The sequence below is a fragment of the Cyrtonyx montezumae genome, unplaced genomic scaffold (genome assembly GCF_038088225.1).
Source record: "Cyrtonyx montezumae isolate F1298 unplaced genomic scaffold, pur_monq_1.0 scaffold_0, whole genome shotgun sequence".
NCBI lineage: Eukaryota > Metazoa > Chordata > Aves > Galliformes > Odontophoridae > Cyrtonyx > Cyrtonyx montezumae.
In genome coordinates this window covers 9,917,294-9,989,382 of record NW_027071824.1, presented here as the reverse complement: position 1 = coordinate 9,989,382, position 72,089 = coordinate 9,917,294, and the positions used below count along the sequence as shown (strand labels likewise).

The 72,089-nt window shown below is 43.4% G+C and overlaps 1 protein-coding gene across 1 annotated transcript; it reads right to left on the bottom strand.

Annotated features, from left to right (window-relative positions):
• Positions 1-20,860: 20,860 nt before the first annotated feature.
• Positions 20,861-51,709, bottom strand: PKDCC (protein kinase domain containing, cytoplasmic). Its single transcript, XM_065751300.1, has 7 exons — positions 50,971-51,709; positions 40,646-40,768; positions 37,529-37,800; positions 34,157-34,236; positions 33,419-33,526; positions 24,529-24,702; positions 20,861-22,105 (listed from the first exon to the last, which is right to left on the bottom strand). Exons 1-7 carry the CDS (start codon positions 51,637-51,639, stop codon positions 22,020-22,022), a joined length of 1,512 nt encoding a protein of 503 aa, XP_065607372.1. The 5' UTR covers positions 51,640-51,709; the 3' UTR covers positions 20,861-22,019.
• Between the last annotated feature and the right edge of the window lie 20,380 nt (positions 51,710-72,089).

Sequence of the window (72,089 nt, the reverse complement as noted above, 5' to 3'; positions counted from 1 at the left end):
GCCGTGGATAACATGAGTTCCTCACAATACTCACTGTATAGTTCATATGAATTGCATTATATGAAAAATTTCCAAAGCAGCAGTTTAAAATGTATAGGTTGGATTCCTAGGATTAAAAGTGATTTCTCTGTCCAGTAAAATAGTGTATATGGTATGGGTAAAGAATGCCTGTTCATTAATCTTACTTTTGATCATCCTGAGCCAATTTCACCCTAGGGTTTCATTTGGTCTCTCCTAAAGCCTTACCATAAATCACATGATGTATAGCACACAAAGAATAATTATTTTGCTAAGGTTAAGGCTAAGTATTTCACTGCTGTTTTGCCATTTTTAAGATTTCTTTTTTTGCTTTTATAACATTATAAATTGCAATGCTTGAACATACTTCATACCTGTTGCAGGACACTGTGTTAAAAAAAAAGTATTCTAGGTGCCAAAATAACTGGGAGTGCCAGCAGCTGTTTTGGGACCTGTACATTAGCATGCCTGCGTGTGAAGAACCCATTTTCTTTGTGGCTACATCTGGAGGAGGAAGTGCTGCACAGCCTTTTCATGGCTCTTTGGGGAAAGACAAGCTATTTCGTAGGGACTGACCTTCCTGTCAGCCCCTGAGACATCATAAACCGAACTGGTAGAAAACTGGACTTAAACTGTTTCTTCTCTGCCAAGATCACACCCTTTTGGAGGTTGCTTTGTCCCAGCACAGAAGTGTGAGCTGCTGCAGTAATTCTGCCATGAATGAGAGCCTTTCTTTTGAGTCATACACTTTTGTTTCCAGTCTACAGTGTCTTGGCTTTCTACTGTGCTGGGGATTATCCCTGCAGAAAGCCAGAGCCTGGAAAACTGGCCATTTTCAGCAGCTGTGAAACTAGGTTTTTGAAAAGCGTATATATATAAAAGCGGTCTCACTACAGTGAGACTAGGTTTAAAAAAAAAAACCAAACCTGTAATAATAATAATAAAAATAATATAATAACACATTTTAATATTATAATGTATAATGTAATGGGAAAATGTAGTACCAATAATATTATCATTAATATTAACATTAGTAGTAGTAACATAATATACTTCTGGTTAAAGCTTCATTTTTCTGGATGCCAGTCAAACATAATGAATTAGGCTGTCTTTTTTTTTTTTTTTCCAAACAGAAAATGTCCCAGAATTACTGGAAACTTCATGCAGACAAATCCCAAATGTGTGCAGAGAGGGTCTCGGTCAACTTGGGGAAATGACCCAGCAACAGCTGTAGCAGGGTTGGGCTCCAAGTACAGACTTAGAAGAACTGAAAAGGCAGAGAAGGTGGTAATCGTTAGACATGTATGAGGAGACATTTATATCAACAGTCTGGATTCAGTTCTGTGCTCTCCTACCCCCAAAATCCTACCAAAAACATTTCAGGCAAGAGCAGAGTCATACAGGTACAATTTATGGCAGAATTTGGCCTTAAAAAGGGTGAGTTTCTCCATTCAGGCATGCTGGGGTCTCTCAAAAGTCTGATGGACAAATTCATGAATGCCTTGTGCAGTTGTATTGTTCTCGATTAATGTGAGATAATATTCTTCATTACATTCTATTACTTCATGAGATCTAATACAAAGTTAATGAAAAAAAATCCTTGGCACTGCAGAAGCTGTGAAACTATATACACTTAAAAGAAAATACTCAAACATAGAGCAGCTCTCGACTTTTTAATGTTTTTTAAAAATTCCTCCAGTCCTGGAGGGTCTCTGGAATTTCTTTCATACTGGAGCACTCCAAAACATCGTATGTCACGCACCAGATGGTAGGCTGAGACTGTGTCCTTTGCTCACCCTTTTAACACCTTCACTTTGAGTCTTCTGTGGTTGCCTTTTTCTTTTTTTTCCCAGATCCCCTAAAAGAGGATTGTCAATGGCACAAACCACTGTGCTTCTGACTGCACTAAATCTTATGTTTCAGCCTTTTTTTCATCAGAACCAGACATTTTGGGTTCTACATTAAAACTTACAATATTGTGCCCAGACTTACAGATATAGCTTTCTGTCCTCTTCACTCTGGTAATATCTTGATTGGGATTCAGATTCTGTTTATACTCTTTTAACTCACTGCTGACTACAAAAATCCCTAAAAAGTCATTTCTTTCAAGACTGTGACCCTTAAGTAGATGTACAAGGCTGAGTGTGCAACAGGGCTGAAGTGTGTCATCAAAGCAAGCAAGCAAAGTTCACGTCTGTAAGGAGTTTGCTGTATTTGCTTTCTCAGCTTTCTTTCAAGAACATCTATACCTGATTGGGGGGGGGGGTCAGAAGAGAAATGTCAGCAGGATGAGAAATTTATAAAAGTGAAAGAAAATACGGATGGAAATAGGAAGGGGAAGATAACAGTGTAGAGAGTTTGCCCAAAAGCTGTAAGCAAAACCTGAGGTTGGAAAGACTTGGGAAGCAGTAAGGAGAATGGTCATGATGTAGTAGTTGCTGGACACACTGAACTTCTGCAGTTATCTTTGCCCCAAACTGTTTCCCCTGAAATGAAAGCCAGTTTAACCAAGCTAGTGTGAGAAACCACAGCAGTTCAGCAGCTGTTCAAAACTGATCTTCCTTGCTTCAGAAAAGCTATTTGTGATGCAGAAGTGAAGTTTGGTATATCTTCAGCCATCCAAATTTAATTTGATGTTGTAAACCTGTCTAAAGCCTATTCTGAAGGCTTTACCAATGGTAGATAGAAAAGATTCTACCTTTTCCACGTTGAAAATTAACTTACCAGAATTAGCTGTTGCGTGTGAAAGGAAACTCTGCTTGCCAGACAGATTATTTAAAGCCTTTGAATGACCTGAGAGACTTCCTAAACTTTCTTCCCTCTGCCTCCTACTCCCTACACTATAGGAGTCTCTTTTATTTTTAGATATATAATGACAATAAATTTAGAACTTCTGGATCTCTCAGTTCACTCTTCCTAGTTGGCGCCTCAGTTGAGTAATGGGTCATGCTGTTGACATTCTTCCAGTGATGTATTGCTTGCTAGAGTGGCACTGACCAGGAAAGGCAGGTCAAATAGTTCTTTAATTTAATCTTTTACGGCTAGAAAAGAGATTGCTATAAAAAATTGCAAAGGAAGATGTCCATGTGATACTCTCACTGGGGAGAGAGAGAGAGACAACATCAGGAGCCACAGAGAGCTATATCTCAGGAAACATGGCTTATTTTGGGGATGAGCCAAAGACAGAATAACGAGTAAGAGGGAAATGACAGGGGGATTCTGGGGAATTTTTCACTACCTGATTACCTTCTGTCTAAACGTTTGGCTCCAACTTCTTTTTAAGTGACTTCGTCCAAAATACCCTTCACGGCAGAGAAAATCTGTTACTTCTGGGAAGTCAAAGATGAGTGCATTAAACTTGTTTTTCATTCTGTAGTTTTGATTAATAATGTTTCTTAAAGTATATGTTGTTTCTATTGGGCCATTATTCCTGATGGCATGGCCCTGAAGTTTCTTAGCTTGTTACAATTTGTTGCACTGCTTTTTAGTTTAGTGTGAAGCTTTAACTTCGTGAAGAACTGGAGTCTACACACACCCACAAAAACAAGAATAAGCAACAAAAAAAAGAGTTTTACAAGCCACTACCACTCTGCCTAGCATTATGAGGCTGTATTAAAGATCTAAACAGACAAATTCAGGAAGTTTATATTATTTAATGCTGTAAAATTTTTCTGATGTACTTCTTTAGCAGAAATGCTAAGTCAGGGCCTGAACCAGTGATGGAGCACCTGATGGGAAGGCAGGGCCAACCCAGGGGAGCTCAGTTGCATACAGTGTACCTGAGAGGCTGCACCTGGTTGAGCCAGGTCCACCCCTTCCCAGACCTCATTTAATAGTTGGCAGTGGAGTCAAGTGGATCTCTCTGGAGATCCCTGCCTACCCAAGGTCTTCCAAAGGTAAGCGGTTTTCTTCTTTTGTTTCTGTGTCTGCAGCTGCTGCCTTTGGGCTTGTTCTAATTTGCTTCAACCTAGGATTGTGCCACCCTGCTACTATTGTTGTACTGTCAATCGCATTATAGCATTACAGTGTTACAAGTTCTGTTTGTCATATGGTTTGATTAAACGACCACAGAACAGAAAGTATTGCTTTTCAAAGTTTTAAATCTATTCTCCTGTTTTCACTTTGCTGTTTTGTTATTCCTTAGGCTACATATGAGGTGTGTACTTGTATTTTCAGCCCCTTCTGCCTTTACAGTCTTTTTGTCTGTGTTTCACTAAAACATGTTTCATAAAACTATTGTCAGGAAGCTCATCCATGAAAGCTTTATTTATTTTTTTTCAAATAAGCAGAGAGACTTGTACTTCCTAAAAAATAACTTGCTATAGTTTCAGCAGTCTGATTCCAGAAAGGAGGTTAATAGTTCTGACAGCTGTCATAGATGAAGGGCTGTGTTTCTGCTCAACCTCTGATAGTACTTTTTGTTGCTCTGAAAGAACTCTTGCATATTGTTTATGCTGATCCATCTCTTCGTGCAGAAGAACAAATGTCTATATTTCTTCTTGGCTGAAGTGTCCCCCATATACCATTTTAAAGTTTGAGGAAAAAATTCTGACCCCGTTATTCATTCATCACCGGCACTGCAAAATTATGAGATATCATGAGAATGACTGAAGAAAGAAAAATGTTTATATATGACTTCTCATTTCTTGGCCCCATGAGGTTATTTGCTTCATATTTTCAACTTTTATCCACATCCTGGAAGGTTAGCGAGTCACTCTATTTAATGGAAGCTTGGATTCTCATGAACTTTCCTTATTCCAGCAGCTAGGGCACAGAACAAAAAAACAAATATCACAAGACTTGGTGATAAAATTGAAAACCTTGGCAATGCTATTTCCTCCTGCTGATTAGCTCTTTACTTCATGAGTAATCTGATATAAATAAATGGAATAAATCACCAGTAGATATTATTCACTGCGTGGAAAGCTGGCAGAAATACGTCCTGTTTAAAACTGAATACACTGGAGTAAGTTTCCAACCTGATAGTCTTGGTTAGTCCTATGTAGTTATACAGTGTATAAAATGTATGCATGTACATACACACACATATCTGTACACACACATAAACCTAAGCTGCTATAAATACTGCACCAGGTTCTGAAGTAAATACAGTTCCAGTATGACTGTACCTTGTTCTATAAACCACCAAGTAATTACATCTCAGTTAATCTTAAATCAAGGGATTTGCATCTTTATGAAAGGAGGAGTATTTGTTTATGCCTCTTAAATGCTAAGTAGCCACAGAAAGAGCACTGCTGTGTGATCACAAGGTGATGCACAACATGAATTGACATGCATGCATTGTTTGGCTTGAAGTATTGCTTGCATCTGATATTATAATTACAGGACGTTGTTGTTTGGAGCATTTGGAATTCTTGGGTATATAGATTTCTGGATCTATGCGTGTGGCAGCTTATCCTTTAAATGAGACACTTCAAAGCCTCTGTCTTCTTGATCACTTATTTTGACACTACTTATAAGACTTCAATTTCCTTTGAAACTTCAGGTGCCTCTGCCAAATTTATTTGAAAATCAACTAGAGTTGTAAAAAAGATTATTGTAGGGACATATAGTATGACATGGGGGGGGGGGGGGGGAAGGAGGTGAAAAGCAAGAGGAAAAAAAAGACATTCTGCTAATAGCAGTAATTCTACCTTATTTCTGTATTCTATCACAAATTCCCATGAGAAGCACTAGCTGGCATTTGTAAATGGCAGCTGCTGCCTATGTGCTAGTGCAATCAATCTTCGTGCTACTGCAGCTGAGCACATAAACAATAATCAGTGTCTGTGAGTCAACAAGTTGAACCATGTACTATCTCTACTTGACTAGTATTGATACTATTCAAGTGGCATTTCCTTTAATTTAAAGAATTATACATTCTGAATGTATTACATGCGTTCCATCAGATGCCTTCTAATGTTTATGTAGTGGGGCAAAGAAGAAATGGGAGATTACTCTTCTAACTGATGCTCTTTTGTGTTTGAAATCACCTTCAAGTCCCACTTAAATCAGTCTTCTTCAGCTCATGGGTTGTGAATACCAGAGATTTATGGACTACATAGGTAGCAACAAAAAAAACCAATGTTAAATGGCTCACATGAAAATGAGTTCATATCTCTCGGGCTGAAAATGACTGACTTTGCATCTGGAAGTCATGTGCTTATTTTAAGCATATAAGAAGCCCAATAATTTGGATGCAGTTGTACCAAAATTCAAACTTAAGAAAACATGTTTTGCCTGATGCTTTGTTAATCTTGTCTTTAAGATGTCAAATGCCTGCAAGTTGAAGTCATTACTCATGTGAATTTTCACGTGATTTTGATTGGCTTTGTTATTCTTCTCCAGACACTTTCTATTCATATGTGTTAATTTATATTGAGGCATCCAAAATCAAACTACGGTGAAAGTGGAAATGTATCACTTGTAGTTTTCTGCCAGATCATTTTTACAGTGAGATATTACTTCTGTAAAGTATTTCTCTAATCCATCTCTTAGTTTATTTTGGAAAGGCATATTCATTAAGTTGTAGTACTCACAGTGATTCACGTTTCCTCGGGGAATGGTGTTAGATCAAAATCCATTACAATAATGAGAAGTGTTATTATATTTTCTGACACATATTACTCTTCATTAGAGCTGTCAGCATGCTGATAGATAGATGGAAGGATGAATACTTTTGACGAATACAAGTATTTGGAGGAGTGTCCAATGGCCTTGAGTTGATCGTGGTTCAGAATCATTTGTTGACAAATAGCATTACATCTCCTTTCCAAAATAGTTCAAATAATAAACAGAAGACCAATACATTTGTCATTGCCTTCTTCATGAATATTGGATATTTATTGTGGATTCCCAGCATCCTGCGGGTTTTGATTTGCAATGTTACATGCTATTTATTTTATTTCAAACTGTCTCACATGGGGTCCTGTCAGAAAGCTGTTTGAAATTCCGCCTAAGTTATGTTCAAAAGGTTTGTGTCATTCCTTACTTTATTCACTTTTTCCAGGCACTCTTGAAAGGTGGAGTGGCACAATTTGCCCTTATGGATGCTGTGTCAGTCAGTCCTTATGGTATTATGCTTATCTTAATGCATAGTCTAGCCATGAATTAGATTCTATTTAGGATCTTATCTTTCCCAGCTAGAGCAGATTAGAGTCTGTTCATCGAAGGACTCCGACTTGCTCTCAAATCCTTGGAATTTTGAGACTGAGCACTGCAAGTCCAGCAAAAGGTTTTATGCACTTGCTGAATTTGAGTGCAGTCTCCCCTCAGGAAGAAGCCCTCTCTCTTGTGCTTAAAATTACATGTGTGATTAAATACTTTCCAAGCTGTACTGAGCAAGTGAAAAACCTCAACCCCAGGAGAAGAAAAACAGCAGAAAGAACTATCTCAAGCAATTAGCACTTTTTTCCTCCTTTTAATATAGATTTCATAAATCATATGTAACACTCATATCATTCAGATTTCTCTTTAAATACCCCATTTCATTAGTTCTAACTTCCTCAAAGTTTCTGTCATACCTAAGGAACTGCCAAACATTTCCAAAAGAAGCACATGATGAGAACATTTCTTGGTGAGAAAAATGAAAAGAAAACATGTGCCCAACTTTTCCAAGTCTGTTAGTTCTGTTTAAATTTCTATGCTTTCCTCACATGCACAGCTTTGAAACCCCGTGCCTAACACCAAACTGACAGAATTAGCAATTTCTACATTTTTCCAGTGGCTAGCAGAAGATTTAGCCCCTCTACATCACCTTCTGCTGTATCTCTTACTATGTGGTAGTTTACTTTCACTGTGTTAGCATCCAACACAAGTCATTTTTGCTGCGTGTAACTGAGCCTTAAGCTGTTGTAAACCCTTAGAAGTTTCCTTTTTCTGCCAAGAGGTCACTGTGGTCCTTCGTTTGCCCCTTCAAAAGGACCTTTCTCTCGTTCCTGTGTTTGGTCAAGTTGTTGTGGGTTCTGCTGTGGCCTGGCACTGTGAGTCCTCCCTGTGCAAGCAATTGCTGCTCTCGTTGCTACTGCTGTTTGTATTCCTTGTTGCTTCTTTCATTTATCTTTGCTGACACACCAAAGGAAGAAGGGGCTGAAAGGGGAGAATTTGGCTGCAAGCTAAATTGATTGCATGTTGTATTTCATAGAAGTCTGGCAGGAAGAGTTGAGTGATCTCAAAGTTTCAGGAATATTTTTGTTCCTATTGTGCAAATCAATCACTGTGAGGCTCAGCCTGGGCTGACTGCCCCCCAGCAGCCCACAGCAGAGTTTGCTGTATTGCCAACAGGCTTGAATATAACAAAAGTCTCCCAAGTGGACACTGCATTCACTTGATGGGGTCACATATTACCCAGCATTTAATAAAACTCACTTGACTTTGGAAAGGATTCCCAGATAGATCAGTGGTTGAAAAAAGAGTAAATTTAACAGGTAGAATGGATGCCTGGAAAAGAGGTGATGCTGTCATATTGAGGTGGCAGTTACTCTTCTGTTCCAGTATTAAATACTGTGGGTGTCTTGGGAGTAATTGAATTAATTAGTGTCAGATAAACACAACTACCTCTTTCCTGTGGTGATTCTACTCACTCTGAATCTGTCATGAATGAATTTGCTTCACCTAGAAAACCAGTTTAAACGGCTGGTTTGTGTCCTCAGTTTTCCATTCTGTGTGGGGCACAGGCCTAAACTGAGCAGAGCCAATGGCTTCAGCAATGAGGGTTAAGCAACACCTAAGCAATGTGCTCCTAAGAGACGCTTCTAGCAGAACTTATTCTCCCACTTTGTGCCTGAGTACTGTCGTAACCTTTCTATAAAAACAGCACAACTACTATCCTGTCCTTTTCTCTTACTAACCAGAGGCACCCAGTCTCTCTTAAAAATTATAGCTTCTCTTCTCACTTCATCTTTTACCAGGCCCTGACAAAAAGTGATTGTAGCAATCGTGGCTGCTGCTCAAGTAATGAACTCTTCAGTTCTGGCACAATATGTCACATTTTAATTTTGTGCCTGAAAGCAGAGTGAGAAATAATGACTCTGCACTCTTCCTCAGCCAGCGGAAGTATGGCTGTAGGCTATCTAAAGAATATAAGGCCGTATGATATGTCACTGTTCAAAAATTCAAAAGGAATCCAAAGTAGTGCTGTGTACTTGTTCCTCCCATGTTATCTAGCTCACTGCTGAACTTGGCAATCACTGTCACAAGTGAGAGCTGAGGGAAGGCTGAGGCTGGAATCATCACTCATCCTACAAGTTAGTGTTCTTGCTAGATACACAGCAACTTGCTGACTGCCATCACCTTATTTTGGACACAAGTCAGGTCAGAAAGAGAGAACAGATGCAAGAGCTCATGAAACCCTGCCCTGCCAGGCACCCATTCTGTAAAACACTTGGAGTGAAGTTTGGGTTTGAAGGGCAAAGTCTGTAATCCTGTTTGCCAGCACCTCTTGTGTTTGGGGCTCATATTCATCACCCTCCCTGCAGTATACCATGAAGTATTATCTTTCATTTGAAGTGTTGTTTGTTTTTTTTAATTATTATTATTATTAATTCCTTTTCTCAGTACAAATATGTTCAATTAATGTATTCATCAGAGGAGGATTGCACAGATACTTCAAATCACTTTACAGTATTTTAAGTCAATACAAACGTAGAATATGGGCTGTACAGAACATATAGTACTTTGAATATAAGGATTGTTTTCATAATGTTTTCTTCTTTTTTCTTTTAAAGAGCAGTTATTTATTTTTAGAAAAATATGCAAGATTGAGTTTTCCAACTGGCTGCCCAAATTCCTTCCACTGATCCCAAGTCTCTGCAGCCAGACAAGTAATAGTGCACAAAATATGCATAGACTTGCCCTTTATGCATTGTTACGCACAGTTATTCTGTAGAGTAATTTCATCTGGCCTGTAGTGAAACCCAAATCTTGCCTGAATTGAAAGGCTGAGATTTTTTGGAAGAATTTAGGAATTGACTCCTGCTAAATGCAGTTAGGTGTCTGGCTGCAACAATCACTCCAAAAATCTCAGCCTGAAAAGCCCATGTGACAGCCATCAGTTGAAAGACCCAACAGAAAACAAGTTCTATTCTTGCCAGGACTTTACAGAGGCAGACAGAAAACCACAGTTAACAAACATAAAACCAAACGGAACTTTACACTCTTGGAAAGTGAGTGTTCTGAAGCCCAGCCAGTGTACTTCATAAACACAACAACAGAAAAAAAGATCTTTGAGCAGCATACATTTTTTCACAATATGAAGCCCCCACACCACCACAGAACAGCTGCCTGTTTGAAGCCACCCAATCCATCCCATATTAATGCTGTAAAAAGAAAATGTTATTACGTGGCCAACTCTGCATTCCAGCATGTATGCTCACTGCTGAATTCAGGGATGCTATCTTCATGCTCTCAGATCTACAGATTGAAGGAAAAACAAATGCATTTGATATGATTCTACTACCAACCCTGGAGTTCATCGTTTAGGTCTCTGCCTGTACCACCGTCTACCAAACTAACTTTGTTGACCAGAACTGAATGAGCTGTTACATTGTAGAGTTGAAAACAGAAGTATCCTTCTAAGAAGAAAAAAGTGTCTAAAGCTCATCTGCTGTGGAAAAAAGAAAATCTGGGAATAAAATAGACACTTCTTTCATTTAGTCTTAAAAGCGATTTGGAAGGAAAAATACAAATAGATTGCTTTCACCATCATTTGTTTGCAATACTGATATTGCAATCAATGCATTTTAAAATATTTAAACCTGCTTCTGATGATCTTACATGCTTTCCATTTGACATTTACTGCTTCTGATTATCTTATGTGCCTTCCACTTGGCATTTAACAAACCCCCCAGAGCCTGATCGAACATCAGCTCAAATTAAATCCTTCCTATTCACACTGGGTGCTGTTCTCATCTGCAGCATCACTCCTTGGTCAGTTTGGCCAGGGAGGCAGCAGATCACTTTAAACACCTCCATACTATGAGCTGGGGCAGGGGTAGGAGGAGAGGGAAGCAAAGGTGAAGGCAGTCATGGGTTGTGTTCTGCATCCTGGAGCATGAACCTCACAGGAAAAATGATGCTTCAGCATGGGCAGCAGCCTTAAGGCTTTGCGTGATTTTTCTGAATGCATGCAAGTTGATTGTAAACCAGTCTGGTTAATCAGATATGCTTTTAGTTTTTAGCTGGAGTCACTGGTAAGCTGCACTGGGCTGTGCTGCTTGGGGGAGGTTGGGCAAATGACCTCAGATGGGTTTGGCTCAGTTTCTGCACTGAATGTGTGAACAAACATATCCGGAAGGAATAATTTCATGTTTACTTTGAAATGCATTCCCTCAAGTTTTCCAGTAATCCACTTTCTGCAAATATTTGAGCCAGTGAAGTCTAATCGCACAAACGTTATGGAAAGCAAACACCAAACATGTGTGAGCCAAAAAAATTTATTTAAAACCAAGGAAGGGCATCTACAAAATTCAGCCAACCTTTAGCTGCTGGGAAAGAAAGATCTCAGTTCCTCTTACTGAATGTGTGCTGTTTTGTATAACTAAGAACTTAATGGATCAAGGGATTGATCCTGACTTTTCCCAAGTCTGGGGTGCAGCATAAGGGGTAGGCAGTGAGGAATATTTCTGCATGCTTAAGGTTGGGTTCAGCCTGTGGTGGAATATTTCTGCATGCTTAAGGTTGGGTTCAGCCTGTGGTGCAATGCTTATCTCACAGAGCTTTTTGCGAGGGTGCTCTGCTGAGTCCAGAGCAGTGTAAGTGTTATCATGACACAGGATAACTGAAATGATTATATGATTTAAAAGAGGTGTCCACATTTGTAACTGCCTATGTTTTTCTCTCTTTTTTTGTCAACTTAAAAAATGTTGATTTTTTTTTTTTTTAATATATACATTTTTTTTTTTTACAGTGTTGTAGGCAGTCAGCTGAAACATCCAGTAGAGAGAACACAGTGCTGTGGAGCTTGCAGCCAGGTCAAGCCCTGCCCCAGGAAAAGTGAGGGCACCTTGGCTTTGGGGTGCCAGGAGGCATTCAGCATCCAGCATGGCTGGCCAATGTAAATGAATGCTGGCAGGGCACTGATACGGCCAGATTAAAGGCATGGTTAGTCCACCTGACTGTTGATGATAATTGCAGTAACTGGCTATGCTGTATTAACCCAAACGGTTGTTACTGTATACTAAGGGCATATGTTATCTGCAGAAGTTTCATATTTCTTTTCAAAAACGGAGTTATCCATTAATAAAAGAGAAAGTGATTGCATTAATGTACTCCCTTTTTTTTTCCAGGGCTTCCCTGCGCACAATGCAGCTCCATGTCTTCTCAGCCCCAGAAGGGCTCCCAGAAAATGAGAGAAACACACCAGAAATTCACTGTGCGGGTGAGCAACAAAAGTACTTGAACTTTGTTGTCCAGTGAAAAGGAAACAAGACCATCTTGCAGTGGGAGAAGGAGCATGAAAAGATGTTAATCGCATGAGCAGTAATCTCTTTGGCTGCTCAGTGTGCCACACTTGGGCTTTGTTTGCCTTGACTTATCTGGCTTACTTGTCCCAATCTGTGTGATCATGGAGGGGGTGGAGGGCCTCTTGAAGCGTGCACGAGATCAGCTACTGGAGAAGTGCAATGAAACGTTAAGGAGGAAAGGTGGTATCATAAAAAAGCAACCTTCCAGGCCACCTATCTCGACGAAAGGGCTCAGATGGGCAATAAAAGCAGAAAATCATTGAGACAGAAATGAGTTATGAAGGCTATTAAAACCCACAACTGAATTTACAGAATAAGCTTCCCCTGATGTATTATAAAAATGCTTTTCCCCAGGAACTGGAGATACCAAAATTTGTACTGCTGATTAATTACAGCTTTTTTTAGCAGAACTTCGGGAGTGGGGGGTTCACCTCGGTCAAAATAGCATGGATACTAGTAGTGTTAAACTTTGAATTTCAACTACTGCCAGGAAATCATTAACATTACGTTTAACAATTTCAGATACTTCTGGTTTTGAACTCCAATTTTATTATTTATGGAATCTTGATTGCAGGAAAAACATACCCAGCCCTTGTATTTGGATTCTGTTTACAAAGGAGCTCTGTGTTCTCACTGGAACCTGCATAAGAACAGAAAAGTAGATTATGTGTGGTTTTTTAATAGTTCTTCACAAAGAGTCTTCTGTTTCTAACAAATGGTTTATGCAAATGTATTCTCTGAACTGCTTCAAGCGGTACTCATGGAAAAATGACCATCATGCAATAGGGAACAAATGACTATTCACTGCGTCATTTCTTAGGTGAGCTCATGGACAACATATATTTCATGGCCGTTGCCTTTCTCCAATTTTGTAATTTTGACAGGGGGCAGAGAGGTACTGACTGGCAGTGGGAAATGCAGAGCACTGGCTTTAAGCCTTTCCAACAGTGTTCCAAGAAAGGCAATTGGGGATTTTATATTGAAGACTAGAAGAAAACTTTAACGTTCAAGTAAATGGCTGTTGGACAAAGGGGCAGTATAGATTCTTAAAAAAACAAAATGAAGATGTCACTAGTATTCTTTCTAAGTCACAGCTACTGCTGGACTTTGGAAGGACAAGAGGATGGTTTCACAAAAACCTTTGAAGGATAGAAATCTCTGGTGTGAATGTGATGAACAATGAGATAATTTGGAACATACAGGCCATATCTTAACAAGACTTATTCATACAAGCCAGCTTGCTGAAGTCAATGGGGTTTTTTTTAATCGGGCTAGGGTTAGACAGCAAGCATAGACTCATTTTACAGTCCAATTTGGAAAGGATGGGTTGGTAGTAGGAATTCGATCTTTAACAACAAGATAGACTTAATCCACCAGTTCCATGTACAAAGGTGAATAATAAGAAATTCCAATGTACACGTACTAACACCATCCACTGCAAGAGGTTTACATTAATCTTCAAGGACTGTGAAAAGCCTTACCTTCTCTGTGGAGACTGAGGCTTTTCTTAATGTGTGTTTTTAATGTCTTTATGTAGACTGTATGTGCTAATATCAAGATTCCAAGCTGAGCATTGTTTCCAGCTTCCCTTGGATTGTATTTCTGGCTGAAGAACAAACAAATATTGAAAGTAATTGACAGAAGAAAAAAATTACTGAAAACACCAAAGACGTGTTCCATTTGTAGATTTAATTAAGATACCATGTCAATAGAAAAGCACTCTCTCACAGAATAACAATTCCCTGCTGCTGCATGTGCACGAAGCCAAAGCTGGGGAGCTTATCATCATGGTAGAGGAAACTGTCCCCATCACAGCTACTAAGACAAGTGATATGATACTCATATAGAGAAAGACTGGAGCTATTTGGATGACTTAGCCTTGTGGAAATCCTGAAATGCTGCCTGACAGAGAGTAGGCATGTGTTGGAAGGGTCAGGTCTGTGCTTACTCTGGGTCTTTCCCTCAGAGCTGGTTAGCTGGTGGCTGCCTGGTGGCCAGGCACTGCCACTGGCTTTGTGGTCAGCCCTATCAGGATCGTACTGGAGTATATGGCAGTTGCCTGAGTGACATACTTTAACTGTGACCACTGTTACACTGTTCTTGATTGCAAAAAAAAGAGGATGCTTAATTTCAGGAAACTCTTTGAAAGCCAGCAGGAAGTTTGGAAACCTAAGAGCTGCTCAGAGTGCGGGAAGGTATTGGAGTTGGTGTCAGAGCATAAACAGTTAAAGAAAGCCTTTTGAAATGTCCATCTAGGGTCATGGTCAACTGGGATGTTGAAACCAGTCCCCATCACTCTTTCTCTCAATGGTGCATTCAGCTCAGGCTCCACATAGCATAGGCTTTAGATCGGTGAATCTATTTTTAGCAGGTAAAAGACCAGCTAGGTTTTTCTGAGCAAGTAAAAATGAGATTTTGATTTGCAATTTGCAGGGACTATTCCCTTCTGACATTAGAAATAAATAGGTGTGTCTTAAAGACTAAACAAAAGTCGTCAATTTGTCCAAAGTATGGAATGTCAACTTGCAGCTATAGTCGCTGTTCTCATCTTTCCATCAGGCTTTTTGATTTGTTATAAACGAGACCCTGATGCCAGCAGAGAACAATGTGTCCCAGTAACTTTCCCTGGACAGGCACAACAGGGTACAGTGGTGTTTGCAAAACACGTTTCTGACAGTGAGATTTACATAAAGAAAAAATGGTCTAAAATTTGACCAGAATCAAGAGTGAGACTGCAATGGAGATGGGAGAGTAAGCTCAGGCTCCTACTGTTGTAACCTCAGAATTTCTCTCAAATTCCTTCTTGGAAGTCATGCTTGCCCTACTTAGAAAGATACTAAAATACTTCTTGCATAACGCTCAGGAAAGGCCATACATAGGGAATAAATTACCGAGCTGGCATTAATTTCATTTCACTCTAATGCTCTGCAATACTACATATTTTACATCAGCTCCACTGCATAAGGTCCTTCTATCAACTTAAAGAGAAAAGTTTGACATTACATTTATTTCTTGGATGATATACTGGATGCTTCTGAAGCATGAAGTGATAGTGTCTGTTGAAGCCATCAGTTCTTATTGACAAGTCTGGTTAAATTATCAGGTTGTATGTAATTTTATTTGAGTGTAGGAAAATGAAGGTTATAGCCAAGAGCTTGGTGGGGTTTTCTTTCCTGAGATGATGATTTATTCATTTTGGCTTCAATAGCTACGGTGTCAGGCGTATTTTATATTTTTCCAACTTTGACACTTCAAACATTTGATTTCCCTTTGCAACTTCCAACCTAGAGCATGTTTCCCATTATAGATATTCAAGTGACTGCCGTTCACACACTGACTCACAAGGCTGGTTTTTATTTTCACAAAATATATAACCCTATTTGAATAAAACACAGATGGTGTCCAATACATTATACACAGCAAATTTGCCATTCCTTCCTTCATCCCCTCTGTGTTCAGTTTCTCAGATTTGAGCCTCAACATCTCGGAGAGGGCACTGCAACAGAAATTTGATGCCATTCATATTTGGTTTGCTACAATAGGTAATGTGCAGTTTTAAAATCACTGTGGCTTTTCTGTAGGACTTTGCATTTGGAGTCTGCTTGAAAAGTGAGACGTGTGACCCTCAGAAGGTCCTGAACAGGCAGCGTCACGTGGTCCTTTGGTAAAGTTTGCATCAGAGGTACTCAAGATGGAAGATGCAGTACAGTAAATTAACCTGCTGAAACCAGTTGGAGAGAAAGTGTTCCTGGTTTACTATGGAAGTGTAAGAATTATAGTATGCACGAGCACATTGGTTACTTGGAAAGCACAAGGATTTTTGAAAATAAACTGTCAGCATCACTACATGGTATTGGAGAGTGGTTTATGTCTTCATAGGAGGAAAGCAGGAACCCTAGTAGTTAAGGAACTTTTATTCCAAGCAAGCTGAAGGCATGTTCAGTGTGACTTTGGAGAGTGAATGGCAACACAAAGCAAGAGCAAATGTTGGCTGATTGGTTACTGAAACGCTGGAATTTTGTTCTGTCGCACACACGGACTCCAACACTTGCAAGCAAGAACTGGAAGACCGAAGCTCAGACAGAAGTAACTTGCAGAGTACTGAAGAGACTGAGAACCGATAGTACGTGGGCTGGTGACCACAGAGAGGTGAGTTAACCTGTTCCTGAGATTCAGTGGGTAAGTTTGGTACTGCATACTCCTTTCTTCACCACAGTAAATTTTGATCACCCAACCAATATGCCCTACATAAAAAGCATCTCTGTTCTTCTTGTACCTTTTTATTACCTAGTTCCCATGTCCCTTTCCTATTACTTTTACAGTGATGTATATTTGCCATCCTGTGATTTTTTTTTTTGCCTAAGATCAGCATCCATTTAGGATTTACTGCTAATTTTAACCAGTAGACTCAGCTGTACAACTACAGTGGTTTCTGAATTGCATACTATTACACTTATATAGTTCTCTTCTATTCACACTCTAGTAGCTGCTAAAAAAAAAAAAAGAAAAAAGAAAAAAAAAGAAAGAAAAGTATGTTCCTGCGAAACCACACAATTCAAGGAGCTTGGTCTTTAAGCAATGAACCATATATCAGAGTAATTATAGGTCATGAAACATATGTTGCGATATAAGGCTGAAAAATGGTGATTTCTTTTCACATCTGACACCTTGACCTGCAACCCAAGTTATTAAACATTAATTCTCTGGGTAGAATGTGCAGTCTATTATTTGCAGACTCATTGCCTATATGTATATATATATATATATATATATATATATATGTATGTATGTATATATATGTATATGTATATATATATAGTTTTTTCTCTGCTTGAAACCTGAATGTTACCTAACTTCCATCCTGAATCAGAAATCAGAACCACATTACAGATGAAGATCTTACTTTTAATTGAAGGGGTTTTGCTCTTGAAATGAGCGTTGTTTCCCAATCATAGAACTACAGTCCAGGATGGTAAAATATGTGGAAATAATAACATTCATAAGATCAATAACTCATGTCCAAGAATGAGGGGAGGCCTGGTAATAAGTCATGTGAAGTTTTTAATAGGTCATGAACTTGGACAAAGCCGAGGTCTTGTAAGAAACCTAAAGTACACCCACTTCTAAAACTGCCATTGTGCCCCTCATCATCCATTTGTGCAGCTGTTCCACACTTCTCGTAGTGTATTTATAGAAAGCCTTTATTTGTAAACAACAATTTATACCATTGTCTTTCTACATGCTGGGTACTTCTGAACACTGAAAACTTGGACCTCTGAGGACATACTTGAACTCAGCAAAAGGATGAGAAATGAAGATGGCACGAAACCTGTCAAACAGTAAGTCAGTAGAAATTATACTCTTTTCCTGAGATTATTTATAGAATGGTATGTCTTTAATTTGCTTAGTCTCTCTAAAGCTTCCACCTTAAGGGTAAAGTAATGCTCCATGTCACTCTTTGACTTTCACACGAATCTATTATACATATGCTTACACACATGTACGCATATAGGGGAAAATCAGAGTATTTTTTTCTCACTTTTATGGTCAAAGCATTTAGACTAAGAGTTTGGTTTTATTTTGTTTGTACTACACAGCTAACCATCTAACAGTCTCATTCTGTTTTATCTGAACATAAATCAAGGATTAACTGGATTGTACTGGTAAAATCAAGCTAAGATCAGATCTTGGCTTTATCATTTCAAGTAGTCACTGGATCTAGTCTTCCTTCTTAGCCTTACAGTCTTTTGCTGAAAACCTGTGATGAGCGGGGATTTTTTGTTTACAAGCCATGATCTCTATGAGAGCCCTTGTTTGGCCTCTGGCTTGATATCAGAGACATTTTCATAATCAGGATGCCTCCTATTGAATTGCATTTCCCTTCAACTTGCATGGGGAAGTGGGGTACTTATTAAACAAAGGCATATGTTGACTGTGTGCATCTAGCAAAGGAAGAGATGTGATGCTTTTGCTTCCTTTGCATTTTAAAAATACAGCTTTCAAACTCTTCTGTGTCAGCTTGAAAAAAATACACTTATTTGTAGTTGCTTGCAAGCAAGTAACCTGTTAGAGTTAAAATGCCAATGTCCACATCTGTACTGAAAGGGTATGGCCCTTACTTGTCCCAGTAGCTTTCAGAAGCAATCCTCTAAGTCCACTGCCCAACCTACCTTATTATTAACAAGAGTGTCTTCTTCACTCCAAATAGTCACTGCATGAAGTCGTGGGGGCTGTAAACATTAAGTCAGCATCGTATCCACCAGTCAAAAAGGAACACGGGTGCGTATTTTGTTTCTTTAATTCACTTTGAAATACTTCTTGTGTATCACCAGGTACCTGTTGTTGCAGTGCGAGGTATGGGAGAGCAGTGAAAAGGTCAACTGCAGGAATCCATGGCCACAGCAGAGAGCCTACGTGGTGGTAACTACCTCTTCCCAGCTGCTTGTCTAGAACCAACAGGTTAGCCACCACATCTATTCCTTTGCTCACCTAGGATAAACACAAGGTTCCATTCCCTTACTGTAAGCTGCAGAACAAGTGGTACAAATTCACCACTTCATGAAACTGGCAGGGAGATCACAGGCAGCACTTGGAGGCACTTTATGCCACAGCCTGAACAGGCCCCAGCCCCAGGTTGGAACAAGCACTCAGCACAGCCTTGCAGAGCTGCGACTTCATAGAGCTCTCACTTCTCCAGATGAATTCAACATCCTGTTTAGCACTTCATTTTGTATGTAGCCCATTGCTTTTTCACTAGGTAAACAACCTCTGTTCAGTGTGACACAGACATGTACACATATACACATGTGCGCACACACACACACACACACGTGCACACACAGACATCAGTCATTTAAAGCTGTGTGTGTGTGTGTCTTCTTTCATATTTCTACCTTGTGGCTCGAGTAATTCAGGAAATGTAAAAAGCAGTCAAAAAGTTATGGGCAGAGAGGAAACAGAAATGCTTTTTTTTCCACAGAAGACACAGTACAGCTCCTGGCTGAGTGAAACAGACCTGCCAGCTCCCTTTGCTCTCTGTCCCCTCCTCAGCTGTGGCTTCTCAGGGGTTTCCCTGCCACAAGCACCATCCAGGCACTGCTGAATCAGACCCACAGCTGCCAAGGACACTTTTTCCCCCATGAATTCAAACTTTTACCAGGGCTTATTACAGCTATTAAACTCACTTATTGTAGTATCATTCCTCTCTTATTAAGATTTTTAATCATTATTTCCATTGGAAAGCTTTACTCTCACAGTTATAAAACTGCCTATATAAAGTTGATTACTGCTGTAATCTAGAATCCATCCAATCTTCTTGGCTCATGGCTGATTCTTACTTACTTGACCTGTTTGCAAAAGCTGATGCAAATTGGTTTGGCAAGTTTGTTTAATTCCAGAGATAAACAATTTCTGACTTCAGAGGTGTTTGTTGTTTGTTTGTTTTTCAGGTGTGCAGAAAATGAAGAAATAATTGAATTATCCTAAGGTGTCTGCCTACGGCATTAAAGAATTAACTCAGGTATCTTTTTCTTCTTCTTTAACCGCTGACAATCTTTTAACTAGGAACACAGCTAAAGGATTTAATCATTCACTTTGTTTTTAAATGCAGAGTTTTTTTGGAATGGTGTGTAGCTCTCTTAATGGGGAGGCAATCACAGGAAGCTAAACACTTTCCAAATCCATACCAGCACCTCAGTGCCAACAACCCATATCGCTTCAATGACCTGTGCAGTACGTGTTGGCATGATTTATGTGGCAATTTTAAAAGAATCTGTAGTGTTTGTTTATTACTGCAGCGTGATTGATGGGTTCCTAAGTGCAAGGTGACACAATCAGCTGAGCTATTACTGCGGGGAGTCTGACAATTTGTGAGTTACCACCATTAGTGTGGCCTTTCAGTGGACTGCTAGAAGTCGTTAGGGTATCAGTGACCTCAGAGCCTGTACTGAGACAAGACCTGCTGCCAACTCTGTCACCATCTGACCATGCCTCCTCTGCGGGCACTTGAACATTTCTGCCCCACTTTCTTGCTCTCCTGCTATCCTTCCCCTCTCTCTCTCTTCCTCCAGCAAGGAAATCAACCATCTAGCAACGTGGCTAATTACTTCAGGTTCTGTTCTCACCCTTCACCTCTACAAATGGTACTGACACGACTCAGAGAAAGAAAGGCTGATGAAGTCTTCTAATGGTCGCTTGTTTCGTGCCAGTAAAACACACAGACAAAGCCAGCCTGAAACACACCCCACTGGAAGCCACTGGAGCAACATCAGCTCCTTCCTGGAAATGACATCCTAGGTTTAATTCAACTTAAGAGTATGTTGTAACCAAACCTTCATTGGATTTTGGCATTTATTTCCAACACAAGAAAAGTAAATATGAAAGCGATTGTATTTATCTTTTATTTATTACAAAAATAAACCATTTAAGAAACAAATGCACTTTTTTTTTCCTGGCTGTACAAACTACAAAACAGTATGACATTGGTCACTTTAGCATTTACTTCATTGCTTTCACTGAAAGCAAATTCTCTAGACACACCATGCCTATAAAAGCATTTTATATAGAATTAAGGCTAGCATTCAGTTACCATTATTAAGGTCATTTACTTCATTCACTCTAAGAATTAGCAAGCAGTGCCTTAGAAAACCACGGCTTCGACGATAAAAATATGAATAACTGCAAGATATTCCATAAAATAGTCCTGTTCCACCAGATGGACTGCTTTGCCACTTTGTCAAAGATGTGGATCCATGAACAATTCAAACTTGATTCTACAAAGGTCTTAAGCACAGGCTTAATTGTAAGCATATGCTTAGGCCTATCCCTATTCAGCAAAGCATTCAGCACTTGGGTAAGGCCCCGGCCTTTCAGTGGGACCATTCATATGCTTATGTGATTTGCTAGACCTACAAAATGGCTCTTTTAAATTAAAAAAAATGAACCTTTGTGATAACATTGGAAGCAAAAAAGAAAATTAGCTCCAGTCCTGCAATTCTAAACATAATCAATTCCTTCACTTTGACAAACATGTTGCTATTGCATATTTGATAGCTTTAACATGAACGCTGATTGTCTTCAGCAATGTTTGATATTTAGCTTACAAATTGATATGCTTCAGTCGCTCCGTTGTGATTGTACGTGCTCAAATAAATATCAATGCAGAGGATACAGACTTCTCATAGAAATAATCAACTTCTGTCCCTGTACACACACGCACAGGTCAGAAACGTCACGCTAACCTCAGTTAGAAAAGCTAGAGCTGCCAGTTGATTCATAACCAAAACTATATCCCAACAGTGTATTGTATTTTCTGTTTTGCTTCGTTTTAAAATCAATCACATTTTCAAAATGTTGTTTTATTGCACATTCATCCTGGTCATGCAGGTTACTTCTTTAAAGTTTTGTTTAGCACTCTATAGATTAGAATGAGTAATAGTGCAATTATCTCTCCGGCCACAGCCATCCTATACGTAACAGCTGCCTATATTTATACACAAACAGCTCTGGTCACTCACACATCAGACTGAGCCACTTTAGCTGTCAGTCTGTCACTTTCACGTATGTTATCTTGTCAGGATCAGGCACGATACGATTTGAAGCTGCCTTGAAGAAGACAAGCTGCCGACCTGCACAGAGTAGGAAAGGGAGGAAGAAAAAAAGAGGTAATTAGAAGTGATGAGCAAAAGGTTGCCTGCTTCACAGTAATGGCATTTTGTATTCACAATCAACCTGTGCAGCATTCTTTAGGCAATCCAACACTGAAGTCTTTCTTAACTTCTACTGTAGTCTGTAATGCTTTCACTCCAAGCTGTACTAACCCTTCCTTGTTTTCTGTACGGTTACACGCTTACGGTCAACATACAGCTGCATACAATTAACAAGGTAAATGAGGGAGAGGTCTGAAGGTCTTACATTATTTATATATTTTATATATAATAATATATACATGCTTATTTTATTATATAAAATGCAATATAATCTTTAAAAAGAGAAGGCTTCAAAGACTCCCCCACAGATAATAAATGAGTTCAGGGCTTTGATGAAGGATGGTCATTTGACTGCACGAGAGAGGTGTCTCCTTTGCACGCCTAAATCTTTGCAATACTGATCAGCACAATATGCATTAAACGTGACTCCCACTAAAACAGCTCTTGCTGATCACTTCATAGCCACTTCAAAATTGCTGAGGCAACACTTTTCATACCAAAAATAAACAAATAATAAATAATAATCCAGTAAGTGATAACCCCCCGGGCAGTGTAAGGCACCAAATTCAGCTGAATTCAGTGAATCTCATTCACCACTGTCTGTGGGAGCTGCAGGACAGGTCTTGTACTTTCACACCCCTCTCTCTAGCTGAGTTCCTGCCCTCCCGTGGACCCAGCTATTGCCTCTCCTTGAAGCAGAGGCTGCAGAAATTCTCCAGCTCTACTGAACCTCTGCCTTCACTCTCTAAAATTCAGAACGCCGAGTGCTCTTTACTCCCAGCCTGCCTCTCTAGGGGGCTCCCATAACACTATTTTCTTAAAAAGTATCACATGACCAACGGGATGTTTCAACTCCTGACCAAATTTCCATGCTGCAAACTGCAGTGATTCAAGTGCTCGTGCATCAGGGACGGCACAGAGAAGTGCTACTTCAAGTAACAGTGGTTATATTTTGAACATTTTGTTCACTCTTAATACTGTAATATGAGACAGAGGCTGCTGTGAACTTCCTAGGAACTCCCATGTCCCATTAGAACTAATTTTTAGCATGTTAGTTGAAGTCAACAGTCTGATAGTCTCATATGATGAGCACATGATTAATCACATATCATAATATGTCATCCTATGATTAATCACAAGCAAATTTAATATAAACTAGTTTTTCCTGGTTCCATGGAAGCCTCTGTTCGTATCTCTTAGAAACACAATATGGAAAGCACTATACTCCCTAAAACACTCAAATGAGGAGAGACTTCAGAGCTGGAGGTCTGCACCAAGAAACAGGCACACATGTAAGCCTGGTTTGGTGTGTATTTTGCTCCACTAAGCAAAACCAAAGCACCCAACTGCACACAGAGTAAATTCTGACATTAAGGCATGCTGTGATCGCAGCTGTACAGATGGAAAGTTGAGCCTCAGAGCCTAAATAATTGCCACGCTGAAGTCTGTGGTAGAGCAAGGCCTTAAATCAGCTTTCCAAAGGGTTGGCTTGCATCAGCCACCCTTCCTCTCAAAGACAGGAGCAGGGGAGACAAGCTGTCCTTTGCTGAAACTGGCAATCCCAAGCAGAAAAATAGTTGTGTGTTTGGGGGGGAGAACACACAGCAGACACAGGTTGGGAAAGTCCATGGGACACACACGTGGAACCCGTCACTACAGGAGGAAAACCTCACACTGAACTTCAGTAAGGGCCTTATCTGACAGAATGGCAACAAAAGACAGTCCCCTGCATGCTATATGCACAGCCATGTCTGGTTTTAGCAGACACTTGCAACATTTTTGTTTCTCAGAATGCTGCAGAGCTCCTCAAAACCATTGTCAGCCTGGTTCCACAGCCACGAGCAATACTCTGCTAATGTTAATCAGCATCGACCACTTGCCTGAAGGGGAACCACAGTGAGACTGCCAGGCCCACAAACCTTTGGGGAAGTGTATTTATCTTTTCAAGAAGCATATTCTGGTAGACAAGAAAACGAGCTGCGGTAGCAAATGGTTTTTTCCCTAAGAATAAAGATTTTCCCAGATGAAACGCGCTGGGCCTTCCACTTCTAACTGGTTCAAACCTTCCCTCTGCACCATCCTTCAGCCAGAAACACATCAGCAGCACAACATTCCTCACATCAGAGAGGAAGACCCAGCTATGCATGGAAGAACGTGTTTGGCTTTGTGTCAAACTGCAACAATCACACAGCTTGGATAGATGCATGAAAATCCACATGTTGGACCGTGTTGGCCTAGACGTCTAACCGTGACAACAGGTCACAAATGCATCTCATCACCTCTGCAAATGCTTTGCCTAAAACAAAACATTGGTGTCCCCTTCAGCAGCACCCATGACCTACCTGTCCAAGTGGTCTGGTTGGTGAGGATGAAAGCTTTGCACTGGGAGTAGCTGTCACAAATCTCCATGGCTTCACTGAGGTCGAATACAGAGAGAAGGCAGCCCTTGTGATGGTAAGATGGCCAGCACCTGTAGTTCTCATCAGGAATGAAGGCTCCAGGCACCCGTCGGTACTCTGCAAATAACCACAGCAGAACAATTGTTTTCAAAGGTCTGCCAAACTGCTTGCTCTTCGCAGGCAAGGTTTATTTCAACAGTTTAAGAGAGGAATATACGACAAAAGAAGGTGCCTGTACCAGTCCGGTTTCACTCCCATACGTGTTTATAGCTCTGCATCTTACTTTCCTGTTCCTTCCTTCCTTTCTTCTCACCTTTTTCCTTCCAGAAAGCATCTGTGAATAAACAGTATGTGCACAAAACGCTTTCCCCTTCCCCAGTGTGCAAGCAAGGCTCTGGTTTTACCAGGATTTTAGGAGAAGTATGTCCCACTGAACCAACATCCCCACTCGAGTGACCCAGCTGACTGTCCTACTTCCCATGCAGCGTGGCTGCCGGGGGAGCCCACCAGGCTCTCCAGCCCTCCCTTGCGCTCCCAATAGCACGCCATTTCCCTCCAGCCCCTTTACAGGGAGAAGAAAAGACAGCTTTTTAATTAAGCAAACTTCTTTGTTTTGCCTGCTCAGATGAGCACAAAAGGGGTCGGGCCTCCAGGAGGAGGAGGGAAAGACAAAAGCACAAGGAAGCACAGCGGCTGCCCTGGGCTCCGCACTGCCCGGTGTGCTGCTCGTCCTCTTGGCTGCCGTTCAGTCTCCCTTGCCTTTATGAGCTCCTCTTGTTCTCTGTTCACAGCTCCTCTTGCTCTCCCAGCCGCTTATGGGAGTTTCGCTAATGAATGCGCCAGCAAATTAAACTAATCATTTATAAACATCTCTATTTAGCTTCCAGACACACAAACAGATGGTTCCTCTCCTGTCGCTTCCCCTCCCACATCCTATTCAGAAAATAAATACATTCTGCATTTCTTCTAATTGTATCTATTATGGAAACCAGAGCTGCCTGTCCTGACACACAGCCTATTCTTAAGTCACTTTGGTTCAGGCATTTTCCTCTGGACGCGGCAGACTCAGCCCACCACTGCTTCAGACAGCAAACTTCATGAACATCATCAAGCCAGCAGACATACTCTCCTCCAGCTTAAACTGCCAGTATTTCAATCAGGAAAACAACTGCACACCCACAAGCACTCATTCACACCGCATAGTCTGAAACAGTGAAACAAATGCACTAAATACACTCTTTTTTAAGCCTGTCTCATTACAATTACTGCAAGACACACTCACAGACAGGAAGCAAAATGAGAGTGGATCACGTCCCACTTATGTTAAAGGCAAAAATCCCTTTTGTTAATTTAGGAAATGCAGACTTGCATTCAGGAAGAAGAGTGAAAGACTAAAAATGAAATATCAGCTTCACATTAGAAACATTCGTTTCACCATCACAAATATATACACAAAGGTTGCAGCATAAATCAAACTGCTACTGGATAGGGGAAGTCTTTTTTTTTTTTTCTCCTGTGAAAACATAATTGAATCTAAGTGAATAATAACCCTGGTACGGTGGCTACTGAATATTGATCAGTGCCCGGCAGCCAAGGCGAGGAAAATGATGCATGCAAGTGAGATGCTAAAAAGCAGAGCCTGGTGAATCATTTGGGCAGCTTGGAAACATGAATTGACAGAGGTGGGCCTGCAACAGCTGAGATGGTGAGTGAGGTCCTGGCTCATGGAGGAGGGGATGCAGCTTCCAAGCTGGTGCTTTGGGTGCTGTACCCGAGTGCCAAAGGGGATGCAGCATGCTTCCCAGGGAATCAGGACAGGCAAGGACTCGGTGTCATCCCAAACCAGCCAGGTCCTCCTGCCACCTTGGGAAGCCAGCACATGATTTCCTCGGAGATTATAATGGATAGAAATCACCTGAAACTCACTGTGCTGCCAACCAAGCACTGGTCTGAGAAAGCAGTAATTTTATCCAACGCTCACCTTACCTTGAGTAGGGCAAGGTAGCTGCCTGAACTCTCCACACAGCAAAGGCAAACATTCCTGGAATCCCTTGTTTACGCAGCCACAAGTTAGGGAGCTGACCCCTTTAGCCCAAATTTGCACGAGTTGAGAAGAACTACACTTTTCTCAGGAGGAGCCATTGGAAGGGCCCTCCGGATGGATGCCCTGTGGTGGAAATGCATCCTGGCTGCGACCAAAGCCCCCTGCTCCTCCTTGTCCCCTATCAACCCCAGCCAGCAGGAGAGAAACCTCACTGCAACCAGCTCCTCGTTCACGTCCACGTGTAAGTCAGAGGGAAGTGCTCATACGCAGAAGAGACCTAAACACACAAGGAACCCACACAAGGAATCAGCACTCCTTGCTTCAGTTTAAAGGGCTGATCCCCTCTTAGAGAAACAAAACCTGCTCAATAAACTGCAAACAGAACAAAGCTTTCCTGGACTACCAAAGCACAGTGCCTTTCACATCCAAACCTTTTCAGCCCTTTGTTTCTTGTTTTCAAAATTCAGTAGAGCCTTTGTGATGTGCCCTACAATATTTATCAACACAGAAATGCTATAGTGTTTGTCTTGTATTATGGACACAAGGCAAGTCTATCAGACCCCAGCAACAGTTTCTCCATACCTTCAAAAGATCATCCTGGTCATCCCAGCACAGTTGCTTGCTCAATTTAGCAATTCTCCACCGGGTTAGAGGCAGCTCTAGCTCAGATGTTTGTCCTGCCAAGACCTGAAACTTGCTTAAATGGAGTCCATGGAATTTGAAGGCTCACAGCAGTAAATCACATCATAAAAAGGTCAAAGTTCTGGTCGATTTCCAGACTGATGGTGTTTAAAACCAATAAATACTTGCCTAATACTATAAATGCAGCCATAAATTTACACTTTTGCGTACGTATACTCAGTTTGACACACGGTATATAACGTCTATCAAGGTAACAGCAAGGAACAGATCAGAGATACGCAAGGCACTCCTACCACTATCACAGTGGAAAAAGATGCCTTTTTTCCATCTACTAATGTTGTGACGGCTGTAGCAAATAAATACAGTGTGGAAAGTTTGATGTTGATGTCACTTAGGGCAGATTTACTCCAGCTTAACATACGGGAGCTGATTCGCTGCTCACAGCTACGCAAATAAATCCTACCAGGAAACAATTTTCCTGCCACGTAAATATTTTGAAACTTCAGAATATCTTGCTATGCTGAATCTGGGCAGTCCTCAAAAGCTTTGTTTTGCAACGTTTTTAATAGTTCCAAAATGTTTTTAGAAGTTTGCACTGGATGATCAGAACATGCTGTTTTAATGTGTCCAAAGTCTTCTTGAGATTTTCCTAACGGCAAAAGCCAGTCCTTACAACAGCCAGTGATTTTCAAAGCACACACCTCAAATGCATCTCAAAAACAAACTGCGACTTCACTGACCAATGCAAGAGCTGTAAAAGAAAGGCAGCACTTTAAAATCTCTTTCTAAAACCTTCCCATCAAAAATCACCTGTGTTGTCCCAATGTCGACCATAACCTATAAACATACTCGTTCTCACTATGCTAGACTGAGTCATATAAAAAACTCCACAAGTATACTGTAAACTATGTGAAACCGCCTGTGGTTTCCCCCCTTCAGGTTGTTTGAGTCACCCTAAATCTGACTTTAATCAGTCCTAATGACCGTTTATTTCAGCCACGGCAGCCAGATTGCACTTTTACTACCAGCTACAGCTACCCATTGGAAACGTGCCCAGTTTTGTAGTTATCACCTGCCAGTACGCCGTGGCTCAACGACACCGATGCGGTAATGCTCATCCTTGAAAAGAAATCATGTTATTCCTTTTCCTCCTTCCTCTGTTCCTTCTCTATGGGGAAAAAAAAATAAAAAATAAAAGCTCTGGCAGCCAAATCTGGATTCCACTTTTAGTTACTTTGCTTACAAGTAAGCAGAAAGAACCTCATCTTGCCAATTATCTCAGAAAAAGCAGTACTGAGCAGTATTTTGCTATACGCTCCTGCTGATTCCCAGGGAGATTAAGGAGCACAGAATCAGGTCCTAAATAGGTAATAACACGCTTATGCTTACTAACACATTTCATTTTCTGCTTAAAATTTCCTCATGCCTCAATATTTCACATTTAAAGATTCTGCCTTATGTGCAGCTGTGCTAAGGAAAGCCATTTTTGGTGCATCAGAGAGAATGACTTGCTAGGCATATCTGTGTGTCTCTGCTTTTAATTGTTTCTAACAAGTTTGGAAGGACAGGAATGGCTGCCAGAACGTGGATCTGCTGCAAGACCAGGAGACAGCACTGCTTCTCTGGCATGCACTTTTGTCCTTTGGCTGATTCACGCATGCAGACTGCAAGCAAATCCTACCTCTTTCCACATGCTATTGTACTCACAACAGAGCTGTATTTAAACTGGCATGCCTGCTGTCCCCGCAGCACGGATAAACAATGGAGAATGATAGGTTCAGGGACATTTTATTCCCATTAACATCACATAGCAGGAGCCATGCAGATGGGATACCAGGGTTCCGAGGCAGGCACCGGGATGCCCATGAAACAGCAAGGCAGCACTGAGGAGACTCTCTGCCCACGCTCTTTCACCTCTCAGCCCAGCACAAAGCAGCTTTTGCACCCCTGGCAACAAAAGGCAAAAAGCACAAGTGCAAGATAAAGCAGGAATCCAGGCTGCAAGGACTGCAGCCTGCTCCCAGCTGAGCCTGCAAGTGCCTTCAGCAGATCCCTTGCGGTCTGGGCGCTGTGGCCTGCCACAGGACACACGAACGGCCTCCAACACTATCGCAGCGACCTTGCAGAAGTTCCCCTCACACACGCACATGTGCGCACACACACACTCCCTGCTTGACTCCAATAATTCTTGGGTAGATTTACAATTTCCTAAGCAGGTTGCTATAGTGACCCTGCGGAATATTTTTTCAAAACACTGCTGTACTGTAAATGTTTACATGCAGTGTAACCCTGCCAAATTGTCTTAAGACAAAGGAAAACACAAAGTGTCTTTGCTTAATGTCCAGCCTTCCAGCTCTTTTTAGCGTCATGACCATACTTGCAACTAACAACAGAAGCTTATTACGCCTTGCTGTGGGCTTGCACACCCTTAGGCCTAATAATGGGTCATCTATTAGCTTTAATGAATAACAAAGCTATCGGATTTACTGGTGTTAGCTGATTTCACGCATTTCTGAGTAAATTCGGAGCTAACTGAAGGGCTGAGGCTTAGCTGGAGGGCCAGACACCCAGTTGCTACAAATCAACATCACTCGATTGAAGTAACACAAATTTTGATACTGAGGCAAGATGTCATTGATGAGCATCAGTAGATTTCTTATTTCTTAATCTTGATAATTGCTTGAGATGAGATATTCCAGAGGAAATGCATGGTTTCTGGTTTAATTCATTCTTCTGGGCTCCAGCAAAAGAGACCAAGAGTCCACAGAATACAAAGTATTTGCTCAGTGTTGTTTTAAACACTGTAATGTTCCTGTAACAACATTAACAGTAGTGTGATTTATGATTACAGAACACATATGAAGCTATCGAATGTCTCCTGCACCTCTACTCTGTTTCTTAGATACTAAAGCAAAGTCCAGAGCATAATATAATTTACAGCACTATAAAATGTTTTACAACTGAAGCACAGTGAAAGCTTAATATCCACGACCTTCTGTAATATGACCATGTCATCTTGTTAAACTTTCTTTATGGGAGCACTAGAGCTGACAGGAGCTTTCCTCATGTCACTTCCCTGCTGATTATCAATATCACCTTTCTCACTTCACATTGTTCATAGGAGGAGGGCTTCCTTTCAAAAACATAAGTTCAGACAGATAACAGACTGTTTTCTAAAAGTTTATGTTTTAGTTACAGCTTTAGATCATTTGCCCAAGATCACGATCTCTTCTTCCCTTGTAAGAATTTACAATGCTCTATCCAAGACAATGGATAATTCAGAACACTTAGACCTAAGACAAATTCTGAAGCACCATTATTCGAACCTTCTATGTTTACTTTTTCAAACACAACAAAGCAAAATCTTGCAATTACTGGATTTGAATTCTTTAAGATTTCAATAAAGATCATCTACCAGGAAAAGGCCTTCTTTTGTCAAAACCTCTCATTGCCAGAGAGATAGAGTATTTTTGTCATTTTATCTACTTGGAAGAGTAGAAGCCTTGGGAGCCAGTCACTCTGTGAGATTTTCACTGTCCAAAGCAAAACTGACGTGAACTTGTGTCTGCAAGGTCTTGGCACGCTGGTGTATGAAGACAAAGCTTTGATTAACTTCAATCTGGCTTCAGAACCAAACCATAATCTCTAGTTTTATCTTAACCTGACACTGAATTGGAAGACACACTCCCTGAACTTCCACTGCGTTACAGAACATGATGGAAAACGTTTTCAAAAATCCCATAATCTCACCTAAGTAGTTTGCTTTGATTTCAGACAGTAATGCAGGGTCCTCCTAGATCCCAAACAAAGCCAAAGCATGACCTCAGCCGACAGCATGGGAAACAATCATGGCTGTCCCTTTCATACTCCCGCTGCCAAGAGTTACAAAAAACATTTGACCTATTCAGCTGCTCAGCCTTGGTTTTGCTGGTCAAGAAGCGAGCTCAGTTGGAACGTCTTCCAGCAGCAAGAGGATGACCACTCAGACACCAGTCCTTTCCAGTATTACTGTACTACAGAAGAATTTCTGATTTATTGAATTAACTACGGAGTGAGGATATTAATTGAATGAACTGATATGCATTCTAACATGCTATTACAAGTCCAGTCTTAGATGAGGACAGAATGTGCTTAGAATAAAAGTGATAGGAATAAGCTGTTAGGGAGGGGTATTTTACCCTCATAATATGACTTCATGCTTTTCTGGCAAGCATAAGGAGCCCTAAAATAGAAATAAATTACAACCCCTTTTCTGTTTGGTTAAAGTAGCTTTAGAACAAACAAGAAACAGGCCTGCACATCTTAAAGACATGGCAGCTAAGTCTGAAAACATATCTCATCCAAATGTAATTTCCATCATGATATCTGATTTCTCAGGCATGCCGTTGGTTGAGATCTTTCTCGTATCAGGGAATACAGCATTACACTCCTAATTTTTAACTTAGTACCCTTTTAGACTGGTCAAATGCAGAACAGCTTTTCCCAAGCCCATGAGCAGCATCCTAAAAGTAAAAAGGGTTTCTTCCATCAAAGGGTGTTACTAGCTGTGAAAAAGGACAGATTCTGCATTATGTTATCCAGGACTCCATGAAATTCAAATGACACAAAAATGTGTGATTATTATAGCAGCCAAATACACAGAGCACTGCTCCGTATTAGTAAAAACTTGCAGTGTCACATTTACTACTACTGTCCTAACCTTTCTTCCCTGAGACGCTTTATAAACATGGCAGACATCTAAAATTCAAAGCTTCACATTGTCCTGATATGGCAGTTAATCCTGGAATCAACCAGCATCACAGAAAAACTTCAGCCCTCCTGGCACTTCTTCAACAAAGGACGTGTTTGTACTATCGATTGTACTGCTGAAAATAATTTTGCTGCGTTGACAGGCATCACTCAGCACAGACTGCGATGAAAAGCTGAAAATTAGAAAGTTAAATGAACACCTGCAACAATTTTCCTGCCAATTTTACAACAAAATAAATATTGAATTATTCTGATAAGTGGGTCAAATTCATCCCTGGTGTCATGGCCCTTTGAGGTTAACAGCACTACAACAGGATTGAATTTGGCTCCTGTGTCTCTTTCACAGAGAGAATGCTTCACTGAACTTTTGAAACCCTCAGTGCCAACATTCATCTTCATTTAGAACCTATCTTTTCTTCTTTAGCGTGCTTTTGCAGCAAAACTGTTATTTTCCTATCAACTTGCAGTCAATTAAGCTGACAGTTTGACATGAAACATTGTACATACACAAAAATAATTTGCAAAACAGCTTTTTCAATTGTTAGGCTTAACAGGAATTTCCATCATACATAATCTTCTTTGACGTGCACAGTTCCACAAGCTATCCTTCCGGGAAGAACATGCATCCTTCCACATCACAGCTGCCTCAGTAGCATTTTACATACCTGCAGTGCTGCAGAGTTCTTAGGAAAAACAGAAAAATACCACATGCAGCTTCATTTTGATGCTGTCATTTTCCCCCCTTTATTTTTCAATTGCTAATAAAACTTTTTTTTTTCTTGTGAAGGAAGACGGAAGTTTTGCCTTGCTATCTTGACGTTGTGAAAAACTTTTGCCTGACTAACCTTGTGGCCATCTATGATGATGTAACTGTGCCAACAGACAAGGAAGAGCCACTGATATCATCTATGTAGACTTCAGAAAGGCCTCTGACACGATCCCCCACAACATCCTTCTATCCAAATGAGAAAGATATAGAATTGGTAAGTGGACAAGGACCTGTCAGAATGCATCCAGAGGAGAGGCCACAAAACTGCTCCAAGGAATGGAACCCTTCCCTACAAAACCAAGCTGAGAGCCGGGGGAAGGCTCTGGGGAGACCTGATAGTGACCTTTCACATCACATCAGTGTAAGCTTTTAAATACATTTTCCACAGACCCTCTAGGAGAACCAGGCTCTGCTGGACTTCCTCTTACCAGGCTGCACACCTCTGTGCATGCCCAACCACCGCAATCGGTTGCAGAAGGTGCTCAGGAAGCAAAAAGCAGACAACTGGTTGTTGTGTCATGACTTCAACGGCCTGTAAGCTCTCTGTTTTCTAGACATTTTCCCTTTCAAACCACCATTACCAGCCAAAGAAGAGTCTCTAATCTTAGGTTCAAGAAAGACTACTTTACCAGATTTCGATATCCGGGTAGTGTTCTGCAGGTACTCTCCACTCTTATACAGATTCAAAACTCTTTCTAGTTGAGCAGCTGTTTCATCTATTCCCCAGTGGAGCTCTCCTTTAAAAGCATAGAAAAAGCATGATTCAGATGAGGAACAACCTTCACAGACCTAAAGAGAGGCTGCATCCAAAAACGGGCTGCTCCATGGCAGCACTGTGATGTGCATGCAGAGTCCAACATCTATTGCAAAGTGACCTTGAATCATATTTCATATCTGATATGAGCTAGGTGTGTCAAATGCTGACCCATCCAGCTGGGAAGCCCAGGTCTGTGGGCAGAAAACGCTCTGTTGAGCTCCCCACATGGGATGTACATCACCCAGCGTAGGGAACTCCAAAGAATTTGCTTGTTAGTGGCCTGGTATCACTCAGTTCCCAATGAACCGCAATACAGCACAAGACACAAAGCCCCTGGACCAACATATCAAATGCCCTCAAAAGAGAACTGTGGGTGCACACAGCTGCTCTTGTCCCAGAGGCACCACCATGGCCATTAGTAAAGGCCTATGATAATTTCACTTGCCTCTGGCTCCTGATGTATAAAAGTACCAGCATTACCACTGGTGACATGGAAGTAAGCATCCTGTTGGTAGTTACGAGTCCCCTTGCCCCACGCACACCCTCCCACACCCCACGCACTATAGTCACACCAGAAGAAGAAATACTTGGCATTACCAAGCATGATTACCTGTGGCATTGACTATCTTATCCAGTAATGGCCTCAGCGAGGGCGGTGCGCTGTGTGGCAGAAGGTACGTGAAGAAAAACCTGGAAAGGAAAAGTAACCCGTGTTGAAAAATAAAAAGAGATTACAAATGTGGGATAACTACCAAACAATGTAAGGAGTGAAATCCCTATGGCTTGTAATCCACTGACCTATTCTGGAAATAAAATCTTATTCTTGAGTCAAATATAGCTGAGCGTATTCACACAGCTGCCTGCCATAACTAGACCACGCTGCCTTGTAACTACCTGTAAATGTTCTCGTTACAGCAGAAATGTGCTGTGAAGCCCCACAGATTGCAACTCCTAGCAAAGCCATCAGTACCTTGACAAACTGAAAGGATGCCATCAACCTCAGAAGTCTCAGGGGCTTTTCAAGGCTTGATGTGCACAAATCAGATTTCTGCTCATTTCCAAGAACTGACACTTTATTTTCTATAGTTTTTCTAGACTTTAAAACTAACACAGAGAAGAAAACCTTCTTCTATTGCTTTCATGCCACTGCCATTCAGAACACCTTTTCTGTTCTCATCACTTATCTAAAAGCAAGATCCATTCATGTGGATCGTCACGTTTGCATGCATGTACCCTCTCCATTTCATCACATTTAATTACAACAGAGAAATGAACATGCCTTTATTTAACATCACTTGAAGTATACTTAATTTCACACCGTTCCTTCACATTTCTATTTCTCTTCCAATATTACTAAACATTGTAAACTCAGCAACTTAAGATGGAGATGGACAGTCCAGGATCTGACAGTATAAACAGAGCTATCGGGCATAAATATTAGGTAATGAGCAGAACAGTAACACAATTGGGAATTTGCCCTGCTTTACATCTAACGTGCAAAGCAAAGTAAACGTTTTTTCATGTACAGAGACCGCACTGTCAAACAAAAACCTGCAGTGAGTCAAACTCAGGAGCAAGACTAGCAGATGTCTTATATAAGCACAAATTAAAAAATTGAGTTACTGATAGCAAAAATTGATCACAGGCACAGGTATTATTGAGCTGACATATTCCACTTACACAATGAATATTTCCCTGAGATTTTAACTCCCTTCTAATCCCTTACAAAAATAATATTTATGATTTTCACCAGCGGGATTATCTCCAGGTAGGTTTTCCTAGCTGTGCCACGAAACATCCAATGAAAACAGACACAAAAATCTGAAGAGTGGAATAACATTTGTATTGAGGAATTTATCTGGTAAACTTTACCTCATTTTTTCTGCTTAGAAAATTACCATAAGCAGAGTCCAACTGACTGTGAATAGCTCTTTGCAAGAGCTCAGAAGCTGCCATTTACTTTCCTAAATTCTGGATAGATGCAAGTCACAGAACTTACTGTTTTTCCACAGCTATACAAATAGCTAACTTGTCCAAATGCAAACACCCACATGCAAAATTCTGAGATGTACATACACTGGTGTCTGAACAGCTTAACTACATAACATTTGTTATTCATAGAGTGTAGGGCAGGTGGCATCATTTGTGATCTGCCTAACACAGATTGCCGAATTTCTTCCAGTCTTTTCTTTGTTACTCTTTTCTCTGAACAACTACCTGATCTTAACTGCCAGCAATGGAGAACTTATCCATCAGTCAATAATTCAAAGTATTAGCTAGCCTTACTTCTGAAACTATTCAGTGCTTTTAAAATTAGTCCCCCCAGAAATTAGTCCCAATACTTTGGGAGAAAATCCACAAAGATGGATTTGTGGCAGAAAATAACAATCTGAAAACTAACAAGGGACAAATAAAATCACTGAATGGATGGGGCTGGAAGGGACCTCCAGGATCATCAGGTTCCAACCCTTCCACCACAGGCAGGACCACCAACATCCAGATCTCATACTAGTCCAAGTTGCTCAAAGCCCCGTCCATCCTGGCCTTGAACACCTCCAGGGATGGAGCAGCCACAACCTCTGTGGGCAGCCTGTTCTAGTGCCTCACCACTCTCTCTGTGAAGAGCTTCCCCCTGACATCCAATCTAAACTTTCCCTCCTTGAGCTTAAAATCTTGCATCGTAGATTTTTTTTTTCAAAATGTTTTCCCTCCTTTAATTATTTACCTCAAAAAGAAACCAAGTAGACAGCCTTCAAGGTTAGGGCCTAGTATATTTTAAAATTACCAGAGGTTTATGTATCGTTTGTTATTCCACTGCTTTTGACTTCTATCTAACAGCATACACGGCTCCTTTGCTGAGCACTGACAGACACTGCTCTTAATCTTTAACTGTACAAGAGTGAAAATAGGAAATTAAGTAGTGTACACCTAATGAACTGAAGATTTCGCCTTCTAAGACAAGTGCATAGAGTCTGTTGCCAAGTCCATCATGTGTGGTTGCAGACTCCGGCAGCATCAATCTGCTGTTAAACAAAAGCCAGTTCTCTCTATCACATGAAGCAAAAGCAGGGGCCGAAGCCACAGGGATATGGTGTGTAACACACCAGTGTGCAGTTCAGAGGAAGAAGTGTAACAAAAAATGACTGCTTCCTTCAGTGACATCGGCAACCTGCCCCATGCCCAGTACACCACAGACATATCAAAGCTTAAGCCTGAGGTGAACAGGTTTATTATGTTTTGCAGCTAGACCATTAAAAGTGAAAGCTAGCAGGCTAAGCAAAATGTTTAAGCCAAGCAAGCAGAAACATAAAATTTTGCAGGACACACTAAAATCCATGCTGCACAACTGCAGATGGCTGTCATGTGGTGCAGCTCATTTCAGTGTGGTCAGCTAATGCAACACACATGCTGATGAGCACCTCAGGACCAAAGCAGACAACTCTCTCCAGAGAAGCCTCTCCTCGCTGCGGTCTGGCAAGGAGTGAACGGCACGACATTTGAAAGGGAAATCTAAGAAATGAGCACACCATTATGGTATTGCTTTGAGGTCCTCCACCCTCATGTCTGGATAGGAAGATGGACGCTTCAGCCAATGGCTTTCCTCTACGTGGCTGACTGGTCTGCCATGAACTGCCACCTTCACATCCCCATGTCACACGTGCCACCACAGAGTTAATGGGCCCCCCCTCCACAAGTGCTGCTGCTGTGCTATTAGACCAATCCTTGCTTGTGTGAAGAATTCAGTCGAATTAAATGAACGTGAAACTCAACTAAGTGGTGAATCACACTCAAAGCATGCAAAATATTCCCCGTTACAAATGCTATGTTATGGTATTTTCCCAAATGAACAAATTATTCATAGCCTTTGGATAACAGCACAGAGTCAAGATGTACTCAACTGGCATAAATAACTACAAATGATGCCGCAGGCTTTTTGTCCATTTTTAATTCTCTTTTACCTTTCAGAGAACCAATCGTGTACCTGTAAGCATTGTAGAGATTCCTCTTTTCATTCATGTTTTGGCACCGTCCCTCAACAGAACAAGGCAGAGTGAAGTTTCGTGCTGGAAACTCCATAAAACAGTCACTGTTACTGGTGCAAGAGCTTTCCTCAATACTGGCATCATCTAGATCCGTCACTTTCAGCTCCCCATCCACAATCACAAACTGTCGAGGGCGAAAATCCAGCAGTGTCACAGAGCCAAGAGGAGAGTGAGCCAAATAATGCAAAAGCCGAACTAAGCTGAGGCATATCTGAAATACAAAAAACATGGGTACCTGGGGTTATTTTCTCAGCACAGAGCGTATAAATGAAACCACTTTAGCTGAAGATAGATTCATAAACACATGACTTAATTTGGGCATTATAACTTATCCTCAACACCAAATATTGCAACTAAGGTATTTTTCATAGGATTAACATAGTTGATTGTAAAGCCCTTGGAGACTTGAAACAAAAATAAGCTTCTTTACCAGTACTTTCCCACACTATTCTTGAAGCATGGCTCATTGTTGCTATTCTTACTTCTGATAGAAATAAAGAGCCTTAACTTTTAATAACACATTACATACAAGCCTTGACCATGCAGTCTATAATTCTGCTCTGTACAAACTCCAGGTTAGGAATTTTGGCCCAAGTGCTGCACTCCTATAGTCAAAGCTCAGACTGCAGATAGCATCTGCAATGCCTCCGTATTGATCGTGCCTTGTGACTGCTGTTACAAGTATATGTATACAAGGGTTTCTCTTGTGTTTCTCTTTTCCAGTGTAGAAGTGCCTACCACGGTGGACCTCCACATGCCACTTTAAGGCTGGGATGGGAGCTGTGCACCGATGCTGTACTTTTCACTTGCTGGAAACCCAAGTAATTTATCAGACAGCAAACTCAATGAATGCTGAACTCGGTCCCCTTACCAAAGCACTGTTTCGAATTAATGCAAAAGTAGCATTAATATAAACAGTTAAGTACTGGAATTTTTATCCTATGTATTAAACTAATAACAGGTCTTATTCAGACTAGCAAGGTTTTTGTTGTTTATATATATAATTTTGTTTTTTGTTAACATACACTGTTAACGTCACATATATTGAAGCAGTCAAATCAAAATTCGATCTCAGAGCATAAACAACATGCCCAGGGGAGCACTTAAACACGTACTTCATAAGAAAGCAGAGGCTGAGCATGTCTGGAGCTGTACTTCACAGACCGCATGTCTGAGAGACATTAGGACTATCCCCCACTTCTGTAATCACCTCCTTGCTTGACCGGGCTAGAACGTTTATCCTACTTAAGTGATACCAAAGTTTACATGGCAATGGCTGTCCTGTGAATGAACACAGACACAGCGATGGGACGCCAGAGCTGACCCTCCTTTCCTCCCTCACAAAGTACACTGAATTCCTGCATGCACTATCCTGAAATAGATGATATTAGTCAAAACCAACCTATAATACACTTATCTTCAACTGCCAACAAAACTGAACTTAGTTTGGATAAAAATACAGGTTGTCTGTATTTTGTATGTCTGATATCACTGCCCTTTCTCAAACCCAAAAGATGCTGCTCCCACACTGGCAACCTCCATGAGTCTCTATGGACTGATGTCCTGCATACCTACAATGAGTCTGGGGCGTGAAAACCCATGTACAACAAAAGCCTAGAGTATAACAGTGAAGGCTTTGCTCTGTATCACACCTTGCTGACTGGAGTAGTGTTGCCCTGGAGAGGAAGCTTGCTTCACAGTCCAACACAAAGAAATTATTTGCAGGAACAGCCAAGCTATGCATTTAGTCGTTTTCGGAACTGGGTCACCAAAACGTCATAGAATCGTTAAGGCTGGAAAAGACCACTAAGATCATCTAGTCCAGCCACTAACCCATCCCTCCTATGCCCAACAACCTGTGTCCCTCAGCTGCTGCACCTACATGTTTCTTGAACGGCTCACACATCAATATATGCTTTTGTTTCCTCTTTCTTCTCTGTGCTAGTTGAGTCCTAGACAAGCTACCATGCATGAAATTATGTAAGACAACTCTCCTTTACCTCTCCTTGTTAACTGCTCACTCAGAAATATCCATACTAAGGGAAATTTCCCAATTCATTATCCATCATCTAACATATCTCTTGTTAATTGACTGGGTATGCAGATACCATTATTGGCACTCTGTGGATGAGATGAGACAAAGACAGCTTCTGCCTTCATGGTGCTGTGACAAGCATCTCCACCATTTATTATAAACGTATTTCTTTCAGGAGAAAGGAGCTGAAGCTGAGCTCTCATTGCTCCCCAACACAATTCAGAAGGCAGCATGGCCATAGGACCCTACCTGATCGACATCTCACACACAGTCACCCAGCCTTGAGAGCACCAAGTGTTAATAGTACACACATAGGCTGCAGCAAACCACAGAGTCTCTGAGCTCAGTCAGGGGCACTTCAATTCTTGGGTACAGATGAAACCATACAGCCCAAAGTGTTTTAGATGAAAACTGTTGCTGCCTTGAAATGTCTTGAGGAGTTAACCTCAGTCGACTAGACAGCCCAGTGTACACTGACTGAGACAGCACTGTCTTGATCAAAGCATTGCTGCAGTCTGGCTTCATTTTGGACAAATTAAGTGTGACCTTCGTGCTCCTGGTAAATTGCCAGTGCACTGGACAAGCCGCCTTTCAGATTTGTGTACATTGCTTTCATTCCCCCCTGTAAAAAATGAGCAGAACAGGAAGTGGAAGAAAACGATTATAAAACCAACCTAGGAAAACGATCAGGATAGAAAAGTAACATCCTTCTATAGTTTAAATTCCAGTTGCAGATCATTACGCCAAAAGCCCTGAGCTTTAACAAGTGAAACTTTTGCAGACATGATATAAAAGCATACAAACCAGCTACAATTAGGTAACACTGACAAAACAGCGCAGCATATTAAACGCTGCAGAAATTGAGTGTTAAACTCTGCTTCTAAACCAAGATGTAAACATTTGCTTTGCTTGTGATTAACAAATGTGAACTATAGCACACTGTACAAAACCTGTTTCATGCATGCTGTTTTTTCTTGTTCATCGCTCTCCTGAATGTCCCTTTCAAACAGTTGTTACTTACTCGAAATCTGTCTTCCCAGGAAGTCTGTAAAAGCTGAATCATCTCTAAAGGTGAGCCTAGTTCAGTGATGGCCGTCAGCGTGTCTGGGATGTCATTGCTATCTTGGTAACAATAGCCATAGAGCTGAAAAAAAAATCACCAGGCAGCATCAGCGTAACGCACCTTGGCATGCTTTCACGTTTCTCGGAGGACAAGGTGCAAAGTAAACATTTCTTACGAAGCATTTAATTGCCTTGAAGACCTCCCCAGCAGCTTTCGTATCCCCTCATTTGAGGAACAGTCCCTTGAAAGCCCCAAAGGAAGCTCCTAAAGCAGCCACACAGCCCCTATGGGTGTCACACTGCATCAGGCAAATAAAGCGGCCGTGCACGATTTCATAACAGACATTTAAGAAAAAAACCTAAAACATCCACGAATGCAGAAACAGAACTTCATCAGAAAATCAGCTTAGTCAACACAACACCTAGCTAAATAAAATTGATTTCCTTAAAATTTCCCTAAGTAATACTGCTTAAAAAACATCACAAAACCTTTTAATGACATTTCCACGGGGCTGCTATTTGTGCAACCACCATGCATTTCAGCAAAATACAACTTGAAATGCAATTGAAATACCAGAACTTATCTCCTGCCAGCCAGAAATTGCTTCTTGCTCTACTTGATGGACTTTCCTACGCAGTACCATTAAAGAAGGACAAATATTTCAAAATATTATCTGCCAATAGATTCTTCAATTTGAAAGAATTTAAATGGTAATTTCGGCCATGCTCCAGCTCCTTCTTGCATTTGCTTTCCAAGGACATCTGTGTGATTAATTTCCACTTGCACAAATAACTGCCCAAGAAGAATATTTAAGGGCTGTGAGGAAGAGCCAGCTTGCTTTATATGGAGCGGGACAATGTCCGACACAGCTACAGGGACAGGCTTTATACACAGAGTGCCAAGCCCTGGCAGAGGCAGTTTAAAGGAGCCTGATAAGGATCTGATTGCAACTTCCCAGCCAGAACAGCACGCACATGAAATAAAATTAAATGTAATCTCTGCCCCCAGTCAAATAAACCTTACAATAAAAGGGCGGAGGGGGGAGGGAAGTAAAAAAATAAATAAAAGCAGCTTCAGAAAGCGCCCTGGTTCTATTCATCTCTGCTTTCTGAGAGTAATCCAATTTTTTTTTCCAAACCCCTTTTAGCTACGCAGAGCTCAGTGAAGCTGATGAGGGTCAGCCCCGTGCTGGTGAACACGGTACAGCCCCACAGAAGTCAGGCTCATCCACCATGAAAGCCAAGAGCCAGAAAAGCAAGAGCAGTCACCGACAGCTGCGGCCACGAGCAGGTCTGGGTATGAAGGACGCTCCTACAGCTCGTGACCCTCGCAGCCAGAAAAGCAAAGGGCAGGGCAAAGTGAGCAAATATGTGGCTTGTTCAGAACCAGGCTGCTAGCTCCAACTGGAGCTGTCAGCATTTCAATGAAAAAAAGCATTCCAAAAAAGCAAGCGAAGTAAACATTTTTTCTTTTTGGTGTAAAGATGGCATTGCATTTCAAAACAACAGCTTAAACACAGACATTAACCTAAACAAAAAAGAGCTAGAAGATTTTATTCTAAGATGCGCCAAAAAGATCTTGGCACAGATGCACAACGGAGAGTTTGGGATGGATGGTGACTGGAACAGTTGAAATGGGAAAGCAGACCTTCCCCCTCGCAGCCACGGCAGCAATAACTCCTTAAGCCAGAGCCATTCGGATGGGACTTGGGTACCTCTGACACTGGTTTTGTGCTGATGTTCACAGAAGTTAGAAGTGCGTGTTCAGCGAGCTATCATGGATGGTCACATCAACACACAACTGCTTAAACCTTCTGAACAAAACTAAGAAGGAAGCTCAATGAAAATATTTAGTGTACTGTCTATCGGTGTTTAGAGAAAGCCAAAATTTCTAGCGTGGAGGGATCGTGAGCTGAAGTCTGCAATTTATACTGGGTATTTCACCTCTCTCCTGGGTGAGGACAGACAGGAAAACATCATCTGAGAGCAGCGGGATCAAACCCCTGCTCCTCCACCCTGAGTTCAGTACTTGTCTGTAGTGCCCACTGTTACTCACTGGGGAAAAACACCCTTGGGGAAGTGAAAAGGGACAGAGACTGGGAAACACTCTCACAGTAAGTGCTGAGTTGCAGCAACAGAGAACGCTCCTTAAACAGTCTCATATTTGTAAAAACTGTTCCAAGAATTGAAATAACAATTAGACATTAATTTGATTATAAAATGGAATACACACGCATCCACACACAAAATACTGATAAATCAGTCTTATTTATGTGCTGTTGAACACCAAAGTAGAAATGAATTACAGAGCCTACTTGAATCTATTTTACCTTGATCCATGAGTTGTCATAGCAGAATTTCAGTTCTCAGAGAACTGGAACTTTTAAGTAGCAATTCTATTTGAGCAATCAACTGGTACCTTGGCAAAAGTCTTTGCTGCCTGAGCATCTGAGCCTTTGGGGTACGTTTTACTATTTAATTGCTCATCTCATCACTTCAGTCACTGCAGAAGCTGAAATGAATTTGATCCATTCTGGGTTCCTTATTCTCCAAAGGATATTTTCGTTGATGAGTACCACTGAATTTGTCAGTGATACCAGCTAAGCACAGTGCTGAGCAAGTTCATGTAGGTCTAACTCAAAAAATACATAATCTAACCTGAGTTCTTTATAACTTCAGTGAAACTTCTCCAGATGCGGTGCTATTACATAATTATATGGAGTCATAAAAGCACAGAAGTTTGGGATATAAAGGATTTATTGGGCCGCGTTTATGCTTTTCTAAATGAAGTCATGAAACTAAATGCAAAAATGTACATGCAATTACATGGCAGTATTTGTATGTGCAATTATCCTCATTACAAACTGGGCATGTCCCAACAGCCAGTTAAGTGTCTGAAATGGTTACGTTCATCCCCTCCTGATAACCAACACCCAGGATGCAGGTGCTACCAAATACAGAACATATAATCAAAGCAAAATACTCTGAGACAGTAACTCTCGGCCCTTTCATTTCATAACTGCCTTACTAATACGCACAGAGGCATTACGCAAAACATTTTATTCCTTCCCCCTTTTTATTAGGCCTCTGCATTTAAGGTCTGAAAGGAGACAAATCAGCTCATACTCCCAGACAGCGAGGTAAGAAACAGACAGTTGGATGCACATCATGAAAAGAAAAATAATAACCCAGGGAAACTGAATCTGGCTGAAAGTAGAACATGATCCAAAATGCCTCCTCTATCCAAAATCCTGTCCTGCTGGGGCCGGACATCAGCCCCAGCATCGCAAAGCTATGCTTTGGATATATTAAAGAATGATGGTTTTCATACGCTTTTTCAACATGGTTCCAATTAAATGAGTGGAAAGAAATACAACCCACATCTTTTTGATATACCCAGTCACTGCAGTTAAATGCCACCCCGATATATTTTTGTGTAGAATCTAATAGCAAACAGTCACACAACCAGGATGCCTCGCTTTCTGTTTAGAAAAATGGAAGCCAGCTACGAAATGTTTAGCTGTTCTCACATCGTGCGTCGTAACTCATTTACAGCAGCCCTGTTTACTGAATTCACTCTGGACTGTTTGGGTTTCCTCACTCATAAAGGCTCAGCCCTGCACTGCTCTGTGCTCACCGACCCCACAGCAGGGCATCCCCCAACAGCAGCACGGCTACAAGGAACCAGGCCCGCTCCCTCCATAGCCCTACAACCTATAGGACAGAGGAACGCTCCTGGACAAGCCAAGGGGAGAGTGAAAGCAGAGGTCAGACCCTGCACAAAAGACGACAAGCTTACTGAATAAAAACACAAAATAAAGGAGCTTATTAAGCTGTCATCAGCAGGGCAAGGATATGCAAACAGCAGGCCCTCCCACATCAGCTGGGCATACTCCCTGTTGTTTTTTTTTTTCTCTTTCTTCCAGAAAAATAAATCCTGGGGCAGAGCTCCATCTCAGGGACCCAAGGCACCCACCAGGACAGAGGCCAGCAGCCACCAGCCTGCAGGGCCCCACTCCCCCAAGTCAGTAAGCTGTGCCCCTCTCCCCCAAGCATCATGCAGTTTATGCAGTTTCACTAAAAACCACAACATGCTGCGAAGCTTTCCCTATGCCTTCCTGGTTTTCAGCCCTTCATGCTCATGTATCTCAGACTTTTATTTATTTTTTTATGTCCACAAAAGCTGGAAATTGATCCCACGGTCCCTTATTGAACAGGAGATTTTCCCAACTTCCTAACTCGCTTCCCAACCTAGAGGACCCTCCTTCCTGCAGTCACACGATGACATTACACTAGCAATGTCCGCAGACTCCATTCTCCTCTCTTACAAGAAGGGTTTGCCCAAACTTACAGGAGAAGTACAATTACATAGTTACCTCATCAAAACTGGTTGCATCAAAACTATATTCTGCAGTGACTTGGGGCCAAGGGGAAGTAAAGGAACTCCCGTGACACCGGTAGCATCTTGCTAAGCTGTTTGTTTGGGCTGCTGCATGTCAAAACCAGGAAGGCACATTTCAGAAGCTTGTGCTGCCTCACTGTTATCAAAGCCACCATAATCCTTTCAACACTACCAATGCTTGAACCCACCTGTCACTCCCAGGTAGACCCCAAACAAACAGCACGACACAGGATTTACACATACACGATCTGAAAGAGTTACATCTCACCAAGACCTACTGATCTCCCAAGTTTTAAATGTTTTCCTATTGCTGATTGTATACATACATACGTAAGTATATACATATATATTTTTGTGCACGTCACATTCCACCCTTGGGGTGACTACATATATGAATGTGTTTCTGTTATACATACACACTATTTTCATTATTGTTAAATAAGTATGCTTATTTATCGCCACTGCTGCTCAGCTCAAAAGCATCTGCCAACCTGCAATCTCTCCCTGGAAAAAGGACGAGTTCCCTGAAAGGTTCAACTTCAATATAAAGATCAATCTGACATCAGCTTTGCTGCTACAGAACATAAAGAGACTGTGCATGAAAAGTGAATTAATTTTCCTCATCAAAATGGAGAAATCAAACCCCACAGAGCTCTGAGCTTCTCTGGAAAAGGCATTCAGACTGTAAGGGCTCAGCAGCACCCAGGACCAGGCCCTAAGCTGCACGCTGAGAGCAGTGAGGCAGAATTGCTGCTGCCGCTGCCACCGAGCACTGGAACCAACAGCAAGGAGAGGGAATTCACACAGTAATTGAACTTCCACAGCTCTGCCCAGGCTTTTATTTATAAATGTGATATTATTAATAGCACTGAACTCAGAAGAGCTGGAAGGTACTGCGACCTCATACTGGGTTCTGTTACTAAACATGGAAGTATATTCACAGAAAAACTGGAATGCATTATTTAGAAATACACAGATATTACATACACCTAGCAGCATATCCACAGATATCTCCATTTTATCAGCATGTGTGTATACATATCTTTATACGCCTGCTCATCTGACATATATTACATTGGCTATAATCTTAGGACTTAGTAACGTTATCTCCCGTTTACTTGCCCTGCTTTCCTTACACTCTGAAGTGGAAAATTCTTCTTCTGAAAACATTTACAGCACTCTGAATTTGCATTGCACTGCACAAGCTCAAGGCCTAACCCTGCAAATATTTAGTCACACAAGTAGTCTACTCTTGTAAAGCCTTCCCGTGCGGACAAATAGATCACTCATCCAGCCAGGACCTCAATGGGAAGGCGCTGGTATCACTGGAGGCACAGTTCATTATCTTGTAAATAGCCAGACCAGAATCTGCCCTGACCTCCATCCACAGCGGCTGCATTCAGATCCGCTGCCCCAGAAGTTTAACCCTTATTATGACAATATTTTGCATTACAAAACTATCAAACAGTCTCTGTGTGCTGCATGCTCAGAAAAGTCTGACCTGCTGGGATATCTATTGGATCCGTCTGCGTAATTCTCCCTTCTTAGACACCTGAGTCACACCACTGTGTACTTCATCAACTTGAGGAGCCTGGGGTAGCAGCTACTTATTCAAAAAAAAAAAATCTGTCCAAAATACATTGCTCCAAAATTGTCAAAAAATGATATAAAGTATTCATATTCAGTGCATCCTACCCAAATCACAGGTTCAGATGAGTGTGATGAAAAAGTTATTCATACCTCCTACACCTTGTCTTGCCGTCTACAGTGGAAAAGGTGAATACCAAACTTACCCAGCCACCCTGTCTTTGGGAGTAAGGACTGAAAAAAACCCCAAACCCACAAATTTCCCTTACAATTCACATGTCGTCACCCTGGTCAGAACTGGCTTCCAAGCCCAGCTGGTCAGAGGATGGCATGGCATTCCCTGCTTCCTTGAACAACCAGCGAGGGAAACCCAGTGCTGCCCACCCATATTCCTGCCCCATCACAGGAAGGAGCAGTGCCAGGCTCTCCGAAGGAATCTGGAGGAGGCTGCAAGTCAGCAGCTCCCATAAAGGAGGCAGAAATTCAAACCAGAGGCTTCTGGAATGGTTTACATGGCACATAAAACAGAGAGGCAATCATAGAAATCATTCAACAACTGATTGGGATTAGTTTTATGAAAGCAGCCTTCAAGAGTAAGGAGGATGCAGTACTTTTCGCTAATTTGGAGGCACGTGCTCTTGCCTTATGGAAATCTCTCCTTGCCAACAGCTTTGCAAGCTGAACATCCCATGCAATTCAATGGGAAAAGCTGGGTTCTGGCAACTGGAGCATCAAGATGTAGGGCTTGCCTTACGGTGACAGAGCTGGTTTGCAATTGTATCAGCCCCGTGCTTCCAGCAGCTCTGGCGTTCTTGTTAACAGATCCTTTCTTCACTCTTAAAAGTGTAGGATAACATCTGGGCCTTTTGGGAAGCAGTCTCGCAATAAAGAAGCATTTTGTGTAATTCTTCTTTCCTCGCCAAACCACATCTGTCTGCTCTCCCTGCCCTTCTCCACTCCACTCAAGCTCCTCGGGGCTGCGGGGACACGTGCTGCAGCAACAGGCTGTCTCCACCGAGCCATCAGTAGGTGGCACTGCCTGCTTTCCTCTCTACCCCACCAGCATCCATTGCCAACGCCCCACTCACCAACATCAACGACCTCAGAAGACACCCAAGTGCCTCAGAGGCCTCATCCCTGTGAAAGGTGGTGCGGGAGCAACTAAGGGACAACACAGCTCCAGCCCTTCACCAGAAGGAAGGAGGGGGCCAGCAGCAGAACATCTCCAGGCTGCCCAAGGCCTGGAAATCCTCTGCTCTCATTGCCGGTTCAGCAGATGGAGCCAGTCCACCCTTGCATCACACGCAGTGGCTGAAGATGGGCGAAGCCAATCTGTCCTATCTGCTCCAATCTGGCCAATCTGCTCCCTGTTGAGCAGTTCAAAGTGACTGCTTCTTATAAAAAAGAAAAAAAAAGTGGAAAAACTGCCGGTGGCAGTGAGATTTGTCATTCAGCATCCCACACCTCGGACACCACAAAGGGCATTCACCCGCGGCCCACCTGCTGACAGCACAGAGGTCCCCCTGCTTCCACTGTGGCTTCACAGTCTGCTCGTCCCCCACTTCTGGGAAGGCAGTACAAGAGCGAGGAAGGACTGCTCCTTCCAGAGATCCTCCTATGCAAACAGGCTGGCCCTGAAATTAATTGTATATTGGACTTCTTCACGCTCGGAAGGACCGTCTGCTTCCACCTGGAATACACAACCCCCATTCAAAGCTTTACCGCTTGGATTCTCATGCTAAAAGTGAGACTTGCGCCCTCTCCCCCTCACTGCGCATACCTGTAGGGAAGCCATCATGGTAAAAGTGTCAGTAATTATCACTTGTAAAGAGAAGGAAATCCGATTTCAAATCGGGTAAGTTAAATACGGTCCGCTAACAAACCCCGCACCGCCGAGCTCGTCAGCTTTTTTAAGGAGCAAGAAATACCATCGCTGTAACAGCAGAATCAATCAGCCTTTTTTACGAAAGCGACGGCTCCTTCTGCCACGAATCGCTGTGAGCGCTGATAAATGGCCGTCACGGGCAGGAGCTCGTCCGCAGTGCCAAACCTCCCTCCCCTGCTTCAGCAACGCGAAGGAGCGAAGAGCTGCCCCAAAGAGGGAGGGCAGCACCGCGGGTCGCGATACGTCGGGCCGTAATCGCATCATTACGGCAAATCAAACGCTGCCTTTGTGCCTTTACAATCGTGCCCACCGCCCGAAATTAAATGCAAGTGGTTTGATCCTCTTTCATTCCTCAAATACGGGCGGGGAGGGATTAAAGCGCACTCAGTCACCTTCCTCGCGGAGCACGCGGCGTTCACACAGCGGCACCGGAGCTCCGCGAGCAAAGAAACCGCAGCTCGGAGGGAAAGGGACAGCTCGGGCACCGCGCCTGCCAGGGAGCGGCTGCACAGCAATTAGCGGGGCTGCGAAATCCTTCCATTGGCATCAGAGACCCGCTTGCCCCAATTCCCCTCTGCCTTTGGCTCTAAAAGCAGCCCCAACGCACCGCTTCTCCTTCTCGCTCCCCAGCGGACCCACCCGCAGCGCTGCCTGCACCTGCACGGTGGATAGCAGCCCGGAGCAGCACGGGCCCGCTCTCCTCTCCCCGCTGCTCCGTGATAGCGCTGATTGGCCGCATCTGCCGGAGCAGACCCATCTGGCCCCCGCCCCGGCGGAGGGCACGGTGGAGATGTCAGCACGTTGCCTTGAAGGGAGGGTGCGTTATGAGTGCTCTTTCCTTTCCTATCCTATACCGTACAATAACGGAGTGGATTCTAAGGGAAGGCAAAAAAAATTTACAAAAAAAAAAAAAGCTGATTTTGACAAGAGACAGGCCCGAACAGGAACTGCTGAGACGGTAAAGAACAAGTCTGTTATCTTACAAACTACACTTCAGGCTGTCAGCTGCCCGAGATTTACAGGAAAACCCCCCTTCCCTAGAACGGAACCTACACCGAACTTCATTTCCAGCCCCACCAATGCCACCTCATCACCCCGAGCCGCGAGCAGGTGGCAGAGGGAAGACGAGGGGCAGCCCCGGTCCCCGCCCTGCCGGGAGGACGAGAACAGACGGCAGACCCGGACCGGAGCGATACCTCCGACGGCCGCGAGCAGCGGGAGTGCGGCTGCCGAAGGTGAAATGGAAGCGGCTGTCAAGGGCCAGAGAAGAGGGGAGGAGACGGTTTGGCTTTCAAACCCATTTCCTCTCCCTCGGCCGCAAAGCTCGGACAGTGATTCCTAAGCCCAAATACCGCCCTGGGCCGGCTTCCACCGAAAACAGAGAGTTCCAGCATCGAGGCCAACGGGTCCTGTCCCTGTTGAGATTTTAGAGACAGCGCTGACTTTGCCGTCGGCCGCCGGTGCCCATCTCCCCCCCATTTCCCGGCCCCACCGTGCCCTGACGCTGCCGTCGGGTCAGGCTGCAGCCTCTCCCCGGGGTGGCAGGTCCCCGGTCGCCCATGCACTTCCCCGTCATGAAACGCGCCCACGGAGAAGGTCACGGTCTCCCGGTGCGCTTCCTCGGGCTATCGGAGCCGGGGCACAACCGAAAGAAAACGTAATGAAAACGTCAAGAAACTGAAAAGAGGGTTCTGATTTAGCAGCGCGCTATTTTTAAACGGGGCGGCACTGAGATCACCCTCGCGAGGACCGCGCTTCATCCGCCGGCACCCGCGGAGCGGCTGAGAGGCTCCCGGGACACAACCTCTCCTCCGGGGCCGGGTCGCGAGACGTGCTCATCTCCGGCCGCCAGCTGTGCCGGGAATTACTGCACCCGGGGTGATCCACCGGGAACCAGAGGAGAGAAACACATCGCTACCGGAATGGCAGCTCTCAGCGCACGGGGAAAGATAATGGAAACGGGAAGGCAGGAGGGAAGCTCAATCTCTCCCTTCCCGCGGATGAATCACAGCCGCACACTAGTTGTTAAGCAGAACGCACAAATCCAGAGCCGTGACCGCGGGGACCTGACGCTGCCACTCCCGCTGTTACCGGAGGAGAAACGCGAAACTCCTCGATTCGTTTTGAAAGCCTCCTATCGTAACACCGCCTCCCCCGCGTTTCGTTTTCACTCTACCGGAACGTTGGCGCTGTACGAAACAGCGGCACTTCCATCCGAACGAACCCACTCAGGACCGCGTCGACGCTCTACGGCTCAGCCCTCGGGGCCGTCAGCGCCCGCACGACGCGTACCGGACGGTCTCCCCGGGGCACGGGCCTCGGGGCCGTCAGCGCCCACCCGGCCGAAGCGCCCCGTTCCTGTACCCCGCTCCCGGCTCACGTCGGGGGCGGCTCGGCCGCCGGCTCCTACCTGCAGGACGTTGGCGTGGCGGAGCCGCCGCAGCAGCACCATCTCCTTGACGATCTTGTAGGCGGCCAAGCGGTAGCAATCTGCGAGCGCCGCGAACTGCCGCACGCAGCGAGCGACGTCGTGCCCTCCGAAATCCACCGCCTTCAGCGCCACGGCCAGCGAGCGGTTGAGCACCGCTTTGTAGACGGCCTTGGTGTAGCCCGAGCCCAGGTACTGCACGCCGCCGGCAGCGCGCAGCTCGCGGCAGCCCAGCAGCGGCGGCTCCAGCCCCAGCTCGGCCGAGGCCCGGCCCCGCTCCGCCGCCGCCCGGCCCCGCGGCTGCTGCTGCTGCTCGGCCGAGGTGCGTGCCGGCGCCAGGTCCATCAGGCGCCGCTCCCGCGGCCGCACCGCCCGGCGCACCCCCGCCGCCCGCGGCTGCCGGTAGCGCAGCACCTCCTCGTAGCGCTCGCGGAGCTGCCGCGCCAACGCGGCGCGCCCGCCGCCGCCGCCGCCCTCCTCCTCTGGCGGCTCCAGGGGCGCGCCGGGCGGGGACGGGGGGGCCCCGTCGCGGGGCGGCGGAGGAGGCGGCGGGGGGAGCTCGGAGCCGGGCACGAAGAGCACGTTGAGCAGGGTGCCCAGCAGCAGGGAGAGGCAGCCGGCGGCCGCCACCGCCGTCTTCCTGCGCCTCATCGCCCGCTCGCTCGCCCCTTCCCCGGGTACCGGCCGCAGGGCTCGTTTCGGCTCTCGCCGCTTTTCCGCTTTCTTTTTTTTTTTCCCCCCACCCCCGCGAGGCTGCGCCGGCGGCGGAGCGGGGCCGGGCGCTCAGCCGGACCTCGGCCCCTTACGGCGCACCCGCATGACACTTGCCTCCCCGGCTCTCCGGCACTTATTATTAGCGGGAGCGGAGGAGGGCGGGGGGGCGGAGGGGATCCCCGGCTCGCTCCTTTCGCTGACGCGCCCTGATTGACACCCGGCCCTCCGGCCGAGCAGCAGGGGGGCCTGGGAAACGTAGTCCCCCGGAGCAGCCCCGCCGGCCGCCGCCTGGCCCGGGAGCGGGACTACATCTCCCAGGCTCGGCCGAGCCCCCCAGCGGGGAGGGCGCGGGGCGGGGCGGGGCGGAGCGCAGCTGCCGGGCGGTGTCTCCCCCCCGACGGGAACCGCGGCTCCGCGCTCTCTCTCCGCCGGGGCCGGGGCGCCGCCGTCGGGGGGACGCGGGAGCTGCCCCGGGATGTGCCACGGCCCTGAGGGACGCGCGTGGCCGTGGGCGAGCGATACCGCAGGGGATGCGTGTCAAGCTCGGGTTGGAGCGGTTAATCGCAGCCTCCGCGCCGCCGGAGGTGCGAATCGCCGGGGGTAGCGCTAATGACACGGTTATCCATCAAGGCCACATTACGACGCTGTTAGCAACTAATTAACAGGCACAATCAGCCGGAGCCGCTGCCACAAAGGAGAGCCCATCAGCGGGAGGAAAGCCGCTAAGAGCCCGGCGAGGCAAAGTTCACCACAATTGCAGCGGGAAATCACTTCCAAGGAGGGAGAGGGGCGGCCATCGGGGCAATACACATGGCACGCACATAAATAAAAATGAAAGAAATCAGCCACGGCTCTCCCGGGAGCTCGGAGCGACTCAGCCTCCGGCCCCGCGGGGCCGTAATCACCCCATAAACAGAGCGGGGCGCGTAATCACCGCCTCCAATAAAGCCTCCCCGCCGCTGCCTGGGGGGGCTCCGCCCGGAGGATGGCTCTGCGGCCCCGGCCCGCGCGCTCCCCTCCGCGATGGTTTCTGTCCAAAGGCGTTGCACACCTGTCGCCCTCCGTGTTTGGATGGGGATTTAAGGTCGGGTCGGTACCAGCCGGCGCTCCCCGGCTCTGCAAAGACGGGGACGGGATGAAGTCGGATATAATCGTGGCTTAGGGCCGCCCGGCGCCTGGGGCTGCGCGTCCGCGGGAGCTCCGCGCCCGCCTCGTACGCGCGGTGCACGGCAGCGGCGAGCCCCGACCGCAAAACAGATGCTTCGCCGCAGATGAAAGCGGCCCACCTGCTTTTCCCATCGCGTCCCATCTCCGAGCCGCTTTTCTTCATTATATCCCCCCCGACAGATACCGTGAAATACATCGCTCATTTAGATATGGGAGCCGACCTCTGGAGGACGACTTGCGCGGAGCCCTTTGATGTCGAGAGGCAGATTTCAAACGCCAGAGAGCCCCTCCATGGTTCTAATTACCCCGCTCGCGGGGCCTGCCGCTGATTAGGGCGGCGAGGCGGGCGGGCGGCACGGCGAGAGGGGCTGTGGCCTCGCTGCAGCGCGCTGCCAGCAAAACCAACACGGCTCTGTAAACACAGCTACCGGGCAAAGTCAACAGCGAGCTGCGGCCGACAGCAAACAGCCCGCGGGGCAGCGGTACGCCCCAGCGGAGCCGGCCCGGGGCTTCCCTCTGCCCCGCAGCTCCGCCGTGTCCCCGCGCAGGACGCAGCGCCGAGAGCATCTCTGACCCCGCGGCACTGCGCGCACCCGCGGGGCTTTCAGGTTGGCGGCACCGCTGGGAAACGAGAAGTGCTGGAGAGGGAGCGAGGGCTGAAGCGCATCTTTCCACGTGTGCTTTACTTGGGCACCCAACGCGGCCCGGCGACGGAGGCAGTGCGACTGCCAAGCAGAGAGAGCACCGCTGTCCTCGTTCTCATACCGCCACGCCGGAGCTTTCAAGTGACTCCCCACTGATCCACTCCAGAGATTTTGACTCCAGGCCCCAAAAACCCGAGTCCCGTATTCCAGGTTGGATATTAGGAAACGTTTCTTCTCAGAAATGGGTGCAGGCTCCTCCCGGCCAAGCTCTCCATCATCCCCTGCTCTGCCATACTCCGGTCCCTTGAACACGTAGGTTTTGTAGTCTTTACGGAGTGTTGTTAGGTGACAAAATCTTTGTAGTACTTTTTTGAACAAGATCTTTCTCTCTTTTCTTTAATGTTTCTTCCTTTTCTCTCCGGAAACCCACTCCCTTGTCTATTTGAAGCAAGCTGAGATGCGGCCAATTGTATTAGTTCAGGCTGGAGCAAAAATGCAGAATGAAACCCAAAGTGTGTGGTGTGAGTCCAAAATAAATGGTCACTAGCAGAGCCAGCAAAAACCTACGAGCGCAGACACTCTGCAGAAAGGAAAAGTTTGAGCTCTACCTGCGGCACTTTGCATTTTTTCCAAAGGGAAAAGAAGTTCTGGCTTTAAAGAGCTTGGGAAGAGACGCTGGGGGCACTGTGCCTTTTTTATTATTATTAATGCATTTATGAGTTGTGATGATTCTTGCATTTTATTTTATTTATTTATTTATTTTGTGAATGCAGCATCTGTAAGTGAGGGAAGGTGCTTTATCTCCCATCCTGTGTTCTCAAAATACGGCAGCTTGATTTTTATGTGCCAGATGTCAGCGTGCCCTGATTCTCCATCAGTCAGTCGGGATGAAAGCCTGCTCATATCACAGGGGTGTTGCAAGGATAACTCTGCTCCTGCGCAGGGAAATCTGGTACCGCAGCGATAAAGACCCTGTAAATATTTACACAGACAGAGTGAGCTCGTGGAAATGGTACATTATTGGCTTAACTTCTTCGCAAGGAAATAGTTGAGAATGTCACAGATATATTACCTTCACTTTTATTTTTAATTACGCATTGACAACATATTTTGAGCTGCTTCAAGCCACAAGATTCAGAGGATTCAGAGAGATGCTGCTCTAAACATTTAAACAAATGGCAGGAAAATACCAGATCTCAAGGAAAAGCAAGAAGTAACACAGCTACCTTAAGGCTAAATCCTGCTGGGTGGACCTTCCGGTTTTTAAGCATTAATAAACTAGTGGAGAAAGGACAACCAAGTATATACGTTATTTGAACACTCAAAAGCCTTTTGGCAAACACCCTTATGAGGAACTGTTAAGAAAACTTGGTAACCACAGAATTAAAATCTGGTTATAAATGGGGATGGAATAAATGGCCAATTCTGGTAGGGAAAGAGATTGATAGTGAGGTGCTCTAGAGATCAGGGCGCAGACCAACGTTGTTTAATGCTGTATTAATAACGTAAGGGTGAAGAGTGAAGTGGCAAAAGTTGTTGTCAATAGAAAAGCAGTTAGCTTAGGTCAGAGCAACTCCAGAAGAATTTAATAACACAGCAGGACCCCGTGCAGAAGCCCAGCGTGGGAAGTGCCGTCAGAAACTGCAGTAGTCCTCCTGCTCCCCCTGGCACTCTGGCACCATCCCACAGCTGTACAAGGGTGAAGGTCGGTAAGGAGGGCACAGGCAGAGGTTTGCACAGCTCAGCGGCTTCCTCACTCCTCCCAGAGGCTGCCCAGCTCCCACAGTCTGCAGTGCCAAGAGACTGAACTCTCTACCAGTCTGGGAATAATACGTTTGAGAGCTTCTCCAGCAAATGTTTGGAAATGCTGATGTGAGTTCCCCGTGGCTTACAGTTCCCAGAGGACATGCCAAAGGCACCCGGTCACCTCTCACAGATACTTTAAGCGTTATGCATTTGCTCTGATGAGAGTAACGAGGCAAAAAAGCCCCCAGTGTGCTTGGTCTGCAAACAGAAGCTCGCAGGAGCTGTCTGGCACCTCCCAGCGCAGCCAGGGTGCGAGTAGGTGTGTGCAAGTAGCCCCCTCCCCCAGTGCTACACGCGGTAAATGTGCAGGCAGCTGTCTGAGCTATAGCCACCGAGCTGAGGCAGTGGCACAGCTGCCCATGGAAGCTGTGCTGCCCCATCCCTGGACGTACACAAACCCAGGCTGGACGGGGCCTGAGCTGGTGTGGGGCAGCCCTGCCCAGGGCAGGGGGTAGGACTGGATGATCTTTGAGGTCCCTTCCAACCCAAGCCATTCCATGACACGATGATTATTTGGAGTGGACTCTTTGCTGTGAGGTTTTCCTTCCCACTGACTTGGCTTTTGCACCGCGGCTGTGCTTCACTACCCCCTTTGCAAAGTGGTGAAGCCCTGGATCCATGCTGCTGGCTGTTTGTTCCAGCCTGGTATGCAGACAAACATACCAGCAGCCTGGACGGCATTTGATGGTATCTCTGTGTAACTTCAGTGTTGCCAGCCCTCCTTTCCAACCACTCTGTCTTCTCCACAGTGCCACCCTGATGCAGCACAGGCTCTGCATTTGAAGGTAATGACATTCATGGAAACCCAGACCACTGTTTTTAACAGGGATTTACTATTGCTTTGTTTTTAACCAGTGGGTCATTTCCAAGGATACTATGCAGGAAAAGAAAGCAACTCATAAAGAAAGATTTTTAAAAATCCTCTTAATATGACGTGTAAAGTATTTTGAAGTAACAGCCACAAAATAGATTGTTTTTAAATCCCCTCTTTCATCTGATGATTTACATGACATTGGAAATGCCCCTCTCTCGCAGGTCAGGACCCTGCTGCAATTGGTGGGTGTAAATACAGCTTGCTGTGGCCCTACTCCGGCGGGGGGAACTGGAAGGCCTTACGCCATAGAGGAAGGAGAAAGCCCACATGCAGGTGGGAAGAGCCCTGACTTCAGTCCTGCAGTGCCCAAGGGGCAACCCAGGGCTGCTTCCTCTCAGACCACGTTCCTGCCCGTGAATCCCAGTGCTTTGCCTTGCCCTTGCAGTTCTTCCAAGTTCTTCACGGCTCGTGAACACTCTTGAGATTCTTAGTTTTTTGTTGTTGTTGTTTGTTTTCCATTTCTTACTCACAGAAAGGTTTGGGTTGGAAGGGACCTCAAAGCCTATTCAATTCCATCCCCCTACTGTGAGCAGGGCTGCCCCCCACCAGCTCCAGCTGCCCATAAACCTGGCCTTGAGCACCTCCAGGGATGGGGCATCCACAGCTTCTCTGGATACATCTAAAATGAAAAACCATCTAAAATGAAAAACAATGCACATAATATCCATTCATCCTAATAAACTGTAACCTAATACTTCCATGCAGGGGAAGGAGCTCCAGGTATGAGCAGGCTTCGTTTGTGGAGCTTTATGAACTGACATCAAATGAGGACTTGCTCAGAAGTGAAGGAACAGCTTCATTAGCCCCACGGTACGTGTGACTAGTAATTCTGCCAAGGGTCACGGAGGAAAGGATCCTTTCTCTTTGGCCACGGTTCGCTGCATTGAATTATTATGGGAAACAAGATGTTCAGGCCACAGTGCAATATGTATGAGCATAGTGTGCAATAATGCAGCCGTGAAGGTCACTGAACAGCTTGGTATTGTTGGTTTAGAATTGGCAGGTTTTACCATTATCACCTTTTATTTTCTTCAAAATCACTATCCAAGGAAAAACTTTGGGAAGTTTTCAGAATCATCCATGTGGGCCAAAGTCTGGGGAAGCCCATGGCTCTGAGTATGCTGCAGAACTCATGGAGAACAACACATCAGGACCTGACCTCTGCAGGAGGCAGAGCCCTGGTGTTTCCCTGGAAGTGGCTGCCCTCTGCCTGCCTCCCTGCCCTCGTGCAGGTGGAGGAGCTGCTCGGATTCTGGCTCATTGCTGACCTTCCAACACTCCTGGATGGCTCTGCTGACATCACAGAAACTCTCCAGCACCAACCCTTCCCATGGGCTTTGAAACCCTTCTTCCCCCAGCTCTTCCCTGGCCATTGCTGCTGCTCCTTTCTCCTGCCAGCAGAGAGATCAGCAGCTCCTCAGCCCCAGCCTCATCCTTCAGACTCTGAGGACTACAGTGACCATTGGCCTGAGCCACTTCCTGCAGTGCAGCACTGATTCATTTCCTCCCAACTGCCAAGACAATTAGCAAAAGCTGGCATTTTGTTAATCCAGGTGTAATTAATCACCACCAGATTTTAATCCCTCTGTATCCACAGTCTTTAAGAGCTTTAGGATCTGTGACTTTTTGTATCTGTGGTTTTAGAAGATACCGACTTTGATATTTAGCCAGGCCATAAAATCTTTTGCAGAAATCACAGGGTTTTTTGGAGACCCTAAACTCTTTTGGATTCAAATCAAGACAGAAATGCAAGGGCCAGATTGGAGAGGTACAGGAGGAAGTTGTCTGGTTCTTGCTTGTTTCACCAGTATGGAGCAGTAGACAGGATGAGAAGCTTGAGTATTTTGTGCAGAGAAGATGGCTTCTTGCTTTCTACCAGTTTTCAAAGACATGGCAAAAAAAGATGAACTGGATCTGCAATTTCTTCCCTTGATTTTGGTACCAACCAGCTTCTAAGGATGTTGGCAGGGTTGGCAACCCTGACACCAGCAGGGTGTTTGAAACAAGATGATCTTTGAGGTCCCTTCCAATCCAAGCTATTCTATGATTCTGTGATCCTATGGTAACTGCAGTAGTTTTTGTTAGAGGTGGGAATGTCATTACAAACTCACAGAATCATAGAATCACTGATGTTGGAAAAGACTTCCAAGATCATCTGGCCCAACCACCAGTATTTCCCCACTAAACTGTCTCTTACTACAACATCTAAATGTTTCTTGATGACTTTCAGTGACAGTGATTCTGTCACCTCCCTGGGCAGCAGTTCCAGCACCTAACCACTCTTTCAGAAAAGAAATTTCTCCTAACATCCAAGCTGAATCTCTCCTGGTACAACTTAAGGCCACTATCTCTTGTCCTATTGCTAGTTACGGAGGAGGAGAGGCCAAGCCCCACCTCACCACTACTTCTCTTAAGGTAGTTGTAGAGAGCAGTAAGGTTCCCCTGAGCCTTCTCTGTACTAAACAATCCCAGTGTTCAAGGTGTGGCTTCACCACTGCTGAGTAGAGAGGGAATTATATGGTACTTTCTGTGAAAATATCCAAGACTGGGTAGGCAAGACATCAGGTCATTTGACAGCCTCTCATTTGAGCAGACAAGATGTTTGAATTGTTTCTAAGAGTCAATAAAAAAAATAAAGGCATGTGAAAATGTCAGAGTATTTCCTCTTTCCCTTTCCCATCCAAACCCAAAATCAAATCAAAGCAAACACAGGGGACACAAATATAGGAGCAGCCTACTCTGCACATATTCGCTGTGATATGTAGGCAGTTTACAGAGGTATGGATTACAGCCCAACTGCTACTGCTTAAAGATCAGTCTTAGCATGTTGACTGAGTGCTTCACCACGTCAGAAAATTCTGAGCTTGGCAGAAGGGCTTCTGCCCTTTGCATCTGGCTGCATCTACTCAGTGACCTTGTTGCCATCTCTTCCTTGCAGCTAGATACTTTTCACATCTCCTGAACCATAAGAATGGAAGTCCCTGGAATGTAATTAAACGTGAAAAAAATGAATACATGAGGTTTTTTAGTCTTTAGTCTTAATACTTTTTCAATTGACTGTTGTTATATTGTAGGAAATGTATAGCCATAGCTCCAAGAGCAGAGAGGGATACTCACAGCAGAAAAAGCATGGCATCAACACTACAAAGTGTATAAAAAACAAATGCTGAAGACAGAGTGCTTAAAAGTACTTTAAGATCGGCACTAAAAAACAAGTTAGGATTTTCACGTGTCATGTGGATGCTCATCTCTCATAACTACTTTGATAACTGTGCATCTGTGAGTGCAGTTGAATGCTGGATGAGATTTCTAAGACATAAATAATCCTGCAGTAATATTGAGTACATATGTGCTACAACGTTGCTGTGCTTGTGCAGGACTCACGCCCTAGGCTGTAATGGTTACTACTTCCCTAACAATGGTGCTTAGTATTTCTAGTCCTGATTCCATTCTTCAGTGCTGATCCCTTATTTTTGAGTGGTATTGGTATGAGTGAGTCTTGGGGCTATAGAAATACAAGAGACACCTTGCCACTGCAACAGCCAACTTCACAGTGTCATGTCACTCTACCATTTGCATCTTGATGTTATGCACCAGAAGAACCCTGGGCATCCCAGGAGCAGGAACTGTCTGCAGAAGTGGCTCAAGACAGCCATCAGGCTGAGAGAAGAGCTGCTTAATGTCATCAGCAAGAACAAAGAGCAATAGAGCTATCTTTTATGGTTGACAAGGGATGCCTCTGCACTTGGGATCCAAACTTGAAGATAACACTGGACAGGTCGCTCCTTTGAACCAGCAGAGACTGAGGTTCTGTACTGCAATCTCATTATACATCCTGAAGGCTAGGATTGAAACCTGTGACGCAGGGGATTCCCATACCTAAATCTCCATACCAGAGTTTGTCCCTTGTCCCTCCCCTCTTGCTGCAGTACGCTGCCAGGAAAGTGATTGTATTTTCACATGGGATCCCTTCCATCACACCTATGAAGATTGGTCCCTGTCCTTTTTATATGGGAATTATTCCTACTGCGGTGTTTTTTGTTTTTCTTTTTTGTTTTTGTTTTTATCAGCATCTGTATAAGAGAATTAGTAGTCAGAACCTGATCCAAGCAGAATGTCAACAGAAGAAGCAGAGACACTTTGCTGGCAGAGGCTGATATGCCAACAGGATTTGGGCATCTCTGTTAAGGACTGAAAGGATTTTGGAGGACTTTTCAGGTTCTAGACACAATTTGGGGTGCAGGTGCTTAGAGAGGTGGTGAATGGATATGTCCCTGTGGAGGTGTTTATCTCCTAGCATATTGCAGAGGTTTTATGGGTGCACCCACAGCCAGATGTGGTTATACTTTGCAGGGTGCTTTTTATTGCAGTCTTCCTCTAAATCTTAATAGCTGCCAGCCAATAAAGTCAGCAGCATTGTTTACGAAGTAGAAAAGCTAACTGTTGAATAAAACACTCCATCATTCATGAAATGTTCCTTGATATTCTCCATTGATCCTGGTAATTTTCAAGAACATGCTGTTATATGGGAAAAAGAATTTTTAGAAATATTTTAGTCCTCAAATCTAGGTCAAACTCTGGAGCCCCATTTGAATCTAGCACAATCTTTTCCAGAAATGCTGAGCGTTTTGTGTTCTTTGAGCCCCCTGATAGGCTGAAAATATTCCTGAGAGATTAGCAGGCTCTCAGCTACTGCTCCAATTCATAGAAATTAAACCTTCCATCATCTGGTTTTTATATTTGGAAAATGTCAGCTATACTTCCTATCACGTATATTGTTGCTTCAATGCACTGAGCCTTCTGTGAATTTCAAAACACATAACTCAGCTCTCAAGCATTTCTTTTGTAAATATTGATAGTGGTTTCAAGTTCTTTATTAAATAACTTTTTAATGAGTCTGAGGACAAAGAACTATTTTTTCACAGTCTCACAAAGATAAGAATCGTAACGTATCTTTCTGTACCATGGAACACATGGCTCTCAATACCTCATTGTGCAGCCTAGGTTTTCCTCACTTGTTAAAAGCTCACTTAAAAAAATAATTTTATATATATACATATATATATATATGGCCCCATGATTATAAGAAATAAAATCTAACCAGGTCATACTGACATGTCTGAAATCACATGCAAATCCTGTGTGACAGCTTTGCAGGTCAGTGTGTGCTGGCAGTTGGAGCAGCATTAGAAGGCTCCCTTTATCCTTGTAATCCAACAGCAAGAAATACAAAACACTACAATCACTCCTAATATGGTTCAGCTCATAGACCTCTCCTTGCGCAGCGTTATTTACTGCCTGCATTTTTACCAGAAAGGATCCCTGTGCATACCCTTAGGACGGAAGACAATAAAATATTATGGAGAGGTTCAGCAGGGGAGGTTTCCAGGGAAAGGTTTTTTATCAGTTTACAGGCATGGCCAAAGTACTGCAGGGGAGTTCCTCTTTGGGGCAGGCTGTAAACAATTTACATTGGGTAGGCAATAGGAAGTCTTTGGAGTGCCTTGAAAAATATTAACTTACAGAAGTTCTGACCTCTGTCTTCTAGAACTGGCCCAGAGGACTGATGTTTACTAGTAAGCATTCAGCTCGCTAGGAAACTGCATGCTGTCAGTAGAATTAAGGTTATTTTTCTAATACATTTCAATTAGAAGCTGGACTGTGCAGCAGTATACTAAATCAAATACATTGTACAACTCATTTTCTTTATAAAAACCCAAATGGTTACCTTTGAACTGAAAAATGTTGCCTTCAGGCATATAATATTCCAGCCAGCTGTAGCTTAAGTGCATGGCGCAGGTTCTGTAGCTTGCTTCTTCATTCAACACTCAAAGTCATTCACGTTTGCTAAGCAGAATTAAAAGCCAGCCAGGAATATATGACCATTCCCCTGATAGTAGCCATTCCTCTCACATGTTCTCTTGAAGACTTTCAGTTCTAATAGCAACGTTTTCCTGTGTTGGTCCTATTGACAGCTTGAAACCTTAATAATGATCCATTTGAAATGTAAATACTTGGTCTCATTTGAACCGTTGTTTAAAGAAATTGTGTTGAATGGTTTAGCTGTGACTACAAACAGGGATCAAGAAACAGACAAGGCAGCTTAGGTGATTTTAGATAGTGTCTTAGGTTTGGCTCCCAGCTGCAGGTGTTGCCAAAGTTGTGGTTTCCTAGAAGACTAAGAGACATCACAGTCTTTCCATTCTCCACCGTTTCCACCTGTGCATCTTTTTTCTTGTTAAAATGAAATACAAATGGCCTGAATTGGCACAGTGGTTTTGTTTGTTTGTTTCTGCAGTGTGGGTGGTAACAAAGCCACAGGACTTCTTTATCAAACATGTAACTGAAAAAGGCTTGGAAAGAAGCTGCTGTTGTTCACCAGCTGGCGGGTTCTTATTTGCATCTGTTATTCTAAAGATGTTGAGAGTTGGTTGCAGTGTTTCGGATGTGCTGGGGCAGCACATGCACCCCACAGGTATCTTTTCAGCTGTTTCCAGTTAAGGAGCATATATTACTGAGTTGTGACTTATAAGAACCATTCCATCTTCCATATTTGTCATTGTGCCAACACATGGGAAATGACCTCGTCCAAAAAGCTGAGCACCTGCAACTCTCATTAAGATCCTCCCAGTGTCACCTATTGCTTTTCAGGCTCCTAAACGGGCCTCTTACAGTCTACCTGCTTCAAATTCCCTGAGGATTTATTGGCTCAGAACACAGATTACTTGTCTTGGTATCAAGGATTTCCTTTCTTTTGAACACGAACATAAAAACACAAAGAGAGCCTAAACTCCTTGTAGTGTGAAAATATTGTGTTTGATTCCAGCCTGTATATTCAAAGTTATAGCTAAATGTCTGATTTCAACTTGAAATGTGATGCCTTAACTTTGTGTATGATCATACAGCATATCAAATGTTTGGAAGCCTTTAAAAAAGCGGAAATACTTTTGGCTTTGATTCATTCATCGTTCTGCTTTCTTTAATGCATTTGTATACAGCTCAGTAGATCTTTACATTAGCAAGCCTGAGCATTGAGTTTCAGGAATGATTAAATCAGTGTCGTTATTGATTACAGTGGTAGTACACAGTCAGAAATCTGTTGTGCACTTTACAGGTGCTATATATTTAGATAAGAGGATCCTGCACAAAATCTGTGGAGTCCAAAAGCTTGATTCAAACCTTCCTGAAACCCTTCCATCTTGTTCCAGTGACACACAGCACTGAAATTTACTTCAGTGACACTGAGCTGTTATTGGTGAGCAGTAAAGTACAGACACCTGCAACTTGACGCTGGCCTGAAATAGCTCTACTTCTGCCCTTTTAAATTCAGACTAAGCAATAAAATTTAATGTACACGTGCACTTACCGCATTAAAATTAATGGTTTCATTTCCAGACTGATTACTGACCATGAGCTTAAATGAAATTAGTTCTCCTAGAAGATGTCTAAGTACCCATAGAAGTGAATACTGGTTTTTAGACATGGAAAACATGCAACATAGCAAACAGTGACAATTTCCCAATCAACATGCTTAAATGCCTTAGTGATCTTAGGGTTTTTTGTTTTTGTTTTTGATAGATCCTGACAAGGAATAATCTCTAAGCTCCATTCAACAACCAACTCAAATTTAAAATAAGACAAAATAAACCCATCAGACATCATGAAAGGTTTAAATGTAATCCTTTCTAATGAAGACTATTTCTTGCTATTGCTCTGTGTTCCCCTTTAATTCTATCAGAAGTTTTCCATGAGATCACCTAAGCGACTTTATACATAGCTTCTTTTAAAGAAGATATCACACCTTCACTGAGCATGTTTAAAAATGTTCTCCTCGGGGAAATTTTGCATTATGGAAGTAAAATTTTAAACCATATAACTCATTAGTGTTCAGTGAGCCTTGGATGTGAACGGAAGTTTGCAATTAGACCTCATTAATATACTCAGAGTTTGCAAGGTCTGCAGGCTTATGCTTCCATTCCTCCAGATGATGTGTCTCTTGGAATTGGGAGCCTATAATTGAGAGAAACCCCTTGTCACCCTGCAAATCTATCTCCAAGCGTTTAAAATTATCAAAAAGCTGATATTGTTACCCTTAGAAGCACTGATAACTCTTTAATCCATGGGTATCCAACCTTTTGGCTTGCCTGGGCCACGTTGAGGAAAAGAGCCCTGTCTAGGGCTGCATCTACATAGGCTGCTCCAAAAGAAAAGCCTCTTGATTATTTCCATGGAAACTACAACAGATGCAAAGAGCACAATAACACTATTTAACAGAGCAAATTTTCAGCTACAAAACACTATTTCTCTACACAGTCATCACTGCTAGATGTGCATTTTCACATTAAAACAGCCTGAATGATGTACTTGTAACAATCTGCACCAGCAAAGGTGACCCACTCTCACTGTCACCAGTGCTGAAACGCACCATCTGCTACCTCACAGAGCTCACATCCACTGTCTGATCTCCATAAACTTTCAACAACCATCGATGAATGTCAGTGGGTGCCATTTTTGGAGGAGTTCAATGACACAGCTTCATACACACTTCCATATCAGATCCCATTGTGTCAGACTGCCCCTCTGCTGCCATCTGTCACATGGGAGCAGCACATAATGGAGTAACAGTGGAAAGGTTCAACCTCTATTGCCATACCACCAGCGTCCACATTTGACATGGTGGGCCAACATAATAAAATAGGAGGCATTATTTTCGGAGCAGCCCTCGTAAAATATATTGTTAATGTATATAAGTAACAAAACTTATTCGAATTATTCTTGTTTTAATAAAACGTAATGAAGAGAGCAAAAAAAAAAAACCCATAAATCTCATGGGACATGTGACCCTGTTTTTGTGATAGTGGCAGTTTGGTGGTAGCAGTTGCAATTCACAGTGAGCTCTCAAGGTGCTCGCCAGAGATTTTTGATGAAATGTTACTCTTCCTGTAATTCATCCTTGATAATAATTGTTCACTAATGTATATACTGCTCAAAAGCTGTGGCATGAATAAGGCGTGACTGTGAGGTGAGGGGTATTTGGTAAGAGAGGGCTAATAGAGGTCTGGTAAAGAGACATGATCAGATTTTGGACTGCAAGTCTGTACATTCCATTTGAAAACTTGCAGCTAACGTATATATGTCAACTGAAATTGGAGTTGTAAATTAAAAAATAATATTTTTGGCAATTTTAAAACCTGATCTCATATTCCTTTATCACAACTGAAAGCACAGCTGCATATTTGTTGCTGTTCACAGAACTGTGTTTAGCCAATATATCAAAAACTCTGGACTTATTTGCTATAACTCGAGTTAGCACTGCACTGCACCCCATACCCTGCTTCCAGCCCAGATGGGGTTACTGGTTGAGTGACTGTTGCTTGGGGATGCAGAGCTGCTGCCATGATGGTGCAGGGCAGGAAGTGACCACAGTGTGAGCTGCGTCAGGCCACGTGTGACCCACGTGTTGGACATGCCTGCTTTAATCAGTGTACTTGAAATGCATGGAATTCTTTCAAGGCTAAAGCAGCATGAATCTCTCAGGTGAGACTTTAATCAGTAGAAAAATGCATCCAAAGTACAAAATAACTGGAAAACGGTGTCAAATGCTCTCAAAGTCAAACCTAGTTCAACTGAATGCTGTCTATACTTACAGCGCTATTAAAAAGTTGTCAAAATATTATTATTACAACTAGTCATAGGGAACAGTTAAAATGTGATTGCACTGTGTTTATATGTAGGCTGTTTATTCCATTTGCAGCAATTTTAAAGTAGTAATATTTGCATTCAATATGTATACTCATAATAGATGAGTGAAATTGCCAAAAAAAGTGAGCTGTGTATCAGACTCTCCAGAAACATAAAGAATTCATCTTCTGCCTAACATGTCAGACACACAGACCACGTTCTTAGCAATTAACATTTAGCAGCCTAAGCAAGTTTGGCAGTCAACATCTGGAAGGCTGGCAGAACCAAGCTCAGGATTTGGATTACGTCTTCTTTTTTTCACAAGGTGTGCAATTGTCCTAAGCAAATAAAGCCCTTAAACACAGTAAGGAGCTTTAGAGTATGCAATTACTTTAGAGGACAAATTAAAAGACACTGAAAGCCTCACTAAGTTTTACAGCCTATGTGGCAAAACCTTCTGGCTCTTAACTGCCAAACTCAAACAAATAGCTTGTCTCTTGGGAAAAAAGAAAATTATGTTGCTGGATATTTCTAATCCTACACATAGCACAGTGCTTGAGGATCTCCAGAGGGAAGAGTAGAGGTATTTTATTTTACTTCTTTCTATTAGATTACCTGTCAGTGAAAGAAGAGTGGTACAGCTAGCCTTTTTTCTCCATTTTTTTTTCTCTCTGAGTATGCGGTGCTGCTGAAGAACAGAAGTGTCTTTATTTTATATAGCAGCAATGGATCAAAGGACATATTCTGGAACCTAATCACCATATGTAAGAAAGGAAGGCAGTACTGTAGCTAGAAACCAGAGGGAAGAAACCTGCAAAGTTATTTTGTAAGCTGTTTTTCTCCGGAAAAGGCTCAAAAGCAATGCTGCTGAGCAGCTAATGCCTTATTTATTTTCCTGTTTTTGTTTTAAACCAGTCTGTGTTATGTAAAAGGAGACTCCAAAATACTCATCCAGAGCTTCTTGCCTGAGGCGATGAACCTAGCAATTTCATCTATCAGTTATACCAAACCACAGCACACTTTTCTAAGCTTAGCTTGTTATTGTCATTCAGGCTGTAGAATAACCCAGGGCAATGGAACAGTTACTGGCACCATAAATGTCTTCAGACTCTGATGCTAGTAATATGCGACCTTATTTGAATTAAATTACCTCTTTAAAAGAGTCTGAAATGAGATGACTTCATATAATTCATTATGTTTAAGAAGGCGGTTTAGTGTGGTAAGTTAAAACCCATTAAATTGCTCTGTAGTTTTCTTGGCTGTGGTTGTTTTCCTTAAGTGAAAGTAATTAAACATAAATATTTACTAATAACTCAGGCTGTGAAACTCTATAGCCAGTAACAAGAACAAGGAGAACCAACCCAGCAGTGGCTTCCTACACTAATATCCCACGCTGGCTGAAACATTCCTGCTGACTTTTCAACAAATAGGGCCAGCTATTGTGGATTCCTTTGAGGGGGAATTCAGAAGCTGGGCAGTTGAATTTATTTAAACAAGGGGAGGAAACCACTACTCGGATGCATTTTTTTAATTTGTATATATATATACAGGATTAATGCAACGTGCTGCAAGACACCACAAGTAAATTAGCTTTTTCCATATTGATCCTTCCTCTAGTCTGCTCCAAAAATCTGTTGATGTCAGAGCAAAAAGTCTCACTGGGTCGCATGGGTTCTGCATCACAATCTTGCCATAAATGAGCTAAACCACACTGGCAGCACTGCTTTTTCCTCCTCCAGCCACCTCATCCCTTTGCTCTTAAACCATCTCCTTCCAGCCAGCACAAATGATGCTGTGGCCACACAGGGAAACAGACTTAAGGAACCAATACAGGATATGGTGCTATTAGGTTAGCCTTAAGTATTCTGTTGGAGTAAAGCAAAAGCTTCCTCTTGCCAAGCTTCTGGTAAGGCAAACACCCATAGAGGCAGCATAGAATCACAGAATTATTAAGGTTGAAAATATCACTAAGATATTAATATCACTAAGATAATATCTAGTCCAACCATCAACCTATGCCTGGGACTGTTCTAAACCATGTCGCTCAGTGACGTATCCACCCTTTTCTTGAAAACCTCCAGGGATAGCGACTTCAACACCTCCACAGGCAGCTTGTTTCAGTGCCTCACTACTCTTTCTGAGAAGAAATGTTTCCTAATATCCAACCTGAACTACCCCTGGCACAACTTGAGGCCATTACCTCTCATTCTATTGCTGTTACATGGGAAAAGAGGCCGACCTCCACCTCACCATAACCTTTCAGGCAGTAAGGTCTACAAATGGGTCCCGCATGTCTCAGCTGAGGTCCCTTCAGATACAATTTTCAGAGATGGATATGTAGGATTTAGCCTCGCAATAGTATTCTGTACTCCTTCTTTCTACTCCAGTTGAAACTAAAAAGCCCCTTATAACTTTGTAGTACTCAAATTCAGCAAAATTAAGCATAGATATTATTTATACAATGTGGTACTTCACCGAGTTGATCTTTGGGCAGATTTTGCTGTTCCTACATATATCAGTCCCTGCTCATGCTTATAATAAGTCCTCTTTACTCTAGAATTTGATGAAAGGACTGTAATAAAAGATCTAAGTCCACAGTTGTTGCCAGGAAAATTCAAGTCTCCTAGGTTTGAGGAAGGCATCAGTAACTGGCCCTGAGGCACTACTCCAAAAGTGAGATACTACGCACTATAAGCAACAAAGCCTTAAAACAGATGGCTCAGTATGACTAGGAATGGACACAAGCCGATCCTGATTTGGGTCATGTTCTGGGGGAACAGAGGGACATGTCGGATGGCTTGTGCCAGCTGTGTGTCGCGGGAGGGCCTCAGCTCTGAGTGTGGATACTGAGCTCTATTTCTTCTAACAAATCAAGGCCTGCCCACAGAGCAAAGGCAGCATGAGCAGGGATGCCACAGTCCTCCCCCCACCAACTCCTTCACAGAGGCACTGTGAAGTGTTCATCCACATCACCCCTGGGCCAACATTTCTTTGCATCTCCTGCCAAGCAGGGTGCCAGTTCATGCAAAGTATGCTGCTGAGACACATGGTGTGCTTCAGCCATCGTTAATTCCAAAACCTTTTGCCAAGAAAGAGCTTGTTAAAAGCTGCTTTAGCCAGAAAGATGAAATGCTAAGCTGCCTGCCTTTGCAAAATGATAGCTCACGTGAGAGGCTTGCATTACTGAAACGCAGACATTTTCCTTTGGAATAAGCTGGCTGGATCTTTTCAGTCTTCTGGGGTCTGAAGTGCAAAGAAACTGCCAAAACAATTAAAACCTGGGTTATATACGTGGCTGAGAAACAATCTGTGTGTTCTGCTGGAGTGGTTCAACCCACACGTGCTCCCAGCACTGCTCCGATGGCCTCCAGGCATGGTCCTCCCCTCACACCAGGCCCTTGTGGCTACTTGGCTCCTGGCAGCAACCTGTGACTTGCCTCAAGGAGCACTGCAGCAGGGGGGCCACTTCTCTGTCAGTCAATAAGTACTGATAGCAAATAAGACATCTAATATTTGCTAACTGTCTTGGGTTATAAGAAGAAAAACAGTTAAAGCTGCATTTATTGAGTGAGCAGGTCCTTCACTAAGCTATAAAATGGTCAATCAAGACCGCCTTCAGCCATACTAGCCTTGGCTGGATTTGTGAGATTTTTTTATCACTTATTCAGTAGAATTTGATTAAGTTGATAAATCTGGAAGACAAGTTGCCAACAAAAATTCAGGTCTCACAGTAATAATTCAGTAGATGGCATGTTTCTGTCTGAGTTATCACTAAGCAAATGCCTCGAGCCAGGCTTAGTATTTTTATTTGAATTCTGAAGGCAGCTTTCCAGAGTTGGAGGATGCAGTCATCCTTCTGGCATTAGGCCTACAGAAGACCCCTGGGGTCTGAAATGTGTCGTTTAGGACTATATTCAAACCTTAACCATTCCTTTTCACAAAAGATAAAGATGCAGGTGAAGGTACACCTGGCCAGCTCTTAGAAGTGGGTGGTGACTGCAGCTGCCCTAAAGCTCTTGGTAAATGTGAAGACAGGGCAGCCACAACAAGCTGAGCCCCTCAAAGAACTCTACTGGTGGCACAGACAAGCAAGTCTTGGTCTGCTGCACACTGCCTTGTAGGGTAAACTCAAATCATGGGCCCAGCCATGTTATGCGCAAAGAATTGTGGCATTTTTTGGATAGAATGAAGACAAAAATCTCTGCTAAATCAGAGAAGATTTCCTTACACTAATATAACGTGTAAAGCTATAGGGTGAAGTTGCATGTTTTTTTCATTTTGTTATCCAAGGGCTCCAGCAGATTACTGCTAGATGTTGTAACAAATCTGATGTCAGCAAGCAAGGATTTCTGTACCTTCAGAGATTCTTCTACAAGTGTATCCTTTTCTCATATTTCAATTGCTCTGTGCGCTTTGGTTCATAATGTAATTCAGCCATGAATGAGGAAGACAGGGAGGATACAAGTATATTTCTGCAGTGCTTAATTGAGAGTTTCCCCCACAACCTGTGTGGCAAGTAATAAGCTTAGTCTTATTTGTACAGCAGCGCTTGGTTTACTTGTTACTCCCCTTCTGCTTTTCTCTTACCATGGTTGCACATTATTGTTTCAAACCGCTGATCTTTGCTGTGGTCTCTTGTTTCCCACAACTTGCATTGCTGGGATGTTTACTTCCTGGATTTAATTCTAATTTAGCTACTACACTAATCCTTAAATAAATCTTTTTCAGTTCAACTCTTTCCCTTAACCCTATACACCAATGTTTACACTAATTTAAATAGGCAGGATATTAGATTAAAGTTAATTGAAGGAGTCAACATACTAATCCAGTTTCTACGGGTTTACACCCCTGAAGAAAGTATTAAGATCAGCCGTATAAATTACCTTTTTTCATAGAGAAAGAGAGATAAGTTTGGAGAGTGGCCTACTATTAGGTTTTGGAAATCCAAGTCATTTTTATCATATGTTTCTCAAATCATCAAACCGAGCATAATATCAGACAACGTATGCAGCTAAGCTGAATTCTCTTTTTTCCACTTCAAGGCTGATAGCCCAGGAAAGCTGTTTGAACAAAGCTGGAGAAACTTCAGGTTTCCATGAAAGCAAATGTCAGCATATTATCAAAGTGAAGCAATCCATGCCATATTGCCAAGCAATACAACTAGAATAAAAATAATAATTAAAAAATAAAAATAAAAAACACAACCAAGCCAAACTTTGAACAACATGCACTGTTGGTTATGTTTTCTTAAAGAAGCAAGATTGAGTTTTAAAACACTCACCTTAATTTCCCAATCCTCAGCTCACAATTTGTACCAGTATTTCTACTTGTGATGTCCTACACAGGCATACAGGAAAATGGCTTCTGACTGTCACTACAACTGTTTTGTTTGTCTGTAAAAGATTTTCCAAAATGCCTAAAAATTGAGACCTGCACATAAAATATAGTTATTCTATGATGCAAATAAGCATCTGTAGATTTTTGCTTTTGTAAAATCAGAATTCACTTCTGAGTACTACAGCCTGGAATAGTTCTTGGTTCCGTGAGCTGAAAATCACATAATTACATTGCTCTCCTTTTAAACTCCAGATGTCTACTTTTCTGTCATGACTCCTTATAGTAAGTTGGATGCTGGCTTACTTACATCCCTTAATAACATGACCCAGGGTGAAAATTAGCAGAGAAGGGCAGCAGACCAGTTCTGAGCTCCTCGTATCAATTGCTTGTCCATAGCCCATACTCATGCAATAAATTCAGTCACTGTACTATGCTGAATTCTGTTAAATCCCCAGTGCTCTGGGGCAGAAGTTGTAGCTTTTCCCTGCCAGGTAGGTGTTTATGAGCCTGGTAGCACCAGAAGCGTTTCTGGAGCCCACAAACATAATTTAGCTGCAGTAATGTGAAATTACAGAGTCTGTCTCGTGCCGACATGTGTTACATGCAATTGTAAAAAGGAAAAAAGTTTAACAGCTTAGCCACAAAGGAATGTTTATATCTGATTACACTAACTGCTAATTTAATGGTAGTTAATCAGTGGCGTGTAATACAAGCTGAGCAGCGCAATGGATTTATTGATGAATGGTGTTTAAAGTTGTTGTTAGAAAACTGGTGCATTTGTTACATTAAACAAGCAAGTAAGGAGCCCAATGAAACAGTAGCACATTTGCTAAGGGCAGATTTCTGTTTTGGTTACTATGGTTCAAGTACTGAGTTAC

Coding starts and splice junctions, on each gene's coding strand:
- PKDCC (XM_065751300.1), bottom strand. CDS start 51,639: ATGAGGCGCAGGAAGACGGCGGTGGCGGCCGCCGGCTGCCTCTCCCTG. Junction 33,527..34,156: donor TAAGATAGTCAATGCCACAG/GTAATCATGCTT, acceptor ATGCTTTTAAAG/GAGAGCTCCACTGGGGAATA. Junction 22,106..24,528: donor CAACCAGACCACTTGGACAG/GTAGGTCATGGG, acceptor TACTCTGTGCAG/GTCGGCAGCTTGTCTTCTTC.